Genomic DNA, 72089 nt, shown 5'->3' with positions numbered 1-72089 from the left:
TAACAGTGGTTATTATGTGTCACTTTGGTAGAATTCACCCGAGTCTTTGTGAGAATGAAGAATGTGAAGGGGAGGGATACAATTAATCCAGTGCAACTACAGGAAACAGTGTTGCGATTGTAATCTTGTTTTGCAAAATATGCTTATAGTTTCAGGGCATACTGGCAACCGGATAATGCAATCCTTTTATTTTAGATTATTTTAGAGCCTAGTAAAAAGTAGTCCAAGGCTCAGTTGAGCTAGTCACTCACTGTACCCGAACTTGAGTTGTATTTTATATCAGCAAACTATCAGCCAGTCGTGCTTAAACAGTCAGCCTCTCATACACTGGAACTCCTAATGCCAGTGACATTGTGTTGTGGCAAACAAATTCCATAGAAATAAATCATTACAACAGTTGGGAAAGAGCTTATTTTTCTTTTAAAAACCTTCACCTTGAACATCGTAAGTAATAGGATTTTTTTATTCCATGACCCCAAAAAATCCCACAGTTTAGGAGTTTTTCCATTCTGTTTGGATTGTGTTTTAAACGCAAGTGCCATGCGTTTTAAACTTCAGGTTAATTGTTTTTAGTCTTGTGTTATAAAATAATTAACTAAGGAACCTTTATTGTGCAACTCAATGTGAAGTGAATACAGCGCAAGTTGATTCTAAGCCAGAAGGGATTTAAGAGAAAAAAACACTAAAGCCCACAGCAATTGAGCAACTATTTCCAGTTCTGAAAAAAATAGTAAACAACAGCTAAATTATGATAACACAGACTTTTGTATCACAGCGAGAGATGTTTTTCACATGAGAAATCTTGTTACATGATTAATTTCTCCGCTACTTATCAGGCTTTTGAACTGGAAATAGTGGTTGAGCCTTGAATAATGCAGCAGGCAATCTTTTAACCACTCTCTGGCTGTACTCGGCCCTACTTGAAGGAATCACTAATGAGACTGGAAATGTGTTTTAGCATGTTTTGTTCCCATGCAAGTAAATCTTTTACATTGCAGAGCGGATAGACTCTGAACATATACAATTCTGCATGCAATATAGTTCAGAGTCTGTGTCAACATCAAAACAATCTATTCATTCTAATTTGCTCACAACCTTGTATATTATAAATATTATTATTTTATCATTTATGTAAGGGTAAACTTCCTACTCTAAGGTTAATGAATTTTACAATATAAATAAAAACTTAAATGTATTTTGAATTTAAAGTTTTATTCAAAAGATATTTAAGTTATTTTCATTATGTACTTATGTGGTGAATAATGCTAGTAGTAATTGAAATGATAATTCACTTCAAGCACTTTATACTTATTATTTTGTACACAAATGTGTAAGCCAATTTGTGCACAGCAATGTTCCATAATCAGCCACAAAGTGAATGACTAATTTTATATTGGGATTGTTGGCCAGGACACTAGAAGGAACTCCCTTCTTATTTCGAGTGGTGCGATGGGATCTATAATATGCACATGAACAGATGGACAGGATCTCAGTTTAATCTCGCATCTGAAAAATGGCTCCAACCCTGCATTAAAATGGAGCAAAATGACTATGAGGTTAAAGGCTTGATGCGTAGCTTGAACCCACAACCTTCTGACACAGAGGTGAGAACTCCCAAAATTGAGCCAGGCTGATATCTGGTTGACATTTTACACTGGTTGCTTAAACAATTGCAAATTTTTTCTAACTATCCTTTACATTATAAAAATGTTGAAAAAAAGACTTAGACGACTTTTATTTTCATTAAAAAATGATGACCAACGAATAGCCTCTAGAATGCTTTGGCCTTTAGTTGTTTGTGTTTAGATCCGTTATTGAGTTCAAAATTCTTGTCCTCACCTTCAAGGCGCTTCATGGCTATATCCCCTCCTACCTCTGCAACCTGCTAACCCCTTATCAACCTGTCCGTCTCTCCGCTCAGCAGGCTCCGACCTGCTCCATGTCCCCCACCTGGTCCCCCCCACCACCACCATCAGCAGTCGGCCTTTCAGTCTCTCTGCCCTCACCCTCTGGAACTCCATCCCACATTCCCTTCACCTCCCTCCCTCGCCTCCTTCAAGGAACGCCTTACGACCATCCTCTTCAACTGTGCCTTCGGCCACCTTCCTACTCTCTCTGCCCTCCACCCTCCATGCTCCCAAACCCCGCACACCCCGTCCTAATCCCTGACTGCTCAGCGCTTTGGGGCGTCCTCCCGATGTGAAAGGTGCTTTACAAATGTAATTTTGTATTGTATTGTTATATTTAATACATACATCTTAACTTTTAATATCACATTTTATTTCAGCTGTATTAGAAGTTACAGATTTGTAGGGTTGGTAGCATTTGATAACTCAAGAACATCACTGCATCTTATCACTATCATGTCATACATAGTATATATCCAAATCCATATCCAAATTTTGTGACGTACCATATCTCATAAAACACTTCACCGAGAGGTGACACCAGCTCATGTAAAACACATAGATATAAGTAAAAAAAACCTTGATTAGGAGAAAGTGGCAATGATGGGGTTTTAGCTTGATCATTCAAGGATGCATTTTTCACACACCACTTCTTTCAACTGTGTATTTGGCCACTATGGATTAACACGACTCAAAATGCTACGTTCCCTTAGCAATCAAAATCACTTTGTCTTAAAATTTTATATGGTAAAGATCCGTAGAATTTTATAGTTACAAGGGAGTCCATTCAATCCATGTTGCCTGTGCTGACTCTCTGCAAAGCTATTTGCCCATTTACCATACAACTATATAAATTTATGTTTGGTCTTAATTTACAAACCACTTCTTTTTAAGAAATGTGGGAAACTGATCTCCAAATTAAGATTAAATTTAATATTTCTCCACAATTCTGCGCATCTTTTAGATTAAAATTTAAGACAAACTGGTCTTAACAATAATGATTCTCGCATTTGATATAGCAACGTTCATATCTGGAGGACGTCTCAAAGTCCTTCACGGTATACACCATAAAATGTGGTGAATGTATATTTTATGGGGGAAGTCCTGTAGGCTAGTTATGGTTTCTTCAGTGCAAATTCAATGAATCTGGCAAGATAAACGGACTGATAGTGCCCACTCAACTCAATAATAATAATAATAATAATAATCCTTGCATTTGATATAGCGCTTTTCACGTCGGGAGGACGTCCCAAAGCACTTCACAGAGCACACTGTAAAGTGAATTGACTGTATATTTGTGGGCGAACGCGGCAGCCAATTGCGCACAGCAATGTCCCACAAACAGTCGTGGATTGAAAATGACCAATTTTTTTTTTGTTGTTTTTTTTTGGAGGGATTATTATTAGGTGTGTGGAGTAAGGAAACTTGCCCAAGGTTTCGCCCTGCCTGGAATTGAACTCAGGTCTCTCGCTTGCAAAGCGAGTGCTCTAACCACTGAGCTACAGGACTCCACATTCAACTCAAACACTCTTCAGTTGCAAACATTTGCCTACAGAGTTTAATAAACTCATGTAATATATAATAATAATCCTTGCATTTGATGTAGCGCTTTTCACGTCGGGAAGACGTCCCAAAGCGCTTCACAGAACACACTGTAAAGTGAATTGACTGTATATTTGTGGGCGAACGCGGCAGCCAATTGCGCACAGCAATGTCCCACAAACAGTAGTGGATTAAAAATGACCAATTTATTGTTGTTTTGTTTTTTGGAGGGATTATTATTAGGCTCTGTGTGGAGTAAGGAAGCTTGCCCAAGGTTTCGCCCTGTCTGGAATTGAACTCAGGTCTCTCGCTTGCAAAGCGAGTGCTCTAACCACTGAGCTACAGGACTCCACAAATATATGGTGTAAAAACGGCTGGAAAAGCCTGTAGAAGAATAGGAATCCTCAGTGCTACTGGTCATCATTGACAATCTTCAGTGTTCTGTAAACCCTATGTTCACTCAGTGATAGAATACTAAATCCCTATTTGGCAGGCTGAAGAGAACACCCATCTCTCTTACACCTGGCTCCAGTCCATAGCCTGTTAGGAAGATCTCTGGGCTTCATGGGGATGGCCTACTTTGTGCCAAAGTCCACTTATTACAAGTTGCAAGAGATACAGTTAGGTTGTCAGTATTGTATGACTAGAGCAGCACTGAAAAGAGTTGTCAGTGACCCAGATCCTCAAGCATAAGATGAGAACTCAAAACTGTCGCAACTACACCTCAACGATATGTCTCAATCCAATGATTCCACCAAGAATGCCAGTGTCAAAGGCTCAAACTCAGCTTCTGTTGCCTTAGGAATTGTCTCCCAGACAATCTCAACACCTACAACTCTGTCTCTTTATCAGCATATATTTAAACTCATCAATTTGCTATGCCAGGATTTTTGTAGTACGTAATAAGTTACGGTAAATAGGTTGTCCTGTCAGTTTCTCAGTACAATGTCTCCAAGTCTTTTTGTTCTGTCAGGAATCCCAAGGTTATTAGCCTTCTGCCCATGTTTAGGTCTGACCCAGTTGTTATGCCACTGAATGAACTTTTTTAAAAAAAATAATGTTCCGTGCATTGTTAGCTCTATTATAGTATTCAACTTGGGTGTTTAGAATATTAGCATGAATGTGATGAAGAACATATGCGTGCGTATATATCATCACTTAGAATTTTTTTCGAGTCCTGACCTGAGATATTATCAGGTAAACTAAACATTTCTAGCGTAACCTGCTCTTTTAACTTTTGCTGGTCACCAGAGGCATAAATAAATGTAATCTGATTACAGGAGTGAAAGGTGGCAGATTTTTAACAGGTGCTGTTGATCAGTAAATCGAGTCAAGCTGTGTACAGGGAAATAAGAGGACTTCATAAATTCTGTCTTGAACAAATTAATCCATTGCATTTTGCTAGACCTGTCAGTGGAAATAAAAAAAAACATTCTCACATCTGTTACAAATTTGTACAGTACTATTTGCAGCAGTAACTGAAGCAATGAGATCCAAACAGAGAGAGCTACTGAGTTCGCATTGATAAATTACATTAAGAAAAAAAAATAATTTTGCTGCATCAGAAAGGGAAGTTTTCACATGAAGGTGTTAGGGTCAGAGCGATTCTCAGAAAAGCAGCTCTCAGATGCCACAGGCTGTTTCAGTCACATGACATCAATACTATCAAAATAATTGGGAATAACAATCTTGATTTATTTTTCCCATTTTAAGCATCAATTTATTCTATCAACAGAGTTGTGCTATAAAGGCTTCTCCCTAGACTCATTCAAGAAATAGTAAGGTAACGTTTGTAATGTTTCATATGAAAGTCGAAAGATTTACACCAGTACATTAGAATCAGAGAAGTCAATAAAGTTCTTATAAAGAGGACTTCATAGTGTATGAATGTGGGTTGAAGGCTAGCAAATGAAGTTCAATACAGATAAATGCAAGGTACCACATATAGGAATTAAGAATATGAGGCATATGTGTTCCATGGATAGGATACAACTTACTAAGGGGGGAAGCCGAAAGAGATCTACTGGTGATGGTTGACTCATTGCTCACCACAATGGTGTGAAGCAGCAGTAAATAGTCAACAAGGCAAAAATGATCTTGGGCTATATTGCCAAATCTTGAAAGGAGAAGTCTTAGTGGGTATATACAATTTTAAATGAGACTGAGAAAGTCAGCCAAGAATATTGCTTTCAGATATACCGAGACAGCAGACCAATAGGACACAGGCTTTGGGTTGCAAAGGACAATTTCAGGACAGACACCAAGATACATTCCTTTTCCCAGAACTCACAACCTCCGCCGAGCAAGAAAAGTTTCAAAAATGAACTTTCAATTGTGTTCAATAGTAATATTTAACATTTTAACATTTTCAAATATTTTCAATAATTTTCTGAGTAAAAATGACAGAAATATTATTAAGATAATATCTTAATAAAAATCCTTACATTTGATATAGCACTTTATTACATCATCAAAATGTCTCAAAGGGCTTCACATGATTTATTGTAAAGTCCTGTGCCTACGTACTTATGTATTCAAATGCAAGGATTATCACCCCGTCCTTCAGCTTGGTTCCATAACCCTGTCTGTCCAGCGCCTTGGGACGACCTCCCGATGTGAAAAGCACTATACAAATGTAATTTTGTTGTTGGTGTTATTATAAACATAACAGCCAATTTGTGTACAGCAAACAACCATTAAGTGAATGATCAATTTTATCTGGAGTATTTGTTAGCCAGAACACCAGGAGAAACTCCCTTCTCTTTTCCAAATGTCCACCTTGAACAAACATAAATGGGATCTGGGTTTAACGTCTCATCCAAAGGACGTCTTCCACTTTGCAAGACATAGCTGTCATGGTGCAACCTTTTTACTGTAATACAATGCCAATGGGTTTGTGGTTCATCACAATGTTATTTTTTGGTTTCCACCAACACCCATATAAATCTGAGGTGGCTGGGATCACACCCAACAATGTGCTAGGGTGATTTTTGAAAGACTTTTTGACAGAAGTTACAACCCAGAAATGGTCATTCGGCCTATCCAGTAGTGTAGTTGATAAGAGAGCTGCACAGGGGAGAAAAACGCTCAAAAAACAATTCTCCAACAAAGGGCAAATCGTTAAATCTCAACTGCTCCTATGAAATGAAACAGACGATGTCCTTATGCAGAGATTGAATTATAGTTAGAAGAGGAATTATCCAGCTGCTTAGGCTGGGTTTGTGGTCAGCAATGAACAAATACATAAACAGGCCTTCCTTCCCTCACAATGTAAATCTCGAAAGCAAACTATATATTTTTCAAACATATTTTTAGCAGCTCTGAAACACATATTAAAGCTCGAAGGAAACATTGAGTACAACATACAACAAAGTCCTGTGGAGTCCTGTAGCTCAGTGGTTAGAGCACTCGCTTTGCAAGTGAGAAACCTGAGTTCAATTCCAGGCAGAGGGCGAAACCTTGGGCAAGTTTCCTTACTCCACACAGAGCCTAATAATAATCCCTCCAAAACCAAAAACAATAATAAATTGGTCATTTTTAATCTACGACTGTTTGTGGGACATTGTTGTGCGCAATTGGCTGCCGCGTTCGCCCACAAATATACAGTCAATTCACTTTGCAGTGTGTTCTGTGAAGCGCTTTGGGATGTCCTCCTGACATGAAAAGCGCTATATCAAATGCAAGGATTATTATTATTATTATTACAACCTTCAGCTGAGTGTTGTTTGGGTCAAAACTAGCAAAGAATTACACCATATATCAATGAGATCCCATCTGCCTGTTCAGGTGGACATTAAAGATCCTATGCCATTATTCAAAAAGAGAACCGAGTTTCTCATGATGGGGGATTGTTGGCCAGGACACCATGAGAAACTTGGTCACTCACTCCATGACTGTTTGTGGGACACTGCTGTGTGCAACTGATTATTGTGTTTCGCCCACAGTCAATCCACTTTAGAGTTTCCTGTGAAGCTGATTCAGACATGTCAACAACGTGATAAGGCATTACATCAAATCCAAGGATGATTATTACTATTATTATCACATAGTGTAGCCCACTGCTGCCCCAGCAGAGGTCATTTATCTCAACATAAATCAGGGTTAAACCTGGTTCGACTTCATGATTTGTGTAATAATAATAATAATCATTACATTTGGTATAGTGCCTTTCATATTGTTGAGATGTCTCAGGTTATATTATAAAGTGTCTTTTGAGGGCAAATGCGAAAGCCACTTTGCACACAGCAATGTCCCACAAACAGCCATGGAGTGAATGACCAATTTTATGAGGGATTATTGGCCGAGACACCAGGAGAAATTCCCTTTTCTTGTCAAATAGAACTGTGGGATCATTAATGTCCACCTGAACAGGCAGAGGGGACCTATGGTGTACAACAAAATAGCAAACCACTTGGCGCTTATCTTCACTGAGCAAATATTTAGGAGCCAATTTTGAGTTATCTATAATAACGCCATACCAAAAATGAATCCAGTATTCAGTTTACACACAATGGTGTGAGATTTGCAGTTTGCATTTACCATTTGATATGGGAATCATAATGCATTTGATACGATTCTGAAATCACAAAATTTCAGCACCATATCAACTTACCTCATACGATGCTAAACTGCTTAGTGCTGTCTTAAAATGATGTTTAATAAAACAAATGTTTCAGAGGCTTTGAACCCAGGGGAAATTGTAACAATCGGAGAGCGTTAGGCATTTGCTCTGCTCAGCAAAGAATAATCTTGCTAAATTCTGACAGCTCTTGGAGTACTGTGCAACTATAAACACCAATAATTGCAAGTCATAAAACTCCAGACCTGAACAGTGTTCTGCTTTGTATTCTAGTAACATGGAATATGTTGTCTGTTTCATTTAACTTTGTAGAATTATACTTAAAAAGCATTAGTGTAGAATGTACAAATGTCTCCCACTCCAAATATTCAAAGGGGAATGAGGTGTTGATTTGTATAAACTAATATATAGGCATTAACAAAATGAATAATAAAACAAGAATTGTATCAATTTTCTTTAGAATAGTTGGGCAGAATTGTTTCCCTAGGTTTGTATAAGTATAAAGTCAACGGGGTAAACATAATTTATCTGACAATTGTGAGCATCTTAAATGAAATGGTATTGGGGAGTATCATCTTAGTTCATAAAAGGCCTGAATGCACAGCAGGAGACTTTTCCAAACAGGGAACTAATTTGGCACTGAATGATCACTGTAAATAATGCCCCTTTTATACTGGAGCAATTTGGCATCACATCCCTCAGTATCTCAATTCGAAAATTGGGAAATCTGATTTATAATTACTGCCTCTACAGGGTCCTCTCGCTGGGGGCTGGAGACCCTGCAGATGTGCCACAAACTGCATGCGCAGAGCTTCACTAACAAGAACCAAAAGACAGATCTGTTTTTAATGTTATTAAAGAGTCAGGAACGCAATTGGTTCTTTAATAGCATTAAAAAGAATGGGCCACCCAAGAACTTTCAAGTTCATTCTTCTAAGCTTAAAAATGATTTACCAACAGTAAAACCGGTTTGGTAGTTGTGATTCCATTTCTGAAACTATTTCTGAGGTAGTTTGGATATGGTTTTCCGGATTTACTCATTGCCCCTAAAATCTAATTCGTACAGCTATTTTAACATTAATTTGGTGCATAAACCACATTGAAGTGATCCTAACTGGCAAGATTCATGAAGCATTAGAGAGTTTCAACAAGGACATATATGGGAAATGGAAAAAATGTCTTACTGATGCAGTAATGGGTCCACTGACACTTGGGTTAAAGTACATTTTGTTGGGGAAAGCAAAAAAGTTTTACTCTTCAACTAATCAGCAATAAATAACTTAAGTTATTAAACCAAACCAAACAAAGAACTGGAGAAAATACCAAAGGGTAGTGTAGACAATGCCAGATTGCATTTTAACCCTTCAAATCCAGACTGTAACCCAGTCAAGGCTTGCAATTGTTGATAATAGAATAGATTACACTGAACACTAGAATAAGTTGACATATTTTGAAATCAAGCTTCAGAAGTTTTTAAAATAGATGCTAATGTTATACGGTGATAATGATGTGGTCCTCATCACACTAATGCTACATGATCAGCTGTTTCCTATGATTATAGTCCCTCAGTCCCCACAATTAGTTCATTTCCCGTTCGGTCCTCACTCCTCACAATTAGTTCTTTTCTTATTAGTCTCTCAGTGCTCACACATAGTTTCTTTTATGTTAGTCTCTCAGTTCCCACAATGGGTTCCTTTCCTAGGAGTCCTCCAGTTACTTAAATTAATTCCTCTCCTATTTGTTACATAGACTGGGAGCCACTACTCAAGGGCAAATGAGTTGAGGATAAACGGATATACTTAAATAAAACATTATGCAGTGTATGCAAGACAAGTACATATCCAAGTACACAAGGGGCAAATTAAACAAAAATGCTTCAACAGTGGATCAATGGGAAAAATAATAAGAGATTACAAAGAAAAAAGGAAAATGTATACAGCTTGTTAGGAGAAAGGAGTGGGTGACCATTGGGCTGAAAACAAGATATTACAATAAAGAAGTAAAAAAAGAGATTAGGAGAGTCAAGAGAGAACTAGAAAGGGACATAGCAGCAAATACAAAACATTACACCAAAAAAGTCTTTCATTATTATAATAACAAGCGGGTAGTCAGGGAAAACGTTAAGGGGTTCAAAGGGAATTGAAAATGAGAATGAACAGGAGATACCAAACATATTAGATAATTACATTATGGAGTTTTTTTTAACCAGGGGGTGGGGTGGGGGAGTTATAAACAACTTCCCAATATCCAGCAAACATTATTTGAGCTCCAGGATTTTGTCATGAATGCGACTGATGTTCTGGATAGGCTTAAAAAACTGAAAACCAACAACTCCCACGGGATCAATGAAATATACCTCAGAGTACTGAGAGAGACAAAGCAGGAGATTTGTGAAGCATTCACAGACATTATGAGAAAATCAATCATCATTGGTGAGGTTTCAACAGACTGAAAACGAGTAATTCTGATTTCTAAATTCAAGTGGCAAAACTATACCTGGCATTTTGTCACTTCTTCATAAACCCATTAGCCTCAATAAATGGAAAACTGATTGAGTCAATCATCAGAGAAAATGGAAGATTACTTGTGTTAAAATAATCTAATAAATGACACCCATCACAGATTCAGAAAGGGTAGATCTTGCCTGATCAACCTCATCGACTTTTTTGAGGAGGTGACAGTCCAAATTGACTGTGGGAAGCCAAATGATGTAATATATCTAAACTTGTAAAAGTGTTTTACAAAGCACCATGTGAAAGATTTCATCACAAACTGATGTGACTGGGTATCAAGAGTAAGGCCATGGACATAAAATCTAAAACTGTTTTAAGGAAAAGAAGCAGAGGGTACTTGGCAGGGAATCTAAGTAAAAATGTGGAGTTATTAATTGGGATGCTTCAGAAGTCTGGAATGGTTCCCTTCCTATTATTTATATACATTAATGACCTGGATTTGCAGAGTACGAAGATGTTACATTTACAGAAGACATTAATTCCAATGCCCTCCTCGCCAGTCTCTACTATCCACAAATCCAACGAATTCAAAACTCTGCCATCGACCCTCTAAACTCCGTACCCTCATCACACGAGTCTCCACTGGCTAACACAGAACTGATTGACTTCAAGGTACTCACTCTCGTCTACAAATCCCTTTGTGCCCTGGGATCTCCCTATCTCTCCGACCTGCTTACTACCCACTCTACCACCTGCCGCCTCTGCGCAACTGACTCCAGCCTCCTGCTTGTCCCTCATCGCTGCATTCCACCACTGGCATACATGCTTTCATAGAATCATAGAATTATACAGCACAGAAGGAGGCAATTCAGCCCATCGTGTCTGTGCCAGCTCCTTGAAAAGAGCTATTCAATTCAATCCCACTCCCCTGCTCTCTTCCCATAGCCCTGCAAACCTGTCCTCCCCAAGTGGCTTTCAGCCACTACACCCCAATACTTTGAAATTCTCTCCCTTAATCCCTCTGCCTTGTCCCCTTATTCTCTATTTTCAGATCATGCCTGAAAACCCTCATCTTTGAGGCTTACACTCACCTCCCCCTGACTTGGCGTCAGGCGCTGCCACCGCTAAATGCTCCAAAACGCTACCCCACATAAATGCAGGTTGTTGTTGGGGGAAGAGAAGTGTGGAATCAGAAGAAGTCTTACAGAAAGTTTAAAATAGTATGCATGTTGGCTGCCAATTGGAAAATCAAGTTAAGTAGAAATAAACAAACGTACTTTATATACTCTGCCTCTTCGTCCTATTTGATAATAATAATAATCCTTGCATTTGATATAGTGCTTTTCACATCTTCTAGATGTCTCAAAGAGCTTCACAGAATAGACTGTAAAGTGAATTGACTGTATATTTGTGGGCAAAACGTGGCAGCCAATTGCGCACAGCAGTGTTCCACAAACAGTCGTGGATTGAAAATGAACAATTTATTATTGTTTTGTTTTGGAGGGATTATTATTAGGTGTGTGGAATAAGGAAGCTTGCCCAAGGTTTCACCCTGCCTGGAATGGAACCCAGGTGTCTCGCTTGCAAGGCGAGTGCTCTAACCACTGAGCTACAGGAATCCACTATGGCCTCTTAAGATGCATCAGATGTCCACATTCTTGAAACTAAGACTCAACGGTGACCATCAATGAAATATTGAAATTGATCTCTCTGCTGCTTTCGACACCGTTGACCACTCTATCCTCATCCATCGCCTCTCCTCTCACCTCAACCTTCACAGTTCTGTCCTTAAATGGTTCAGATCGAAACTCTCACACTGCCTCCACTTCATCTCCAAACAGTTTCTCCTCTAGCTCCCGCACTGTCTTATGCAGCGTTCCTCAGGCCTCTGTCTTTGGTCCCCTCCTCTTCAGCATCTATATGCTCCCTCTTGGTGACATCATCTTTAAACATGGGTCAACTTCCACATGTATGCGAATAACACACATCTCTACCGCTCTGTCAGACATCAAGTCCTGGATGAGAGCTAACTTTCTTCAGTTGAACGTCCACAAGACTGAGGCTCTCCTGATTGGCTCCTATCAGCGCCTCCTCAGCTCAGGCGCTGACAGCATCACCATCCATGGTTGCACACTCCACCTCACTGAGCCAGTCTGGTACCTTGGCATCTTGTTTGACCCTCAACTATCCTTTCTACCCCACATCCGTACCATGACCCGCTCTGCCTTCCCCCACCTCTGCAACATTGCCCGGCTCCACCACTGGCTCACACCACAGGCCACCAAAACCCTCATACATGCATTCATTACTTGACTATGCAAACTCCTTGCTTGTCGGCCTCCCCAGTTCCTCCCTCCATAGGCTGCAGATCATCCTGCACTCTGCAGCCCACGTCCTCTCCCTCACCAGGCTCCGTGACTCTATCACCCCCATCCTCACCCGACGTCACTGGCTTCCCATCACACAGAGGATCAGTTCAAGATTCTGGTCCTCACCTTCAAAGCCCTCCATGGCCTTTCTCCCCCTCTTCCTCTGCGACTTCCTAACCCACTACCATCCTGCTCGCTCCCTCCACTCCGGCCTGCTTCACGTTCCCTGCCTCGCACGCCCCACCATTGCCACTCTGCCCCCACCCTCTGGAACTCCATCCCACAGTCCCTCCACCACTCCCTCTCCCTTGCCTCCTTCAAGACCCATCTCAAGACCCTCCTTTCGATCACCCTGCTTCCCCCCCCCGCCCTCCACCCTCCCCAATTCCGACCCTCAGCTCGGGTCCAAAACACTGACTGTCCAGCGCCTTGGGACGTCCTCCCGACATGAAAGGCGCTATACAATATGTAATGTTGTTGTTATAGTAAGTAAAAATAGGAAAGACCTGTACTTGGTGGGTGGGATAGAACTTGCCAAGAGGGAAACTGAAAAAGATCTCAGGTTGTTAACCGTAAACAAGGCAAACTGGATCCTGGACTGCAGTGCCAATTTGGTTTGTGTCCAAGTCCCTTGAAGTTATATTCACGGTATACAGTGGATCCGGCCAGGCCGCACTTTTAAAACTTTAAAAAAATGGATTACAAACATTATTTGTTAAGACCGGCAATAATAATCCTTGCAATATCATGCGTTCAAGACGTCTCAATGGGCTCCACTGTAAAGTGAACGGACTGTATGTTTTTTAGGCAAAACAGAACTTTGCGGCACAGTAAGTAAGCGAACAAAACCGTGGTTTTATTTTCTAGTTTGTGTTTCCGACTGTTGATGCTGAAGGTCTCGGGGGCAGGATGTCCCGGGCGGGGTCTGGATGCTGGAGCTGTCTATCTCCCAGGAACAGGTCCCAAACTCGGCCTCAGAAGGTCTCACTGGTCCGGGTCACCGGCTCTCCCTCACTGCGGCTGCGCAGTTCTCCCACCTCTCTTCCACGGCGGCTGCGCAGTCTTCCCGTCTCCGTCATCTCGAAAACAGCAGCCGCCGTGTTTGTGGGGCTCCCGCGTCACAAGCACTTCCGGGGCACGGGGACACCCGGTGGTACCAGAGTCTGAGGAGCGCGGAGAGCGCGTGAGTGGTGATAGAGGGGACCATGGGAACGGAGAGGGGGCAATAGTGACGGGAGAGGGGGCACAATAAGGGGAGCGGGGCCATAGCAACGGGGAAGTTGCATGGAACCGGGGGAGTAGGAAAAAGGCAACGGGGAGGGAGGCCATGCAACGGGGAGGGGGGGTCATGGCAACGGGGAGGGGGGCCATGGCAACGGGGAGGGGGGCCATGGCAACGGGGAGGGGGGCCATGGCAACGGGGATGGCGGATCACCAGTGCACCACCTTGGTGTTCAATTTGATCTACAACTCAGATTGGGTTCCTGACCATGATTGATTTTCTACACCTTGGCCACATTGCAACCCCCCCCCCCCCCCATCTCATGCCAAACACCATTCAGCCCCTTGAAATCCTGACCCACCCCCCACCCCCCCACCATCCACAATCTCCAACTCATCTGAAACTCTTGTTCCCTCACTCTCTTCGTGCCACCATAGGTGACCAAGCCTTCAGCTTCTGCACTCCTAAGATCTGCAATTCCCTCCTCTCCTTTATCTCTCTCCTATTATTTAAAACTACCTTTTTAAATGCATTCTCGGTCACCTCCCTTCCCTTATCCCCCTCCTTCCTCACTCGGCATAATAATAATCCTTGCATTTGATGTAGCACCTTTATCGCGTAGTTGAGACGTCTCAAAGCACTTCACAGGGTATACTGTAAAGTGGAATGACTGCACTTTGCGAAATGCGGCAGCCTATTTCATGCAGCAAATGGCCCATAAACAACCATGGCATCTTATTCCATCCTTATGAAATGCTATGAGACATTATTCTATGATAAAAGCATTATATAAATGCAAGCTGTTATTGTGTGATTAATGATTCAAATGCTGTTCTTGCACATTTATTGATGAATAATAATCTTCTGTCTGCATATGTTTGGACAATACTCAATCCAACAAAATACAGTCTTTTTTGATTTTGTTTTTCTAAAGCTGAAACAAAACGCACGATTTGAGGAATTGTACAAATGGGTCTACTGTGTGTGCTTTGGACATGGAATCAGACACTAATGACACGCCAGGTACATATGGAAATTTTTGGAAATTAACAATTTTGTTTACAGATTGAGCCTGACTGTGGCTTGTCAGTAATTTTTCCATACTGTGGCTGGCATTAAAGTCTCGTATTAATTTTATTTCTTTGCTGATCCTTCTATTTTTAGAGCGCTGGTACCCAGGTGATCAGGTTCTTGCACCATTTTCCAAAGACGGGAAGCTGTACGAGGCTACAGTGAAGACTATATCTACAGATGAACACGGAAAAACTGTAGCAATTGTAAAATTCTCCAGCTTCAATGATGAAACTGTGCTAATTAACACGCTTAGAAGGAGAAAAAAGAAGGAACCCTTCCAGGGTTCTATATTTGATGATGAGGATCTGGAGAAGCCCTTTTTCCATGACAAAAAGCCTCCAGGCCCTGCGGTTTCTTTGAAGTTATCTGAGGATGGTGTATGTGTACCGTACACTATTAACAGATATTTACGAGATTACCAAAGAAATGGAATCAAGTTTTTGTACAAGCATTACATCAGTGGTAAAGGATGCATCCTTGGCGATGATATGGGACTTGGAAAAACCATACAGGTAATGAGCATCACTAAAGAAACTTGTGAAGGTTTGCCAGAGTCCAGGCAATTGGTATGATTCCTGGAGTCAGGGAATCGCTACATTCATTGATGTGGTTCCTTGGGAGTCCTGAACCCCTTACCTAACATTCTAAATTATTTTGTTTTCCATTGGGCTCAGGTATCTTATAGAATTTTCATTAAGCTTGAAACTGACATGCAATTTTGTGAACAGCATGAGAATTTTGCTTAGATCTGTGCATAGAATTATGAATGTAGCTTATATCTGTGCGTTTAAATCTACATTGCACTTGTTTGGTGGAAGACAAATTAAGAAATGCTTTGCCCATCTTTAAAAGAAGAGATGTGTACACTTTAATGTTGCAAAGGCCTTTCCATGCTGAGGATGAAAGCCAGTCCAGAGATACTAACCCATGGTATGCTTTCACTTAAGTTCTGTTAAGATTCTGGTATCACATTGTCCTTGGTGTAGTTCAGTCTTATGGAACAAAAGTTTACTGCAGAGTTTAAAGCTGGGGAATTATTTTGCGGGGCTGGTACAGAAAGCATCATTCTAGGCCTCCAAAGTAGGTTCTCATGTTAGGAACAGTGAGAAAGTTGTGCTCTCTCTCTCTCCCACTGTGATTTTCATAACTAAAACAGGATTTGATTGAGGTACAACTGGAGGTTAATCTACTAAATACCTTGCCATTGAGAGTACTGCCTGTCAAGTCTCCAGCTTGACCATGGGTCCACCTTACCCATTAGGGCACTTTGGCTTGCAGGTTTAACAGGAGCTGAGTGGGAAGAACTCCTACCCCCAGTGACTGGTTTGCCCTTCTAAGTACTGCCGATGAGCTAGGCTGTTATCAGCTGTGCCCTAGTGTACCTCGGATCCACCTGGCTCAGGAACCAGACTACTGAGATTGCCACAGGGGATTGACTCAGTTCCAACATTCCGTTCTCTCTTTTTGACGGGGTTTTAAATAAAGACCACTTGCGCAAGAAATTTCTTTTAAAAATTCTATATAACAAAATGCTTTCTGATGAGCTTTTTTTTAAAAAAAGGAAAAATATCTGCAGCATCTCTGCTTTGTCCCACAAAGTCATTTCCTCTTCGGTGCATTTCTGGAATTTGGACAACAGAACTTACTACTTTGTGTGCTGAATGGAACAGCTGAAACAGTACCTTTTGAGGCTGTGTGGGCAATTGCGCAATAAGGGATATTGTTTAAAAAGGTGTCGATTGAGCATGCTGAGCTTGACCTTTGAGAACGCTGTTCAGTATTTGCCGCTCCAAATGGCTGCTGTTGTGTTTGGAATCGCTGCAGAAGGCTAGCTGGGCTCAGCTATCCCCTTTGTTGTCAGTTACAAAATAATTGAGTAGGGAGAAGTGCGCAAGTGCAATTGCTCCTCCCCATGTAGCGAATTCAGTAGAACTCAGTATTTTTAAAGAGGAAATTACATCTGATTTACATCAAATGGCATGAAGTGTTTTACATTATTGGTGTCACAAGTTAGTGTTCATGGATATTTTAAATGAAGACAGATGGGTGGAGAACCACAAAATATATCTTTGAAATGTTCTCTTGATGTGAAAGTTGATATGTAAAATGCAAGGATTATTAATACTACGGTATGAAGTCTACAACACTTAGATCTATCACTTTACAACACTGGGATCTGTTTAGCTGCAAGACCACAATGAGAAGGGTTGTCCCTGGCAGAACAACAGACCCGCCACTCAGTAAGACTTGAAATTGAGATATTTAGTCATGTATTTGGCTCCGCCACTGTTAAGTGCTCCAAGATGCCATCCGGCATGAAGGATGCTATATAAATGCAAGTTGTTATTGTGTTTGGTGATACAGTGTATTAGTTGAGTCAATAATTTTACCACATGCAATACTGACCATATTCATTCAGCTCCTTTAAAAGTAGATCTTACTCTTTCACTGGGTTATTTGAAATGATCGTTTTGTTGTGTTTGTTTTCTTTGTCCTGAACTGATTCCTGTGTATAAATAATGCTTTGAATGGAAATATTGTAGTCTTGTTAGATATGAAAAAAAGTTGATTGGATCTTTCCAAATTTCTAACATTCTTTCACAGGTTATTTCCTTTCTGGCAGCTGTACTTCATAAAAGGGGGACCCGTGAGGATATTGAAAATAACATGCCAGAGTTTGTACTGAAGAGTATGAAGAAGGAATCAAGAGCCATTCATGACAAGGTAATTCTTTATAGCCTAAATCTTGTTACAAGTCTCATCTTCCTGGAAATAATGTAATTTTTGCTTCAATAATCCATCAATAGTAATATGTTTGCAACCATTTGCTGAAACCTGTTTATCAACTCTCCACAGCAGGTACATTGAAATATTCCTTAAAAAGTTCCTTTTAGGTATATCACTTGTCCCTATTGGTCAAGGTACAGGGAAATGGGGATATATTGTGTGGTTTTACGTTCATCTGTCTTCATTTACAACATCTATGAACACTAATTTGTGACACCAATAATGTAAAAGCATTTCATGACGTTTGATAGGAATCAGATGTTGTTTCCTCTATTGAAAATGGACCAGTAAGGAGCTTCGATTTTTCTACTTTTAAGTATTATTATGTCATCTTCTAAAAGAAAAAGATGACTTCCAATAACCTATATCACTGCTAATGTTTATCCCATGGAACTCTTCCCTGCTGTAGATCGGGTGGGAATCATTAAGCCCATTTAACATGTCGATTCAACGTGTAGGAATCTCTTACACTATTCCCACTCTAAGACTTAAAGCTCTCTAAACTACTCCAATATGTCCCGTTTCACAGGATAGGAATTTCTAAGCCACTTCACCTTGTCCCTTTCACAGCAGGAGATCTATAAGCTATTCCAGAATGTTCAATCTACAAAATGCTCTAGAGTATTATCTGCAGGTGTGATTGAGTCCTTATTTTAATGGCTAGCATTTTTATTTAATGCCTTAGCATAAGGACACAGATTTGAACTGTAAACTTACCTTCAAACCACCACTCTATTACTTTTACATCTGTGCTTTCTAAAGTAATGGAAGCTGTTACTAGCTATCAAATTATCCATCAACGTGGAAGTCCTGGCCTGATCCAGTATATTTTTTGGTATGACTGTTATATTGGTATTGCCTTACACACCTCAGAAAATATTCTTGAACACTTTGGAGACCCACTTACTTCTTCCTTCCACCCATCCCGAAGAAGATAGTCACAAGTTGGTTATTCAACATCCGACAAGCGCAGGTTTGAGCCCTCACTAGGTGGATAGCAGGTACCAGGAACTATCTGTGAGCTTCCCTGTGGGCAACACAGCTTGGCATGAAATGTGTGAGATCAGTGCCACCATCTTCTGTCCGCAGCTCGGGCACACATTCCTTCCCATTGAGCAATTATCGGAATTATACAATTTATAAAGATAAGACCTATGTAAGTTTTACTATGTTGTATTCCTTATGAGAGTTGTTTTTAATTCAAAACATATATATGTTTGAAATAATTAGAGAATTCATGACTTATTCTACTGTTTCCAGGTTGGCCCATTGCCATCTTTACTATTAAATAGACGCTTAATTATGAGCCTTTCACTTCACATCAAAGAAAAAAGTACAAATTCCTTTTCTTTTATACACCAGTTTTTTTTTATCTTCTTTAGATTTTCCTAATAGTTGCACCTTTGTCTGTATTGTATAACTGGAAGGAAGAGCTGGAAACCTGGGGATATTTTAGAGTCTATATTTTGCATGGCAACAAAAAGGATCATGCTTTCAGAGGCATTCGACGAAAGAAATGCGAGATTGCTTTGACAACCTATGAAACACTCCGTCTCTGCTTGAACGACATCAACAGGTGAAAACAGTTTAATTTATTTAAAATTGGATTATTTTGAAAGGAGTTGATGGCTCTATGGGTTGATGTATGTTAAATGTAGGTTGGCTTGAAATACTCAAGTCTCTTTGAAGGTAGCCATAGTGTTACCTATTTAGCTTAATACTTTGCTAAATAATAATGCATTAACTAATTGGGTTATTGGGAGAGGGAAAGATATTGAGTTTAGTAGTGATTTGTGCAATTTGACTGCAGTGCAGAGTGAGATTTATTTATTTCTTTTAACATTGAGGGACGTGAGTTCAGAATGTTCACAATCCAGCGCCTTGGGACCTCCTCCCAACTTGAAAGGTGCTATACAAATGTAATTTGTTATTGTAGTGCTTTGAACGTTCTCTCAAGTCAAGTCAAATTAATTTCAATGATAAAATATTCCTTAATGATTTCCCACTTCCTTTTTACGTGCTACTGTGTATCTCTTCACTCGAGTACAGGCCGGGATGGCCTATGCACTTCTTTCAGTGCCACCATTGCTTGTGGGTGTTGTAATAGTTGTTATTAGGTTATATCAGTGCCCATCTAATTAAGTACTGTCTAAACTCATGCAGTGAAGTGAGGTATGTTTGAATGACAGGTCAGTCCAACAATGCCACAAGTCACAACTATCTGTCAGACTTCAAGGGCGTGTGTGAGCTATTGAACTACTTTCACTTTTCTATTAAATGAGTTCGTGTGTTTTTTTCTTAACCAATTCATATTGAATTTTAAACTACTACCTTTTTCTTTGGATGCAAATTATCAACTATTATTGATTTTGTAACAATTTCACTGTAACATTACAGAGTGTACATGCAATCCCTTTCCCCCTCTCCTTCCTCTGAAACAAAAGCAAACCAAATAAATGTAGTGAGTCTGACAGTGCAGTATATATTCTGTTAAATGTAGTTGTTTGTTTTGAATACAGTAGGAAATTATTGGTAAAATACTCTAGTCCATAAAGGGATTTTAAATAAAACTATTCATTTATTTCCATGACTCTTGATTCCCTCCTCCCTGTTTCTTTATTTTTCTTCCTCTCTTTAGGTTCACCCATATAATCTAGCATAGTCTAAAGGAGTGGGCACTCTGACATGGCACAACATGGCTAATGGCTTTCTGTCACCACATGAGAACCTGCATAAGAGTGGTGTATGGCAGGTCCCCTTGGCATTTGTGTCAATGCGTTGAAATAATAATAATAATAATCCTTGCATTTGATATATCGCTTTTCACGTCTTCTAGGTGTCTCAAAGCACTTCACAGAATATACTGTAAAGTGAAGTGACTGTATATTTGTGGGCTAACGTGGCAGCTAATTCTGCACGGCAGACCTGAGTTTACTTACTGTAAAGTCTTGTTACCTTACATTCATTTTAAATCAGTCAATATTTGTCGAGGTCCTTTTTAATTTCAGAAATGTAAATTAGTGGCATATCCAGAGTGACATAAAGACTGTCCCAAAGAGATGTCACCGGTATGAAGTAAAGAAACAGGGAACAGAGAATTGGGAGCACAGAGATGGGCGCCAAAGTGAACTGGTATATTTGCCTTATTTAGAACATTAAATGTTTTGCTTTAGCAGAACTTAATAGCTTTTAGTAATAGCACCTTGAGAGTCTTGAAGATGGTACCACTGAAAGATGCCATTTTTTCAACACAATTTACTGTTTTGACTTTCTTCAATCAAGCCAGAATTATTTTTTCCAGCAGCCACTAATATTTTGTTCCTAGCGTTTGGGGAATCCTTCACTAGTAGTAATTTACTGAACAGTATACCCATTGTGCTGCAGCAAGAAAGGTCATGAAAGCCTTAAGGATTACAGTATTATGATGTGTGATTCACTTTCCATTTCCTGATCAGCATCGAGTGGTCTGCAGTGTTTGTAGATGAAGCCCATAAGATAAAGAATCCTAAAGCTCAAATCACACAGGCAATGAAGGCACTGAAATGCAGGGTTCGAATCGGGCTAACTGGTACAATTTTACAGAACAACGTGGAGGAACTTTGGTGTGTTATGGACTGGTAAGCAGTGGTTATACTTGTTTTAAAAATGCATCATTTCTGACTAAATGTTTGAAATGTGTAAGTGAAGCCTCGTGTTGAATTTTTGCTGAATACTAACTAGAGGAGATCATGATTTTAGTCCCATCTTTTGGTTAATAAATCGCATAGTATTGGGTAGTGTAGCAAATTTGCACAACCAGGAGCAACTATTTCCACTGGCGGGTGGGTCGGTAACCCGAGGATACTGATTTAAAATAGTTGTTAAAAGAAACAGAGGGGAGGAGAAATGTTTTCACACAGCGAGTTGTTCGGATCTGGAATGCATTACCTGAAAGGGTGGTGGAAGCCGATTCGATAACAACTTTTAAGAGAGAAGTGGATAATTATTTGGGGAGGACAAGTTTGCAAGGCTTGGGGAGAGCGCGGAGGAATGGGATTGATTTGGACAGCTCTTTTCAAAGAGCAGGCACAGACATGATGGGCCGAATGGCCTCCTTTTGTGCTGTATAATTCTATGATTCTAACTGTAACCAGGAGAAATTATCTACTCATTTGATTGTTATGTTTACAGAAGCACTGGGTGGGGGAGCGGGGGAGTGGTATTTGGTTGAGTAAGGGCACATCTTAGTGATATCTGTTACTGTATTTTCGAATCACCTATTCCTCTCAGAGATCGTTTATGCATATTCCAAAAAAATTTAATTGGCAACGGATTGTTGAACTTCTGTCTACAAGGTACAGTTAAGGTAAGGACACATGGAATGAAAAACTTAACAAATTCTCAAACCTGGTCCTTCCACAGTCCATGCAAAATGATCACAAACTTCATCTCACCAAGGCTATCTCCTCGGGAAAATTATCAATAAATCCTGACCCCCACGTCAGTCGAGCAAAACTTCCGCAATATTCTGCCAACCCCACCATTCAAACCCATCTTTTTTTGCAGATTCTCTTTCGTTCCGCTCTCTTCCTCTGCCCCGCCCCTCCTATCCCCTGCCCCCCCGCACATCCCCCATCCCCTTTCCCCCCCACTTCAGTCACATCCCCTAACTTACCTCCCTCCCTCCACCACGCCCATCCAAATCTTAAAATCATGCCTTAAGAACTACTTCTTTGCCCGCGTCTAATTTCACTTCCCCCTCTCCTCTTGTACTAATAACAATAATACTGACATTCGATATAGCACCTTTCACGTCAGGAGGATGTTTCAAAGAGTTTCACGGGATATATTGTAAAGTGGGGTAACTGTACCTTGGGATGAACCATTGTAAAGGACTCCATGACGTTGTCCTATGTGAAGGATGCTATATAAATCCTAATTATTGTTACTGCTGTAGGGTGACATTATTTCTTTGAAGAATGAGTATTCAGGTTCTTGGCACTTTTGGAACTTTCTCAGAAGGTTACAGAATCTGCAAGAAATAAAGTTGTTCAAAGGTCATCCAAAAAAATGCAGCAATTTAATGAAGTATGACTTTAAAATGATTGCATGGTAAGATCTGAAAACAAAATCAGAGGAAATGAAAGCAAAATAATGTCAAACCACATCAGTAAGACCTTTGACAATATGTACACTCAGTGGAACAAATACTTTAGATCAGCAGAATTCACAGATAAAAAATAATTTCAGGGATTGATGGCACCATCTTAATGTCTTGATTCAGTGGTTTAAACCTACACCTGTGTATCATTCTTCACCAAATTTATTGTTTTATGTTTGTGTGATGTGCAACTTTTTCATCAGCATTTGTTTTAATAATACCATTTGTTTTAACTAATAGATTCCTAGAGAGCTGAGCTACATTTTTATTGGTGCTCATGTCATTTGCATTACTACAGTCAATGGAAGTACAAACATCTTGAATTCTTGATAAGGCTGCGTGCAAGGGAGATGAAATCTAAAATTGTTTACAGTCGTAAAAAATTGCCCAAATAAAAGGCAAAAAAAGTGTAAACATAAGAATATATAGTTTACTGACACTTAAAAGAATACAGCAAATAATCTAATCAAAACATTTGAGCATTACGGATGTTTAGAAAATACACAAATTGTATTATGCCTATTTTGTGCTGACGTGTGCATATAAATTTACAAATTATAACTTGGTGTGTTGATTTTTTTTTACACAATCACTGTGATCAAGATAATGCAATAACTTGGAATCCTTGATATTTGCAGGGCAGTAACAGGATGCCTAGGCAACAGAAGCCGTTTTAAGGAAGATTTTGGTAATCCAATTGAGTTTGGTCAGAGGCACACAGCAACGAAAAGAGAGCTGGCTATGGGAAGAAAGGCCATGCGAAAGTTGGCAAAACAAATGTCCTATTGGTTTTTGAGACGCACAAAGGCTATTATCAGTGACCAGCTACCAAAGAAAGATGACCGGGTGAGAATGAAGCTCTATTTGCTGCTGTTTATTGCAGCCAGCAAATTCTGTTTGATAACCAGGAGGTCAGTTGTCTTGTTATAAGTACCCATAGGAAGAGACTCTCAGACAATCTTATTTCCCAGCTTTGTGTAGAGCTGGTGACCTTGAATAGCTATTTATATAAATGTCCACTGAAGTCACATAAGTTATAATATATATTCATAGTTATTATACATTACTATGCAGTTGTAGATTTAAAACTTTAGCAAATCATCTTGTTTTGCGAGATGCTATCCTGCGTGAAGGGCACTGTATAAATACAAGTTGTTGTCAAGTATAATCTAGCCTAAATTTGGTTATAAAAAAGTAAGCTAATATCAGCTGTTGAAAATAGCTAAGATGGGCTAGTAGGTAATGCTGTTGAGTAGTTTAACGGGTCACCTATGAGGAAAATGCACTGAATTCTCAGCCTGTTTTCAGGTGGTATACTGCTCTCTAACAGAGTTTCAGAAGATGGTATATCAGGCAGTGCTGCAGACTGAGGACATGATGTTGGTGCTGCGTGGCTGGGATCCATGCGACTGCAACAGTGGCCGAAAAAGGAAAAGCTGCTGTTACAAGGTCAGCCACAGAATGTTAAGAGATGTTCTTGTTACAGATTCGCTTGAGATTAGATACCATGTTAGCACAATAAATATAAGTATCACTTGCATGCATTTCTTTCTAAAGCCACGGGGTGAGATTCATGATGTTCCATAGTGCATTTCTTGTGATAATTATCACATGAAATGTGAATGTGGAGAGCTGCAAATTAATGCCACCTTCCACTCACACACTTACCTTTCTTCAGTGACCTGTTTCCACAATGATGCTGGACATTGCGAATGCCATCTTGCATGTGGTCTGCTGTCCCAAAGCCAAATAATAGAGGAAAACAACTTAATTCAGCTGGTTTCCTGTTCTGTACTGAAATATTGAGGATTTGAGAGAAACTTGGCTGTATCTTTGTGCTGAAACTGGGAGGAGGGAGTGAAGAAAAAGAGGATGATTTCTCTGTTAAAGTATCTTAGCCACAACCTTAGAACAGCAAACCATCATTGTCTAGCATCACATAAAGAAAATACTATCCAGCTACTTCTGGAAATTAAGGATGTGTGGACTTCAGGTGAGAACAGGTTCAAGCTTTGCAATGATTTCCCCCCCCCCCTTCCACTCGATTCACACACGAGAAACGGACCCTTGGGTGCTGACATTCATGGAACCACATGTACAGTGCATATCAGTGGCTTCAGAGGAGTGAGTGAAAAGATGGAGAATATTGGCATGTTAAACATTACATTTTTATTTTTCAGCAAAATCAATATGGCAATACAGTCCGACAAATCTATTTTAGTTATTTGGCCTTGTTGCGGAAGGTATCGAATCATGTAGCATTGCTGCAGCCTGATGATAGCACAAGTAAGATGCAGGTAATCATTTGAATTTTTTTATGGAATAGCAAATCTCTATTTGTAAAATATTGTTGGGAGCTCAGTCTTCTGAGTTCAATTCCTCATGGGTCTTCTCAGTTCTTCATATATGTAGTTGTGCTAAAATGACTTTAAGTGAGTAATTTCATAAATAAATAACACTTGTGTTTGATATTCCACGTTTCACATCAGAAGAACGTCTCAAACTACTTCACAGGATTCATTGTAAAGTGAATTGACTGTACTTTTATTAGTGAACTTGACACAAAAACAGTAAGTAATGTTATTGTAGTATTAAAGGCTCAATTCCCAAAGCTTTTTGAGGACCAACTAAATGTAGTAATCTGCAAAGTGACTTAATCATTGTTGATTTGTAAAACGGTGCAGAATCATTCAATGCTTTTGCAAACAATTGCAGAATGTCATTTCAGTAGATCTCCAATAAACAGCTTTAGTGAACTGGGGCCATAGGACCAGTCTAAACAGACCTATGTAAAAGCTTTGGTTTATCTCTAGTGAATGTTTTGGCTAGATAAGCAGTTTCTTAGTTTTGTTTGGCAAATAGCAACTTTGAGCTGGGGACTTTGATAATTTAGTACCCATTAGCAAATACAAGTGACAAGTATGGCATGCATACTTGCCATATTACATTTTCACTTTCAATTTTTAGGAATCCATAATCTGATATAATTATTTCTCAGTTGGTTTTACACTAAAACCCTGGATAACTGGACCAATGGAGGGAAGAACCATCTCGTCTGGCTAAGTGTAATTACAATGCTGGCACTGGCCTTCACAGGCTTTTCTCGGCGGCGGCTTTGTTCAGAGCAAAAAAAAATGCCGGTACTGGCATTGAAATTGTTTGAATCCAGCGAGCAAGAGATAGAGAATAAGCTCATGGGTCTCAAACTGAGATGAAGGCCGGCAAGGACAGTGAGGCGGGGGCGAGAGCTAGAAGAGTGGATTGGCAGGAGTCTACACGTGCGTGGGCATGCAAATTTTTTTTAAAAAAAATCCTATCCAGGCCTGGCCCGGCTAATTACGAATTCCAGATAGACGGAGTCCAGTAAGCCAGAGGTTACTATATTTTCTAAAATCACTGAAACTGCAGCTTAGTGTAATTCCAAACTGGTTTAATTTTATTGGACTTGATTTTGGAAATAGCTTTGGAGTATGGTTTATGTAGTCTGGCTGGGCAGCAGTTATGCATTTTGACTCTGAGACCATGCAGTTTCACTTTGATGTGTCAGGTATTCAGAAACTTTTAACTTAAGAAGCTGTTCTGTGGGGAAAAGACTAAACGAAGTTAGAAGGTTACAGTGCAACTGTTCAAATATAGTGTTTTGAAGATTGAGATCAAAGAGATTTCCAAGTAACTTGGGATTTTATGTGCTCCTTGCATTGATGGTTTCTACCAACAGAATATGTAATAAAGAATGCATATTTTTCCCTTTTTTGTTTTTTAAAATAAATTGTAAACAGTAGAAAGATTGATATAAACTAATCACATTCATTAGTTGAATACTGCATTTAATTATTTAATATATTGATGTTCCAGTGCAGTGAAACTCAGGGAGTTAAGGCAATACTTTCCATTATGATTGTGTAAACTGATATGTAATTATCCTTACATTTGGTATAGTGCCTTTCACGTCGGAAAGACCTCTCAAAGCACTTCTCAGGTTATATTGTAAAGTGGAGTAACTGTTAATTTGCACAAAGCAATATCGCTCAAACAGCCATGAAATGAATGACCAATTTTATTTGGGGGATTGTTAGCCAGGATATCGAAAGAAATTCCCTCTCTTTCTGAATAGTACCCAAGGGATCTTTAACCTCCTCCTGAGCAGGCAGACAAGACCTCTGTTTAATGTCTCATCTGAAGGATAGCAGTTCCAACAATGCCATACCCCCAGCCTGCATTGGAGTGTCAGCCTAGACTATAAGTGGGGCTTCAACCCACAGAGAAAAAGAATGCTACCAGCTGAGCCAGACTGATGCACAATAAGTTTTTCTCCCGCACCCCCGCTCCCCACATGATCTAGATTCTAATGGATCACTGATATGATGGAGGTTCATTTGTTTGCCTTTCATAATTAGTGAAATTTCTCAGAGAACTTGCTTGTGATAATGCCTTTGGCAATCCTTCCACTCCACCCCCTCGCTTTTACCTCTCTTAATTGCAACCTTCAGCTGATGTGAAAGACACTATATAAATGTTGGGATGGTGGTTGGTACCTCTTGAGGAGATTGAATAGGTTGGGTTAAATCCACGACAGAATTGATTGTATCTGGTCTACAAAAGGAGTAGGCTTGATGTGGCCTGTAGAAGCTTTCTGTTGATCCATAATCCATTCTAATGTTATGAATCTTTTGCTCTTTCAATACATAGAGTGAAACAGCATTTGATTAGGGGGTGGAGTACAAATTAATGTTTTTTAATCTCTCTTAAGGCATCTACTGTCAAAAGAGTCTGTGAACAAGTATTTCACAAATTCCCGGAGTTTGTTCAGCAGAGCAAACAAGCTGCTTTTGAGACCATTTCTGATCCTAAGTACAGTGGGAAAATGAAGGTGAGTTATCAGAACAAATGTTACATAACTTATCCCAATGTTGTAATGTAGCAAATATTGTTTTCTGACAAAGTGGGGACACTATAAAATGGTATTCACAATTAAATTCAATATTATGTATTTAAATTACTATAATCTTATGCCGTACTTTGTATAACATGCATTCAAATGCATTAGGATAATCATATGTGAAAATTATTTCTCAATGTTGCATTCAAAGTCCCAACAGTAGGCGATAGCCTTCAACAAATTAAATAAGCGGATAGAAGAAGCAGGCAGATAGACTTTGTGGTCTATTTTACAAGTTGTGTAATCCACATTTATTATATGAGTTGTGTAAACGTATTTACAGAGAGAACTACAGGTGCTCCTAATTATCGAATTAATGATGGGGAAAGCGGATTCTATAATCCTTAAGAATTGTGTTTACACATTAATTTGCACTAGTCGTATTTGTGACCTCCTAACTCGTAAACGGTGAACGGCTGCTTTTCTGACTGGAGGCGTACTGTGTACTGTGGCGTCCCCCAGGGATCGGTATTAGGACCACTGTTCTTCTTAACATACATAAACGATCTGGACTTGGGTATAGCAAGCACCATTTCCAAGTTTGGGGATGACACAAAGTTAGGTAGTGTGGTAAACAGCGAAAAGGATTGGAGCCAATTGCAGGAAGACATAGACAGAATGGTAAAATGGGCAGACACATGGCAGATGAGTTTCAATATGGAGAAATGCGAGGTAATGCATTTTGGTAGAAAGAATGAGGGGAGGCAATATAGGCTGGTAATACAATCTTAAGGGGGGTGAAAGAACAGATAGACCTGGGAATTCTTGAATTGAATCCTTGAAGGTGTCAGGACAGGTAGATAAAGCTGTAAAAAAGGCATATGGGATACTAGGCTTTATAAATAGGGGCATAGAGTACAAGAGTCAGGAGGTTATGATTAACTTATATAAAACACTGGTTAGGCCTCAGTTGGAATACTGCGCCCAGTTCTGGGCACCACACTATAGGAAGGATGTTAAGGCATTGGAAAGGATGCAGAGGAGATTTACGAGGATGGTACCAGGAATGAGGGACCTTGATTATGAGGAAAGGCTAGAGAGGCTGGGATTATTCTCATTGGAGCAGAGAAGGTTACGAGGAGACCTAATAGAAGTCTTCAAAATCATGAGGGGATTTGATAGGTTAGAAAGGGAAAAACTGTTTCCACTGGTGAGTGTGTCGGTGACTCGAGGTCACAGATTCCAAATAGTCTCTAAAAGAAGCAGAGGGGAGGTGAGAATTTTTTTCACGCAATGAGTTGTTCGAATCTGGAACGCATTGCCTGAAAGGGTGGTCGAGGCTGATTCGATAACTACTTTTAAAAACCCTGCCCCTCCTCAAAACTGCTGTTATTACCCCCCTCAAAAAACCTTCCCTAGATTCCTCAAACCCCAGCCACTACCACCCTACTTCTAACCTGCCCTTCTTCGCAAAGATCCTAGAACGCATTGTTGCCAATCAACTCCGCGCACACCTTTCCTCCCACTCCCTCTTCGAACCCCTCCAGTCCGGTTTCCGCCCTGACCACAGTACAGAGACTGCGTTTGTGAAAGTCACAAATGACATCCTCTTTATCTGTGACCAGGGCTCCCTCTGCCTCCTCGTCCTCCTGGACCTCTCCACCGCTTTCGACACAGTCGATCATGTCATCCTCCTCCACCACCTTTCCTCCGTCAACCACCTCAGTGGGACCGCACTCGCCCGGTTCAAGACCTACCTCTCGAACCGCCCGCTGTACATCTGCATAAACAGCTTTTCCTCCCGCTCTCACCTGGTTACCTGTGGGGTACCCCAAGGATCCATCCTTGGCCCCCTCCTCTTTCTGATCTATATGCTCCCTCTTGGGGATACCATCCGCAGACATGGGGTACACTTCCACATGTACGAGGATGACGCCCAACTCTATTTTTCTACCTCACTTTGCGACCCCCAGTCCCCTGATGTTCTGTCAGCCTGCCTGTCAGACCTCAGGAGCTGGATGAGCGCAAATTTCCTTCAGCTGAACTTTGACAAGACGGAAGCCATACTCTTTGGCTCTCATCAACATCTAAAATCACATGGTTCTCACCTTCTCCACCTACCCGACCTCCCCCTAAAACTCTCTGAACCCATACGCAACCTAGGCATCAGGTTCGACCCCAAATTATCCTTCCTCCCCCACATTCGGTCCCTCACCAGCACCGCTTTCTTCCACCTGCAACGCATCGCCCGTCTCCACCAATACCTGACTCCAAAAGCCGCTGAAACCCTGGTCCATGCCTTTGTCATCTCTCGGCTGGACTCTTCAAATGTACTCCTTGCCGGTCTCCCCTCCACTACCGTTCATAAAATCCAGGTCATACAAAACTCTGCCGCCCGCATTCCTGCCCGCACCAAACTCCGCTCCCCGATTACCCAGTCCTTGCCAGACTGCACGGGCTGCCTGAACCAGAAAGGATCAACTTCAAGATCCTCAAGATGTCTTCAAATCCCTCCACTCCTCTGCACCCCCTACCTCTCTGACCTCTCTCCTCACAACAGTGCCTGTTGCCTTCGCTCCACCGGGTCTGCCCTCCTCCTTGTCCCCCGAGTCCTCCGCTCCACCATCGGCGGCCGTGTCTTCAGCCACTTCGCTCCAAGGCTCTGGAACTCCCTTCCTCACTCCTTCGCCTCGCCCCCTCTCTTCCCACTTTCAAGTCTCAGCTGAAGACCTTTCTTTTCGACCGCGCCTTTGGTCACCATCCTCCCCCTGGCTCGGCCCCGGGATCCGTTACTGTGACGCGCTCTGAGACTCCGTCTGGCGTGGAGGGCGCTATATAAATCCAAATTGTTATTGTTGTTGACTGCATACTCTTGATCCGTCGACTCATGCGCAAAAGAACTTAATTTCCTGCTAGTCAGTGCGATTCCAGTAAGGCACTTGCCAATAAGTATTGCAATAATATTGCAGGAAATGTCTTGACTAGTCAACTCATGCACTTGCATTTACCGGTTGCATTGAATTACGCATGTACAGTATGGGTTATTGATTAAATCAAATTCTGTATGACTAATACAGGTTCAGCTACAACTTGGACTTCACATAAGTCATATTAAATGTTAATAATAATCCTTGCATTTGATATAATAATAATAATAATCCTTGCATTTGATATAGCGCTTTTCACGTCTTCAAGCCATCTCAAAGCGCTTCACAGAATATACTGTGAAGTGAATTGACTGTATATTTGTGGGTGAAATGGTCCCGACTGATACAACTTATGTGAGTTTTACTGTAAATCAAATTTTTGCCAGGATGAGTTCATCCTCCTGTACACTTCTAAGAGTTCCAAATTCCCTACTGCTAAGAAACAAGTATCTCATTTATAATGTAACTGGAGCATACCAGAAAATGAATGGTAGACTCTTAAGGTGACTTGTGTAGCTCTTAGGTCAAAAGATTGGCTTTGTGGCCTTTTATTTATATAATGGTGCATTATGATTATACTACAACCATTGTCTTCAGTTGCTCACCTCCCCTCTCCACTGTACTCCAGACCTCAGCTCTGCATTATAAGGGTCTGCAAAGTTATCTGAAAGTTATATCTCGATAAAGATGATAACATCATAATCGTTAATCCTTCAGTGTGAATGTCATCACACATCAACAAGGCAGATCATATTGACAATCAGCAGTGGCACAGACACAAAGCCAAAAATGAAAACATCACCCACTAACAATGTGCATTGAATAACAGCTATCCTGGAGTAAAGTCAAAGCAGTAATATAATCTTGTGGTCAGGTAATAGGTGTTCTTGCTTGGCTTTGGTGATTCATGACATCCACTGAACCCATGATTACATTACTTCCCTGTGATCTATTCCAGCTATTTGTTATTGTCCATTTCACACAAAAAAAAAGTTCAGACTATTCATTGACAGTTGTCTGTGCCACTTTCTTCTAAAGATTTAGAAGTCAAAATTGCCATTATTTTTGTGCCTGGAGCTGGCTGATCTCCAGCTTCTGCTCTCGTGTTTTTTTGATAATTGGTGTGTTCACTGTAATAACTGCAGTGGTCTGTATTCTTCGAGATTTTTTATTAACTATTTGAGGTGCATTAACCTTTTCACAAAAATGGATCAGAATAATCAGCTTTCGAAAAAAAAATTCAAAACTTATTTATATTTTGTCAAAAAATTGAACAGTAGCTTGAAAATTGATAATTTAATTCTTGAGAATTAGACTTTTCATTGCTGCAATATTTTACAGCTACAATGGTGTGTGTTTTTTTTCAGATCCTTTGCCCATATATGCAAACTGACAATGATATTTAGAATGTACTTTACTTGTACATTTGAGGTACTTGGATCTTGACCATAGTGTTGACCTTATGTGGCTATTAATGTGTGAGACTAGGCAGCGAACGTTGGAAATCTTAATAAAAAAAATTGCTACTCAGCTTTATCTTTCCTTTACCTCAACCCTCCAGTAGGGCTTCCTTCCTGGAAGACTATGAGAATCAAGAATCCTATCCTAGGAATACTACACCCATTTGTGGTATTTCTCTGCCCTTCCCTGACTGCCAGCTTGACTGAAATTAACTAATAATTAGCAGACAAGTGATAAAACCTAGGCGCTTCATGGCTTTTACAACTTTGTTCTAGGCCTACAATTTCTTCTCTGATGCATTACAAGAGCGTCTGGATTGAGGTTTAGCTGGAGAAATAATTTTCTGTAACTCATCACTAGTGAGTAATGAGTGTTTTTTGGATGAATATTGGGATTTATTTTGGAACATCAAAAATAAAACAGATGCTGAACTAATAAAGCAGTTAATTCACTCTTGAATGTAATAAGTGATAAACCAGAGAGCCATAAATGCACAGATTATTATTATTATTACCAATTCCTACCAAATTAAATACAGTGGAAGCTGCTTAAGGCGGACACATAGGGCTGTTTAGTCCATCTTAAATGGCATCCGAGGTTATCTGAAGTTCTTACCTCCAGTAGAGAGGATGAGCGGCGGCACTTCTCCCTCCAATTCCAGTTCCCATTGGACAGGAAGAGCACCAATTAGCGGCGGATCCAAGATGATTGTCAGCCTGGAGCTGGATGGTCACTCCACTCATTCCCGGCTCTTGCTGTCAATCAATCGTGATTTGACTGCTCCCATTCCATTCCCTTCCTTGTTTCTTCCACATTTCTCCGCCCCTCACTGATTGACACACCACTTCTGAATGGCTGGAGTCCGCTGTCGATCGCAATTTATCTCCTCCTATCTCCATCTTGGAGTCGCTTTTGACAAAGAGCGAGCAGACATAGTGCCGACCAGCACAGCATTTTGTACAGATTAACCGGCATATTTAAAACGGATCAGAATACAAATGAATTGGGGCCGGGCGTTATGTCTGATTTACCCGGTATCCGGAGTTAACTGGTGTCTGGCAAAGCACCTTTAACTGGGTCACTTTTTTGTGAAACTCAGTCTATAGAAAACCTAATGTCGTCATTCTGGAATGTTCCTGCACTACATTGAAAATCTGGTTGTATGCATGGCACACAAGGTGAAATGGTTTAAGGAGTTACACATGAATTGGATTTGTGCGTGTGTGTCAGAGTGAGAGAGAGTAGATCTTGCACAGTGGGGTGCTATAGCGCCAGCATAATTTGATTAAATAATTTTTTTAGTTAGGACTGTGGTCATTTGTATTTTACATGATGTTAATTAACTGTACTGCTTGTTTATCTGCAATCAGTGTGGATAACCTTTACTCTGGTATATCAATAAAGCAACTGCTTCATTAGTACAGTATCTGGCTTGTTTTTGATGTTCCAAAATAAATCTGGATTTTCAACAAATTTACCAGTTTCGCTTAGGTGTCAAACTCCCCCACCTCCAAATACTCTCATTTTGTGAAACAATAACATACCCAGATTTTGTTTGGAAGATAAAACCTGACTTCACTGGTCCTTGTTAGTGACCCTCAAAATGGACACCTGTGGATGACATCACCAGAGTAAAGGTGAAGGCATATCACAAAGTAAACGTTTTAAATCATGCCATAGTATCCTTCTGAAATCGACTGGTACTTTTATTGTTCATTTTGCATGTCAAAATGTATACAACGTAACCCTAAATTTTCGAGTAGTAACTTTGAACCGGCAGAAAAAAAATGTCTACATTGATTCCAACCTGGCTCATTTAAAAAGACTTGCAAGCATCGAAATGCAACATTAGCAGTTGTAATGTTTTATTACTGACTGAATGAAAGCAATGGACATGGTGCAGAAAATTCCACATTTCCCCTTGGTGCATTTCATCTTCGGCGTAGTCCGTTCAGACTGCTACTGCCAGATGTGGACATGCTTCCCTTGAAAATAACAGTCCAGCCATTGTACACAAAACCCCAGTTATTTGCTTCCCAAATGGTGGAATATCTTGAGAGTCAAATTATTGGCTGGTCCACATCTGTACACATTCTGGGAAGCCATGGCCTACTGTAAACAGAGCAACACAAGAGCACCCCCTTGGGTATCTGACTGATTATTTAGAGAAGAGAGTTCCAAGAAGACATTGAGTAAAGTCCTTGCTTTAGAAATTTTCAGATAAGAGTAGCTCTGTGCAGACCCATTCTACAAGCTTTTATATATTATTTTCCCATTGAATTACATTATTGAACCCCTGATATGTTCTCTAAATCCACATTGAAATGTGCAGTCTCGTCTTAAAATAGTGTTATTTTACCTTTTATTATACTAATGTATCCCATTTCCTCAGAATGTGTTTATATGTAAATATTAATACTACATTTGTTAAAATATGGTGAATAATATTTTTTTAAAGGTTGATCAAATGTGTCAGCTTTATTTGAGTAAATTGTAGCCATAGCCCTAATTTTTATTTACAACTGAAGGGCATATACTTTATTACACAGTTTTCACTGCTTGAAAACAGATTTTACAGCGATGCACTTGAACCCAGATTTAATTCAGTTTATGGTGTAGGCTGAGAATTGTTAATTAAAATCTTTTATATATTAGTAAAATGTTAAAAGTTTCAAATACTTTGTATGAGGGTGAAATGGTGACGGGAAAATATGAGTTCCTGGGGAGAATTTCCACTTGTGGTTTAGATTTACTCTATTTATGCTACATTTTAGACTGCACAGAATTTAGCAAATTGATGAATTCAGCCTCAACTTTCAAGTTGTTTCTCTATGTTTCTTAACATAAACTTACAAAATTTAGGCTGTGTTTAAGAATTTGGCAAATTCTTGACTCTTCTGAAATTCTACACAAGTTGAGTTAATATAAACCCAAGTGGAATTTCTCCCCACACAAGTGAAGGCACAATTTGGANTTTTTGCTTTTGAAAATTTTGCATGGAAGGCGAAGGAATGCATCAGCTATCCTACTACAACAACAGCAACAACTTATATACATTTATATAGTGCCATTCATATGGAGCAGTGTTTTGGGGCTTTCTTTCATCCTAGTACTGTTTGAGTAGAATGAAGCCAAATTTCAACTTATTTATTGGGGGTGGAGGGACATGTATTCAATTATCTTACGGTTTGTTTCTAGTAAAACCCATAAATATTGTGTACATGATGATTTTTCTTCTAAATGAGGTTTAGCAAAAGTGGGATTTAAGAAAAAAAATATAAAATTCAAATTGAGTTTGAAAGACGCAGGGCATAGTTGAATAACCCCAAAATGGTACTGACCTAGTGATGCACAGAACTAATGGCTCAGTGGAAACATTTTTTCTTCATTGCCACACACTGATATAGATTAAACCATTTTTTTATTATCTGGTGCAGGGCCAACCATCTCATTAGTTTTCCGAACCCGAGTGTCAACCTCAGGAGGACAGCACTGTATTCTAAGGGCTGATATTTGGATAGGAGTGTGAGGCCTTTGTTACTTACACAAAAGGGCAAGAGTGAGGAACGTGAAGAAACATCTCACTTGCACCACCTGGTCAATAATAATAATAATAATAATCCTTGCATTTGATATAGCACTTTTCATGTCAGGAGGACATCCCAAAGCGCTTCACAGAACACACTGTAAAGTGAATTGACTGTATATTTGTGGGCGAACGCGGCAGCCAATTGCGCACAGCAATGTCCCACAAACAGTCGTAGAATGAAAATGACCAATTTATTATTGTTTTTGGTTTTGGAGGGATTATTATTAGGCGTGTGGAGTAAGGAAACTTGCCCAAGGTTTCGCCCTGCCTGGAATTGAACTCGGGTCTCTCACTTGCAAAGCGAGTGCTCTAACCACTGAGCTACAGGACTCCACAAATGCCAATATGCTGTGCTGTACTGGATTCCTTTTAAAATAAGATTGCCGCTTATAGACCTGCAAGGCATTATGGAATATACATGAATGGTATTGGTGTGGTGGGAAATAGGATTGTCCAGTGTATGTAATATAATCCTTATGTTTGATGTACTTATCATATCAAAAGTTTGAAAAATGTTTTTAAAGTTGGCTAGGACACAGTGAAACTCTTTTCTCTTTAAGAATAAGGCCATGGTGTCTTTAACATCCACCTGAACAGCATTCAGCTTTAAGGTCTTATCTGAACTTCCATCAATGCAGCAATCCCCAGCAAACATAAACATTTCTTCATATTTCGATTTTATCAATAAAGTGAAAATGTGTTGGTTGGCAGTAAATGTATCTTTCAATAGCACCAATCAACACTCTGGAATTTTCTATTACCACAATTTTCTATTGGTCCTGCCCATGAGTCCTAACATGGGGCTTGAACATTCTGACTCAGAGGCAAGAGTGCTACCAAATGACCCAGGCTGACTATCAATTTCACCTCACTGTCCATTACCAGCATCAATTGACCAGCCAGAATTTGCCAATTGAGACATTAGTTAGGATAGAGTAATTACAAAAAAATACAAAATCATGGTATCCTTTAGATAAAACAGCATTGCTGCAGCCATCTTTGTAAGCAAACATTTTCACCAAATGTACACTGCTACAGATAACCATCAGCTGATGTATATACAGTATTTGTTTTATGTAAGCATGTTTTTTTGCAAACTCTCAGCTGAATCACTAATCACTAAGAGCGAAAAAAAACTCAAGAGGTATGAGTGATCCTAACCATATTCGGGTACTTCTTAGCAGCTGACTTTAGCAGACCATTTGTTCATTTAGATTTGCACACATTTTCTAAGGGAGCAAACTCCAAGCGAATACAAAAATTTCCTTCTTTTGTAGAGCTCCATTAACAGCTATTGCCATCTACTACTGGGACCAACCCATTTTCCAGCTGTTGGCAAGTGGGATCCAACAAGAAAAGGAGGTGGAAATGGAATTGTAAACAATAAGCCACATTTAACATCCATGTAATGTTGTTTCCTTTGTGCTCACCTGCCAAAAAAAATGAGAACGTTATAGTGCATTAGCACGACAGTCTTTTGGATAGAATCCAAACTGAAACTAGTCCGAAGAACATTTTGAAGTTTGAACTTTAGCCCAAGGCTTTGGGTCTAGACAAGAATCTTTTATTATTTGTTTTTAACTCTGTGCATGATGTATTGATTGCCAAAGCCACATTTATTTTGTTTAGATTAGATATTTCTTTACTTCATTTAATGAATTATTTTTTTAATTACTTTGTTCTATTGTATTCTTCCTCTCCCTTGTTATACAGTATGGTAGTTTTATGCAGAATGGTGCAGTGTCTGTTCTGAACAATATGCTGAAAAATCATTGTCTATGCTTTCAGGTACTCCAGCTGCTTTTGGAGCACTTTAGAAGAAATCATGACAAAGTCCTTCTTTTCTCTCTCTCCACAAAGGTGAGCAATTAGGATTTGGTACTTTAATTGAGTTCATCTGCTGGACAGGTAAAAGTGGTGTTCAAATGCCCCAAGCTCTCGCCCAGTAATTTATTTTACTTTTGTAACCACTTTGTCAAAGCAAAAGATACAATCTCTTTACAGTGCAATGTAATGCAATCAAGATTACTGGTATTGTTGATATAAACAATCAATGAATGGATAATTAGCAAAAAGATTTTTAATTTATGTAACACAGGAAAATTAAAAATCTGGAATAAAAGTAGTAAAAGCTAGATGTTAGTCTATCTTTCCCTTTCAGAACTAATTGACTTCAGTGAAATTCATCTGGATTTTTAAAAAAATGTAATTATGCTCTTCTGTTAGTCCAGTGAGTTTAGCTCCTACCTGGGGTCCACTGGGACATACAGAGCATAAGGTTACAGGTTCAAATCTGTCTCTGGTGAGTTAGTAGATCTCAGCCCGGGATGTAGTGTTTTTTGAATAAGATGACTCTTTGAGATAATTGTCTGATGGATGTTTTGTATGGGGGCTCTAATACAGTGTGGCAAATAAATGTGTGGCAAGTAAATGTGTGTATGACTTCCTATAGAGGATGGTCTGTATTGGATATTGGTTCACAGTGATGCACACTAAACCAGCTTCCGTTCACTGAAATAGTGGATAGTATTCTCTTCCTTGTCAATTCTGATGTGGCAAATAAAACTAGGCTTTTGAATAGGTAAAATGATCAAGATAGGCAGTCAGCATTGTATTATTATATTTAAGCTACATCCGTTTGAGTGTAAGGTACAGATAGAAAAGGCATCAGTTATTTTTGTGGGATATTGCTGTGCACAATTGGCTGCCACGTTCGTCCACAAATACACAGTCAATTCACTTTACAGTATATTCTGTGAAGCGCTTTGGGAAGTCTAGAAGACATGAAAAACGCTATATCAAATGCAAGGATTATTATTATTATTTATTATATTATTCTGCTCGATACACTCCTTGAAGTGCATTTGTTGTATTTCTCCCAAACATTTGTTGTTCTCCGATGAAGATACTGGATTAATTTTTCCTTTTACATGGTATAGTTGCATGGCCACCACTGTAAGCTGCTTTATTGAATTACAGTAGGATATTTGTTTAAACTTTTTTTTAATGATTTTTCACTAATAAATACTGACTTTTTGGTTGAAAGTCAGTCAAAAAACATGTTTTACCCACATATCACTTATAAAAAATGAAAAACGTCTAGAAGACGTGAAAAGCTCTATATCAAATGCAAGGATTATTATTAGACAATTTTACTCAACGTCTGTTATGGTGGGCTCACATTCCTGAGATCTGCCTTTCTGCACTGCCAGTTTCAAGAATCTGTGTAATATGATGCACTCAAAGGTGAGCGAGTTTTGGGAATCTGCATGTTCATTACATTTCACGGGCTGGTAAATTGTTTTCCTAGAGTTCCAGTTCAGGAAGGTTGAGTTTTGGAATCTACACAACATAATGCATCTCACTTCCTTCCTGTGAAAATATCAATTGGATTAGTTACCTTGATCAATGTAAGCACTTTTTTTTCACAAAAAAAAATGTTTTATTGCTATCTAATTTCCTTAAAGTTTTTGAATTTCCAAAATAAATCCTGAATTTACCTGGGTCTTTGTGTTAAATTCAATCCCCCTCCCCCAGATTTTCTCCTGTATTTTTCAGGGGGGAAAAAAGACTCCGACAATTACTTTGGTTTTTATTTTGTGGATAAAAACTTACTTTAATGGTTCTTAGCTATTTGATAGGGATTGGGAGGGTGGAGGAGGGGGGACAATTCTCAAGTTCGTTACAGTCCAAAGAATGCTTACTCATGCAAATCTCCAACAAGATTCACTGGTGAGCATTTGGGAGCAAAAACCACAGGTGACTTTCCCCTCTCAGACCTAAGCCACAATTATGCAGCACCTCAATAATTGACCTAATTAACATCAGCACAAATCGAGGATTGAAACTGGGATCTTCCCAAATCTCTATTGCTCAACCACTCATTGGATAATTTTGATGTTTTCCACATAGATATGATCATGTATTTATAAAATCTTTGTCACTCCATTTTGAAATGTAGCTTTTCCGGCTTTCCAAACAAAACATTTTTCCCAAACAGTTTTTCTTGAAATCTTTAAATAAAATCTGTCAAAGAATATACACAATGAAGGGTTTGAATTTTTTTTCAGGTGGGTTGTGGGGTATAAGCATTTGTGGGGACAAGAATTTCAAAACATTCTGTTCATTTGTTTATGGAGTTTGGATGGCTCTAACAAAGTTTAGACAGTTTTGAGAGGAACCTTAATTTGGGTCAAACATTAAATTTAAATAAAAACATGGTTTGAATTCTTGAATTCTGGCTAGTAGTTGTTCCAATAAAGTAAATAATTCAGGATTTGTGAAGTTCCTATTTTTAACAAAAATAAAACATTTTTTGGTGAGAATACTCTTTTTCATTTTATTGAAGTTCATTAATACAAAACTGTTGCTCTGGTTTTTAACAGCTGCATTTGAATATGTTGTGCCCTGTTTTCACTGCTGGAAAAGAGAACATTACTCCCAACAATAAAGTGATTAGGAATGGGAAACCAGAATTAGGCTCCGTTAAATGCCAGCAATACCCCAACGCACACTCTGGGATCCCCAAGCCTTGGCTCTTGCCAACCTGCGCTTAATACTTACAGGAATTAGGTAAGCAGGATGCATCCCTTCAGGGAGAGAGTACACATTCCATTCCAACAATCTATCTCTGGGATTTCCATGTGTAGGTGGGATGCATGGAATTCACTGTTTGGTTTGGATACTCTTAGGCATGGGGATGGGTTTCCACATGTGTCAGATACCCGGTTGAGCAAAAAAATAATTAGGCTCCCCTCCAAATTGTACTAAGACCATAAGGCGTAGGTGCAGGAATAGGCCATTCAGCCCCTCGAGCCTGCCCCGCCATTTAATAAGATCATGGCTGATCTTCTAACCTAATTCCATTTACCCGCCCTATCCCCATATCCCTTAATCCCTCTATCCTTTAGAAATCTATCAACCTCAGTCTTGAATCTATTCTAGGGTAGAGAATTTCACAAATTCACCACCCTCTGAGTGAAGAAACGTTTCCTCAACTCAGTTCGAAAAGCTGACCCTTAATCTTGAGACTATGACCCCTAGTTTTAGATTGTGGCTGAGTAGAGTTCTGCATATTCACAATAAGTGCAGACTGTTCAATGTTATTAAAGAGCTAGAGGACATTTCTCAAGGTCTTCCCCTTAAGACCATTGTCTTAAAATTTAAGGTTACATTTAAATATTTAAAATGTTAAATTGGGTTTTAATTTGGATGCTAGTTTTTATCAATGTCTGTAAAAAGCCAGCTTTCAAATTAACAGTGAATTTAACAATTTTCCAAGAAGCTGCATGATCGTAAATCTTAAGAGCATTGTCTTGAAGCTGAAACCATTTGAAGTATGTTGAGCCTCAAGAGTGCAACAGACTCTTTAATAACATTAAAAACTGTGTCTTGAAACATTTTTGGTTCCTGACCTGCCAAATAAGTTTCTAATATAGCTGGAGCTGATTGCACTGTTTTCATCTATACTACAGGGATGTAAATCTATATGTGATCAAAAACCTTCCTCTCTAACCAACCGGTGGATAGAAACACCATTTGCTGGTGAATCATGATTTTCCTGTCTTTTTTGCAGCAATTAGTCTAACATAAAATAGCCATTAAATATTTTTAGCTTTAAGGAGCAGAACATAATGCAAATAAAAGTGAGGTTAATTTGTGTTTTTTTTATATAAGTGGCTTATGAATTTTGGTTATTGGCAATGCTCCCAACTATTCGCTATGAAGTGATGCAAGTCCAGGCATAAAATGAACTGTGTTTTTCATTATATCACAACCAAATTGAATCTAGTGTAAACCTGCCCTCAACGTGGGTCTACTTGAAGCCAAGGTCAATTCATCAGGCAAATGTCACAGTAGTGACATTTTGAGGATGGATTTCAGGTCTGATCTGACCTCAAATTGCATTGTAAATGAGGATTTACTGACCCAATTGCAGTGAATGTTTAAATGTAATTTTTTCTTGAATGTTGTGTGATGTAGTTCTGAGGCTTGTTTGAATGAAACATGAAATTGGAGGATTATCATTTGACATCAATACCCCAGTGACTAACGATTCTGTGCAAAGCAAGCTGTGGTTTCCTCTAAAAATATTTTTTGTACTCCTGTCATGAATAAATCATGGTGCTAGAATCTCTAAAGTATAAATACTATATATCACAGTAAATTAGATCACCTAAAACTCCCAATCCTTTGCGATACTTTCGGAACATTCTTCAAAGTACACACCGTTACACTTGACATTAATACCTACAGAGAAAGTTTCTTTGAATTACTAAAAGGTCATTTCAAAGCTCATAATAGTGAATTTACAGAGATTAATCATTGGAACACTAAATTAGCCAACAAACTTTTCTGTATTTTTTAAAAAATTAGAATTAAATTAAAAAAAAATTTTTTAGGATTTAATTAAAACTAGTTTTATTTCTTTTCACTACATGATTATCTGTTCACTTTTGAATTGAAAAAACATCCTTTTTAGGTCTGCTTGCACTACACTTAAGGACTTAAAGTATTTAGTTTCAGTCAGTTCAGATATTAAGTAGATATTCAGAATTGGATTTCACGGTCTGAGACAATGTTTTAGTTTGAAGGTTAAAATTCTAGGTGATGTGGAATTTTTATGTAAATATCTATAATTCATCTTCAGTCTTGTTATGTAATTATCATTTGAGAACTGGTTTCAAGAAAGTTTGGAAACAGTTCTCAGATTTGAAAGGAAATATACTTTCCATTGATCATATTCCAAATCAGTCATGATTCAGTTTGATTTATGAGTTAAACAAACTACAAATTTAAAAAAGTAATTTGCTTGGCTGGCAAGTTGCAGAACGAATGAGAATTACTTTTATTGATCATTAGATCAGTTTTACAATTGTTTTAAGCTATCTTTTAATATTTTAGTTGCAATTTGTTTTAATGGTTGTGTCATTCTATCCGACTGCTTCTCTTCAGTAAAAATAACTAATTTTGCTAATCTCTCCTGTTTTGTAAAATTACCACAAGCATTGTACGAGACTGTCCTGAAAGAAAACATCTCAGAAACTGATAACATTTATAATACAAAGTGGACCATTCCATTGAAATTAAATCACGGAACAAGGCTGCACACAAGACATTCAAATAAACATGACGGTTGTGATGTTAAACTGAGGTCCCATCAACTTGAACAGGTGGAGGTTAAAGATCCCATGCCATTGTTCGCAAAGAGAAGGGAGATTTTCCTAATGTTGTGGCCAACAATCCTCCAGATAAAATTGTTCATTAATTTCATGGCTGTTTGTGGGACATTTTTGTGTACAAATTAGATACTGCTTTCGGCTACAATGGCATAGTCAACATTTTTTATTATTATTATTATAACATGTTTGAGTTCAAGTCCCACATTACAGATTTCAATTCAGAACCTGAGGTGACACTTCTGTGCAGAAACCCGGTAGTGCTGCATTATGAGACATATTAAACAAACGTCCCGTCTACTTATTCAAGTGAACATTAATGTTGCTATGACACTGTTCAAAACACGAAGGGAGTTTCTCTCGGCATAATCCTCCAGATTAATTATTCACCTCAGGGCTGTTTATGGGTCCTTGCTGGTGCAAATGGTTGTCATGTTTGTCGAGGTAACCAGTCACTATTATCAAAATGGCAACATTAAATAAGACTAACCTATTATCATCCTCTTAATACCTTAATACCTAATGTTATACATAATATATATGCAGATAATCCAGAACTCTGCAGCCCATGTCCTCTCCCGCACCAAACTCCGTGACTCCATCTCCCCCATTCTTGCCTGACTCCATTGGCTCCCTATCCTTCAGAGGATCCAGTTCAAGATCCTGGTCTTCACCTACAAAGCCCTCCATGGCCTCGCCCCACCCTACCTCTGCGACCTCCTGAACCTCTACCAACTCAGCCGCTCCCTCCTCTCAGCCGGCTCCAGCCTGCTCCACTTTCCGCAACCCACGCGCCCCACCATTGGCGGGAGAGCCTTCAGCCACTCTGCCCCCAACCTCTGGAATTTCATCCCCCAATCACTCTGCCTCGCCCGCTCCTTAGCCTCCTTCAAGTCCCACCTCGAGACCCTCCTCTTCGACCATCGGCCACCCCCTTCCCCTCCACTCCCTTCTTCCCCCCGACCCCAGCTCGGGTCTGAAATGCTGTATACTGTCCATCGCCTTGGGACGTCCTCCCGACGTGAAAGGCACTATACAGATGTAATCTTGTTGTAATAATACTATTCCTTGCATTTAATATAGTGCTTTATCACGTCTTCGAGATGTCTCAAAGGGCTTCACCGAATATGCTGTAAAGTGAATTGGCTGTACATTTTGTGGGCAAAATAGTAGTTGAAACCTGACTATAATTAAGTGTGAAGTACTTTTGAGACATTTCAGCATGATGAGGTGTTATAAAATGCTATTTTTCTTTACAGTAGCCTATCTCTGAAGGAGCTGAATATAAATAGCTTCAAGCTAATTGAATTACATTCATTGCTCATAAGGCTACAATCTGCTTAGAATTATGCTTATTTTAAAATATGTTTGCAAAAACAACTAATAAAGGCAGGACCATCTTGTGGGTGGGAGAGAGTTAAGCAGGATCTCATTGGAGCTGAACCGGAATATATGAATGAAGTCAATCCTCAGTGATGGTTCTCAGAAGTCTAATTCCTGAGCTCCAAGTCCCTGTTGCTGACAGATCATTTAGTTTGGCTGAAAGCACATCTTGGAGTTGCAGATCAGTCACTGGGAGCAAGGATTCGTCCCACTCAGCTCCTGTTAACTTTATAAGCCAAATCCCTAACTGGGAGGGTGATCTTAGCTGGACAAGCAGTGAGAAGCTTGTCAGACATTGTGTTCAATGTGGGTACAAAACATCAGCCTATCTCACTTGGTTAGAATCAAATGGCACAAAAATGGGCCATTCAGGCGATCCATGATGGGCTAGGCTAGCCCATTGCACACAGCAGTGTCCCACAAACATAGGATTGTTGGCCAGGATACCCATGCACCTCCAGAATTGCCCTGGAGTGTCATCTTAGACTATGAGCTCAAAGTACCAACATAGAACTTGAATTCATAGCATTTCTAACAGGTGAGAGTTGAGTCAAGTTGATACCGGAAGCGTGGTTGATGGGGCTGGGCTTCTATGTCTGTTGGGCATCTGGCTGATCAATTAATCCAGCTGAAATTACTTACATGTAACTGATTAAACATTATTCTGTGTCATGAGCAAAACATTCAGCCCATTGAACCTGTGGTCAAGTGAAGTGGCATCTCTCATGGGTCTCATTAATTATGTGTGTGTGTAGGTTTGTGTATTTTATATTGTATATGTAAGAGTATTGGTGGTAGAATCACAATAGTAGTGATTATACTGCAAACATTTCCAAATAACACATGTAACTTATTTTAAAGTAAACATTGATCAAATCCCAACTAAGAGCAGGTTTGCTTTGCCTTTCGTCTTTTCCTAATTGGACAGTTATTCAAATACAGTATAGCACCAGATGTTAAGGAAAAGGAAATGGATTATTTTTCTTTTAATTTATTTTATTCATTTTGGTAGTCTTATTTCCATTGCATCAAATGTCCACTGGTAACGATTACAAAGTTATCTGGACACCCAGACATTGAATTCTTTTTAGTACAAATATTGGTATGAATTGGTTTACAGCACACGTGCTGCTTTCTGTGCGCTGTAGTTCACAGAATACCTGTACAGTAGATCCTCGGCTTACCAGTATCCGGAATTCAAACCTAGCTGGAATGGGCCCAAAACCTAGATATTAAACAAACTAGTCCTTGGACAAGAAATTTCCATGGGCCCACAGACTCCTGACTCCGAGCGCTCACCAGTGCAACGCTGGGCAGGCTCACTGTTCTTGCGGCCTTCATGGTGGCCAGCGATAACAACTTTGACTGAGTTTGAATCCTACCAGCAGAAAATAGCTTATTCGCTATCTTCTGTTCGTGGGATTCAAACAATTACAGTGCTGGTACCGGCATGTAGCAGCATTTTTTCAGCATTCTTGAAAAATACTGGGTACTGGCATTATGATGCTTGCTGGACCAGATCTCCCCCCACACACACATCCATTAGTCTGGCTAGCTGAAGCTTAATTATACTTCATCTCTGCTCCATCTCTGGTTTTCCCTCAGGTGGGCAGCCGACCCACATGAAGATCAAGGACTACATATGCAGTACATACTGTGGATAAATAAATAAGATGCCCATCAAGTCTGCTCCTGGGAGAATCCCCTTACTCCAGCTCTCTCCAGCTCCACCATATACAGAACCCAGTTACATCAAAATTCCACCACCCAGATACTCACCCACACAAAACAACAACAACAACAAGATTCCATTTATAGAGCGCCTTTCACGTCAGGAGGACGTCCCAAGGCGCTGTACAGTTGGGTCAGGACCTGAGCAGGGGGGAAATGGTCAGGGTGAGGGGAGGGAAGGGAGGGAGCGAGGAGGGGGTAGAGAGTCGAGAGGGGAGCTGAAGGCTCTGTACCCCCATCACACCAGTCCTTGCGAGGCTCCACTGGCTCCCAATCACCGAACGGATCGACTTTAAGATCCTCTCACTTGTTTTCAAATCACTTAATTCCCTCGCACCTCCCTACCTATCCGACCTGCTTACCCCCAACTCCACCACCCACTGCCTCTGCTTGCCTGGCTCTGGCTTCCTAATTGTCCATCACCTCCTCCGCTCCACCATCAGTGGCCATGACTTCAGCCACTACACCTTGAAACTGCAACTCAATCTCTCCACCTTGCCCCTTCCCTCCCCACATTGAAATCCCACCTAAAGAAATTCCCTTTTGATCATGCCTAAGGTCACCTCCCCCCCTCCCTCTTCACTTGGCTCGTTGTCAGACTCCGTCACTGTGAAGCGTCCCGGGATGCTACCCCACGTGAAGGGCGCTGTATAAATGCAAGTTGTTATTGTTGTCATTCACCTACACATCTGTCCTGGTGCTGGTCACTTGGTCATATAACCATGTGAGCCATATTTTAAAGGCATACTTAGAATACACTGTAGAAAGGGACAATGAGTGCATATTTAATAGGCATTTCTATCTACACTAAAAAGGAGGAATTATGCCATGGTTAAGACCTGGTTGTATAGTCATTCACCTACACATCTGTCCTGGTGCTGGTCACTTGGTCATATAACCATGTGAGCCATATTTTAAAGGCATACTTAGAATACACTGTAGAAAGGGACAATGAGTGCATATTTAATAGGCATTTCTATCTACACTAAAAAGGAGGAATTATGCCATGGTTAAGACCTGGTTGTATAGTAATGTGGGTATTTCTTGTGTTTTAATGCAAATTTTGTGTAATTTACACTGATTATTTCTAAATGGAAAACATTACAAATGTCTTAATCATGCCAAAACATATTGTGGTCCTACATAATTTTCATTTGAAAACAAAAGCAGTACAATGTATTTTTTTTATTGTACAGTTGGCTCAAAACATTAGGTGGTGTCTATTTATTACAATATGATTTATAATATTATGTTGGATGTGTTTCAGCAAAATTATGATTTGTGATAAAATAGTTCAGCAGCCAAGGGGATCTAAAGGCTCTCTGAAGAATCCAAGTAAATGAAGATTAATCTCCCAGAAATCTTTTACTGCCACAGAGAAAATGTGACAATAAGAAGATAACTGATAGTACAGTTATAGCTGTGGTGTAGTGCTGCTACTCACTAACCATTTGTCAAGGTCACAATCTCAAACAATGCCTCAGTGAGAGCCACTGTCAGGGATCCAGCATCATACTGTACTGATTGGTGAATTTCAGTCAAGCCACTTTGGTAGCGTTCAAATGAAAACCAGGCACTTAAAACAGGAAAAGAGAAAAATAAATTATACAACTAATAGTTCTATTAAACATTTTATTTGGACATTTAACTTGCTTTATGTGATAGTCCTAACTTTGAATGGCATTCTTGGCCTTTTATATTGGAAAGCAAGAGAAGCAGAAACCATAGCATTTAATCCATTGATAAAGGCATTGGAAAAGTCAGCTCTGGGGGTGATAAATACATCGATGAGTGTTTCAGCTGCATTGGGAATGAGGCAGAGACAGGGGATGTTGTAGAACTGGAAGAAAGCTGAGATAAAAAGTTTAAAGGAGAGTTGGCAAACATTTTTTTTTCCCCTCCAGAAAAAGTAATCAGTTGAAAAGATGCTTCCTTAGGTGCCTATACAGGAAATGATCATGTGCAATTTTGTCTGAACTGCCTTCACTTATTTATAAAAATGTATTGTTTTCCATCAGCTTCTGGATGTGTTGGAGAAATACTGCATGGCAGCTGGGTTGGATTATCGTCGACTTGATGGAGGAACTAAGAGCGAGGAAAGGGTCAGGATAGTGAAGGAATTCAACAGCACACAAGATATTAACATTTGCTTGGTGTCCACAATGTAAGGAGTAGAATTTTAGATATGTTTTTATTATTTAATGTCTTTACATTTCTAGTTCTAATTGTCTATAAATGGCCAGTTTTGCATTTTACAATGTATTTTTCGTTGCAGGGCTGGTGGCTTGGGGTTGAATTTCGTTGGAGCAAATATTGTTGTGATGTTTGACGCAACATGGAATCCAGCTAATGACTTGCAGGCTATTGACAGGCATGTGCTTTCTTTGTTTTTTGGGAGTCTTGTATTGTTTCCTCTTTGGGCCATTCGACCTTCCCGACAAGTAAGAAAAAGAGCAGATGACCTATTCATATACTTCTCCGAAACTAGCCTGCTGGTGGCCACTAGGAAGCATGCAGCAGCAGGGTTTTGATGATTATTAATATTGGAAACAATGTTAGTTTTGATGCAGGAGTTTACATACGTTTACTAAATTACACTACATCAACAATATTAATTTTAGATAAAATTTATTTCATTAATTAATAGGTAACATGTAGCCCAGAAAGTCTGCTCCTTCCACAGACTAAGTACAATCTACCCCTTCATAAACTTGACTTCACCCATCTGAAAGATCTTGCAAAAATTCTCCTGCCCCCCCCCAAGTCATCGAGCAGAATATCCGAGTCAACTCTGTCCTGTTGCTTTCCAGAGGTAACATTTCCTTAGCAGCAGCTCAGGAATCCGTGTGTTCCATTGAATATTTGATCATCTCTTACTATACTTACCTTCTAACTTTCAATCCCATTCCTAATCAGGTATTTATCCAAACCTTTTTTAAAACAATGATCTATACAGCATATCCACTGCTCTGTGAGGAAAGCATTTTTTCAAAGCTCTAGTCTCACTTGAGGCTTGTTAAACATTCCGTAGTTCTGTGCTTGTATTCAAGTTTAAACAGACTGCTTGCATCTGCTTTATTCATGGCTCTCGGGGATTTTAAAGAGCTAGACCCTATTTCTTGATGTTTTTTCCAAAAAAAAGTTCAGGTTCTCTGAGTTTCTCATTATAGCAAATCTCAGAATCATCTTCATTACCTTTCTCTCCATTGCATTAATAGTTTAGAAGTACCTTCGGAATGGAACATAATATTCCCGATGTAGGTTCGCAAGTGATCTACACCAACTTAAAAATCACTGATTTGACTTGTAAATAAAATTACAGATCCTAATATTCTTTTCACTTAGTTAACAATTTCACTGCAAATGCTTTAAAAATGATCAATAATCACATCCAAATCCTTTTCCTTTTTGTACTTTTGCAATTCACATCCTTTATCTTGTGCATGTTTGCTATTTCCTCTTACATTGTGTATTATCCTGTTTCTACATCTATTTTTATAAAGTTCCAATTGCTGTTTATCTCTAAGCTTCAATGAATTAGACATTGAGGCAATATTGATTATTAAACGCTGACACATCAGCATGCACACATACACACACATTTATATTAACAAACCTCATTTGCTATTATTAATCTGGAGCTATGCTATTCCAATGTGATTGCAGAGGATACAGTTCATGATTCTGGTCCTCACCTTCAAAGCTCTCCGTGGCCTCACTCCCCTCTACCTCAGCAATCTCCTAACCCCCTATCAACCTGCCTGCTCCCTCCGCTCAGTGGGCTGCTTCACATCTCGCACCTCGCCCGCCCCACCATTCGTGGGTGGGCCTTCTGCCATCTCGCAGTCCCTCCACCCTTGCCCCCTCCCTTGTCTCCTTCAAGACCCATCTCAAGATCCTCCTCTTCAACCGTGCTTTTGATCACCTTCCTTCCCCCCCACCTTCGCCAATCACGACCCCCAGCTCGGGTCCAAAACACTGACTGTCCAGCGCCTTGGGACAGCCTCCCAATGTGAAAGGTGCTATACAAATGTAATTTTGTTGTTGTTGCTATTAACATTCTGTTATAACTTCCAACAAATTCTTTTTTTGTATCGCTACAGAGTTTATCGGATTGGTCAGTGCAGAGATGTCAAAGTATTTCGTTTAATCTCATTGGGTACTGTGGAAGAGATTATGTACCTACGTCAGGTCTATAAACAAGTGAGTAACTACTGTACAGTGATATTGTTTGCTTTTAATCTAGGTGATACTTTATATTTTTGTTTCCAAAATAATCTTTTTGAAGGGTGAATGTAATTCTCAAAGAATGTCTGCTGAAATGAACTCTTGACATCCCATAGGTTTGCTGAAGCTGTATTGGAAGAATTGTTATGAATTAAAGTTGCTGATTTTCTGTAGTTTCTGGCACATTCATGCTTTAGAGTTCTCCACTTAAATGTTGGGGCAAAAAAAATGTGGCTGACAGGGAAATCCCCAGTGCAATTCCATGTGTTTTATACTGACTCTGAACTCCGCTCCAAGGTGGTCCCAAGTAACTCCATTCACAGTAAATCCCATGAAGCGTCTTGAGATGTCCTCCCAATGTGAAAGGTGCTACACAAATGTAATTTTGTTGTTGTTGGTTGGAGTTAAGTTCTTACAATCGCATGATCTACACATGGGGTTCCTTGCAGGATATGCACTTTACGTTCCAAAGTTGAATTGCAATTCCTTCGATAGCTGAATTGAGATGGTTGTGATTTAATACACGTATAATAATAATCCTTGAGTTTGGTAAAGCATCTTTCATGTTGGGAAGATGTCCCAAAGCGCTTCATGGGAGTTACTATGAAGTGGAGTTACTGTTTGTTTGTGAGCGAATGCGGCAGCCAGTTTGCCAGTGGGCTGGGTAGGGTGTGTGACGTGATGCAGGCTAGTGCCTGCCGAGCAGTGGGAACGAGTGGATTGGTAGGTAAATATTTTTTGTTGTTAGTAATAACGATGAATAATCAAGATCGTGCCATGTGAGCAGCTCTGGTATTTATAAAGAAAAAGTATCAGAACCAGCAAGTTTCACAAACTGATAAATAATAATCCTTCAATGAAAGTGTAAAGATGTGCCTCTTATCAAATTGTCACAAGTGATTTTAGGAGAGGGAATGATCTGCCTCCTCTGGGGATATTAGGGTTTAAATGTCATAACATTAAGATTCGAGGCACATTGCGTGTTTTCTCTTAGTGAATTAAATGAGAAGTGTCCTGATGACATTTTGCAACTGTACGCTTGAAAAACTCAAAACCCCTGGGAATTACTGCTTGTATCGATTAAAACTGTCTATCTTTTTTAAATATTAGGAAATGTATATTGTGGGATTTTGAAGTTTAAAATTTATTTTTTACTCAATGCTTTAGCAACTGCACTGTGCGGTTGTCGGAAGTGAAAATGCAAAGCGATACTTCAGTGCAGTCCAAGGATCAAAAGAGCACCCTGGTGAGCTGTTTGGCATCCACAATCTTTTCAGGTTTCGGACGGGGGGTGCCTGCTTGACACGGGATATTATGAAGGTGAGGAAAACCACAAACTCTATTTTGGAACAGTCATGATAGAATTTTGATAGAAATCAAATACTTTGATATTTTATTATTTTCTAAATTCATGTGACTTCTTCCACCCCCACCATCCCCTCCCCCCCCCCCCCCCCCCACACACACACACCCACTACAGGTTTGTTTATTTGACTTGTGTGGTGAAAACATTGCATTGAAAATTCCAATCAACTTGCTTCTCACATTTTGAAGCTCATATATGTGGTTATAGTTTTCTGCAGAGGTCCAGACTTACTCGTAATGATAATACACGATAGTTACATTATTGTACAGTGGAAATTAATAAGGGCACTACTAAGTGAGTCAATAAAATGGTCTAATTTGCCCTTATCAGTGAGTTTGGGGTTTAAGTCGCCATCAGTTTTGAATGAAAACTGGGCCTGAATATTGAGTTGCTCTCATTACTGAAGTGGCCAGAAAGTGAACTTCCATTGTACTCTGAGTAATATATTTTATTTAAGTATTTTGAATGAGCTCTGGTTTATAACCCAAAATATAGTAGTTTATATTTATTGAGGAAGACCGCAAAGTTGTGCCATTTTGGACCATTTGAGATTTGTCCTTTTGCCCTTTGTAAAATAACTAGGTAATGGGCAGATATTTGCCTAAAGAAATGTCTTTTATTTTCTTTCCATCATTATAAGTAGTTATTGAAATCTGTGATCATAGTCTTAATTTTTGCCCAAGGTGATTTTTTAGAGCACTTCTTTAAGAAATGTTCTTCGTTTCTCGAAGTTCCTTCGATGATTTTCTGTAATCAAAATTTTGCACTAAACATTTTTTTAAACTATTAGCATGGTTTCAAAAAAATCTAAATAAAATCTTGCATAGTTGCAAAAGCCAGTCTATACTTCAAAATTAAAATAGGAGTAGCTTGACAGACTATTAACAAATGGTGTATGTGCTGAATAATCACTTGCTGAACCTTTCTACCTGGTTTGTTCAGTTTATTACATTAATTAGTGATCTAATCTACCTTGTGTTGCAGAGGGAAGGCCAAGTGGAAGCAGGAATGATGACAGCTGCTACACAATTGAGAGAAGAACCTCCAGCGCCGAAGCTGGAAACGGTGAGTTTGCCTTCTTCTCAAGCAGCCATGAGTTGCTGCACCTGGAAACCATGGAGGGACGGGGAATATTAACAACCCCTGTGACTCTTCACTACTTTCTGAACAGTGGTACTTTCTCACACAATCCCTGATTTGACAATCCATGACCCTATGAATTTCTGTGTTCTAGTTTTGGACACCAAGGAAGCCTTTGATTGCAAACTCTTTTTGACAATTGGTGATGTGTGCACAGCAATTCTGGGAACACCCAGATAACGACTGACTGGTGTTGTTTATCTATAAACTGGAAATGTCTGCTGGTGTGTAGAGTTCTACAACATGAGTAATTATCATTATGAAGTTCTTGAAGATTCTGTACTTTAAAAAAAAAGATATTTTGAATTCTATTTAGGAGCATAGAAATTTACAGCACAATCAGGCCAGCAGGTCTGTGCTACCTCTTTGAAAGAGCAATCCCTTTTACTTACTTGCCTTTTCTTCAAATTCACTAAATCTCAATTAATTATAGTGCAGGCCTGTTATAACTTTCTTTTTATAACAATAATAGTGTGTTTCAATTAGGAGAATGTCACAGAAAGCTTCACACTGAGAGCTTAAGCTAGAGTTAATATTAAGTTCACAAACTGGCTCTCGTAATAAAATGTCTAATTTACAAGCCATTGGGTTGCCATCACAGGCAAGCCACAGGAAGTGACCTCAGTGGTGATCTGATCACTCAGAAATTTAGCTTTCCACAATAAAAAAGGCTAACTTCTGGGGCATGTGATCACTGGTGACATAATTTCTTGCTTAATGCATGCACAGCGGAAATGACTTCAGTCTCGATCTTATGACCCAGAAGTCGGCCATTTTTTAGCTCAGGAAGAGCACCGGCCTGCTCTACACATGCACAGTGAAAACAGCTATCATGCCTGGTTATAGCCCTGGTTACAACGATCCCAACCACTGCATGATAATACGGCTCAACTAGTTTTTCATCGCATTGTTGTTCAGCGGACATTGCTGAGATAGATTAACTCCATGCTTTTTTTAAAAAAAACTAGAGCAATATTAAAATAGGTGTAAGGTTATTTTAATGTGTTTTAATCAGAGTACATACTTTGGTAAACTGACTTGAATGTGTCACTGGGTTGAATTTTCAGTGTAAGTGAATTTTTATTTTTACTTTTTATTTAGACCATGGATACAAGAAATGATGTGGAAGAAGATAATGGAGAATTAATAGTAGAATTTGAAAAGGAAAACACATCTGCTATTGGACAACCAGCGCAGTTATTTGACTTCAGCAGTGACAGTGAGACTGAACCTTCACTTGTTACAAAATCAAAGAATGATAAAGGTAGGACCAAAGAAACCAGCAACAGTGCAGATATGAGAGGACAGCTCACGTTACTCCAGTGTGGGTTTTCCAAGCTCCTGGAGGGAAAAATAGATACTAGAGAGGAATGCAGCGAAAATGACTCCAGCTCAGACAATGAATCATCTGACAGCCAGTGTGAAGAAGAAACTTCAAGCAATGTTATAGGTGCCCCACTTGCAAAGGCAGATCACAGACTCAACTATACCACAACTTCAGAGCCCCAGTCAGCTGCTCATGGACACACACTGTGTGCGAAAGAAAAGGTTTGCCAAAACTGGAGCGATTCCAGTGATTCCGAGGCAGATTTAAGAAGTGAACATGAGCATCCCGGTACTTCGGGGAACGCTGCAGTTGCCTTGGGAACTGACAGCAACACAGAAGAGAGTGATGATGTCATCCTCCCTTCACAGGCGGCTGAACAAAAGAAAAAAACACTTGCCAAGAAGAAAACTGGGCGTGATTTCCTGTCAGAAGATTTAGAAAGTTCAGATGATACAATACAATACAATACAAAATTACATTTGTATAGCGCCTTTCAAGTCGGAAGGACGTCCCAAGGTGCTGGACAGTCAGGAATTTCAGATAATGAAAAATTCACCAGCATTTCCAGTAAAAACAACACTTTGTTGCCCTGTAAACACTCAGGATTTTCCAGGGCTAAAGCAGGTGTTCTAGACCAACAATCCATGTTGGCAAAGGGGAAACACTCAAGTGACACTCTGCAAATCATAGTTGAAGACAGCGTCAGTGATGAATCTGATGACATTGAAATATCAACAGAGATGCCAGCTAAAAAGGTTAATCAATCTAAACACACAGCAGAGGAACACAGGAAAGGCTTTTGCAATAAACCTCAACTCCTTCAAAATACAGCCCACCACGACAGCAGTGAGGACTCTGAGAACATTGGTGAATTTACATCATCTGGAGAAGATGTTCCCATCAAAAGAACCCGGCTTATTACTGAACAAAGCAGGGTTCAGTTTTGTCATAAGCCAAGGCCAGAGAAAGTTGCTAAAGGTAAAGCAAAGCGGGTCAAGTTTAAAGAGGGGTCTCCTCAGCACATTCGAGCAAACAGAAAATGGAGTCATGAGGAGCAGGCTGGATCAATGGACAAGTTATTGGGTAATTACAGATCTAACAATTATTTGCCTACATAGTGTTAGGTGTGTCAGTTTGGCTCAATCTTGTCTCTGTATCAGATGCAAGCCCCATTGGGACCTGGAACTCGTACTCTAGGCTGACACTCCAAATGTAGTGTTGGAGATGTGCTAAATTATCGTAGGTGCCATCTTTCAGATGAGACATTAAAACAAGGTCCAGTCTGCCTGTTCAGGAGAAGATTTAAGATCCCATGGCACTACTATCTTTGAAAAGAGAAGGGAGTTTCTCCCAATGTCCTGGCCAATCCCCCAAATAAAATTGGTCATTCAATTAATGGCTGTTTGTAGGATATTGCTGTGTGCAATTTGCTATGTTCACCCACAAAAATACAGTCAATCCACTTTACAGGAAATCCTGTGAAGCACTTCGAGACTTGATCAATGCTGACTTGAAAGATACTACAACAACAATAACTTGCACTTATATAGCACCCTTCACGCAGGGTAGCGTCTCAGAGCGCTTAACAGTGGCGGAACCTGACTGAGCCGGGGGGAAGGGGGAGTTGGCCGTAAGCACGATCTAACAGGAAAGTTTTCAGGCGGGACTTGAAAGGAGAGAGAGAGAGAGGTAAGGCGGAGGGATTGAGGGAGAGTGTTCCAGAGTTTGGGGGCTGAAAGCACGATCTCCGATGGTGGGGTGGAGGGTGCGAGGGATGAGCAGGAGACCAGTGCTAGTCGAGCGGAGGCGCTGGGTGGTGGATTGGGGAGTGAGGAAGTCAGTGAGGAATTGGTATTTTTATGAAATGGATTTGTATGAAATTTGCCTTCTCTGTAATTAGATTCCATGTAAAATTCATTATGTGTGACCTAAAACATATGCCTTTTATTATTGTCTGCTGGATGCAATCCACAATGAACAATGCTTTAAGACAATAAACCAGTAAATGGTATATTACCAACTTGATTTGAGCCCATTCCTCTTAGAATCATAGAATTCTATAGAAAGAAAGAGTTCGACCCATCTTTGGTGATATGTGAGAGTGATGAGCAGATTGTGGATTCAGTCTTTAGCCCTTGATTTGTATGATGTGCAGCAACTCAGCTAGAATAGGGAAAGGAAAGAAATGTGGGTTGTGCCAAATCATCTGCACTTCTAATTTGATGCCTTAATTAAAATTGCTTGCAAGTCCCTCACATTACTATTGATAATAATAATAATCCTTGCATTTGATATAGCGCTTTTCACGTCGGGAGGACGTCCCAAAGCGCTTCACAGAACACACTGTAAAGTGAATTGACTGTATATTTGTGGGCGAACGCGGCAGCCAATTGCGCACAGCAATGTCCCACAAACAGTCGTAGATTGAAAATGACCAATTTATTATTGTTTTGTTTTGGAGGGATTATTATTAGGCTCTGTGTGGAGTAAGGAAACTTGCCCAAGGTTTCGCCCTGCCTGGAATTGAACTCGGGTCTCTCGCTTGCAAAGCGAGTGCTCTAACCACTGAGCTGCAGGACTCCACAAAGTTGGTAGTTGAAGATTAGTTATATAGTGAACCCTGGAATAGAACATAATAATGGAGGAACAAAGTCCAAACATTGATATTGAAGAAGCTAATTCCTAGCAAGCTGAGGAACATGTATTGAATTTAAATGTATTTTACAGGTGATTCCGATTGAATCCAAGGATTTTATCCCAATAATAAAATAGTGTGCCAGACTTATCAATTCTCTGCCTCTGTTAATAGTTAGCCTCTCATTTGATTGAAAAAGGTAAGAGGTGAAAATTAGCAGTGTTTTGTTAATGTAATTCTGTTTAGATAAACTGTGAGTGAAATTTAAAGGAAAGATAAATTAGAGAAATTATACTTTTGTATAAAATACATATACAGAATAAATGCTGTGATTTCCCACAGCAGCATTCCCCTTTTTAAAAACACCTATTCTGCCTCATGTGTAAACTATGTGTATGTGTAAGAGGGAATCACAGGTGCTCTAAATTATCACAATAACAATGGGAATGATTATCTTGTTAACTATGTAATTAATAAATTCTTTCTGTTTTGTTACATTTTTAAGGACACTTGCAATTACCTCTGTTCACATGATGCCAAATATATATGCATCGACACATGGCAAATAATAAACTCCAGTTATGTACTTAATGATTTTGATAGTAATAGTGCCAGGATTTCTGAAATGTCACAATTTGTTTTGCAGGTGATGTTCAGGAAGTGGCTTTTGTTCATTCAAATCAACGTGTGATTGGATCCAGCAAAGCAGAAAATCGAATGAGTCGCACTGCACTGCGTGACGTGTTTGAATTGAATCGGTATTCCCAGATTCCTGCCAATTTGAACACGAGCGAGGTAAAACCAAGACTTGAGAAAGATCATGCTCTGCATCTATTTTATGCGATAAGAGATAAAATTAAGAATTGTAATCTGGTAATCTGTAATAGAACCTGGAAATTTCCTGCAGGTTCTCCTGAAGGAAAAAAAGTACTGGTTAGTGTTTTGGGTTTGATTCTAAATCAAGACTGATGATAAATATTAGAGCTCTTCTATTTTGGATCCTGGTCAACTTGGTGTAACTTTAGAGTACTTTCATTGTGGTGTTCTGATCCACCTATGTTGCTTGTGTATCATAGAAACAGTTTCAGGCTTTTCTTGTCTGAGCAGTTCTAAATTTGATTCTGTCGGTGTGCAATAATATATACCCAGTCTATTGTCTTGAGGTATTTCAGACAATAGGTTAAAGCTGTAGCTTTGTAATGTATTGCAAAATCAGCTATGCATTTGCTCTTCTGGCCGGTGGGGTAGGAGGGTTAAAGAATTGCTTTGCACAATTTTCTGTTTTGCCTGAACTTAATGGATCTCGTGGAAGCTCATTAATAAAATGCTCGTTCTTGCTTCTGTTAACAGTCATGTTAAACATGGTTTCAGAATAACTGCTATGCTGTTGACAGATAGGAAATAATAATACTCCTTGAATTTTTATAAAATTGCGTTGCTGAAACATTTCAATGTTCTTCATAGGATTTACTGTAAGTTATAGTAACTGTAATTGTAGGGGAACAATACCTGGAATTTCCATGTGAGATGCATTGAAACTGTTTGGTTTGGATACTCTTAAGCATGGTGATAGGTTTCCGCATGTGTCAGACACCTGGCTGACCAAACAAATATAGGAATGTGGCAGACAATTTGAGCACAACAACTCTGTAGTCATTGGCTAACAATTCTCCAGTTATGTGTTCTGAGAGGATCTGCCTAGATATCAGTGAATTTGCCACTTTTTCTATTATATTGTACATTTTTAAGGTTTTCTGTTCTCACCAATAATTTGAAATGAACTGTGGCAGTCCATTCATTAATTACCACATGTATTGTGATGTATGGGTTTTCTTTTCCTTCAATGAAAGCACCATGGTAGATAAATGCCAGATTTGTTACTCCTAAAATCGTGCGGCTTGTTTATTTTCTCTTTCAAATAACAAGAAACCGTATAATAGTTTCTATTGCCGAGAGCACATGGCATTGACTTGATGCTTGAAAGACAGTTTGGATAGGCGACCAGCAGAATGTTGTGCGTTGTCAAAAGGAGCAATGCTCATCACAACACCTGCCTTTTTAGAGAAGGATTTATTTTGGAGACGAGCAAGAGTTTTATTAGCTTATTCTGTAAATGCATCTATTCTTGCATAACAAAAGGATGCAAAACTAGAGGGATTTGCAAAGACTCATTCCTAAGTTTATTTTCTAAGGCAACAGATATGATGAGGAGGGAGTGTTCAAGTCTCTCCTCTGCTTCCTGCTGTCAGTTTTGACTATTAAATCAAGAATTCAGGCCAAACTATAGACCATCTCAGAGACTGAGAAACAATATCTACTTTCCTTATATTTTGGTAATGGTCTAATCTGATCGACAAACTGTCAGTCTGCTGTATTGTTGCCAGGAGTTGACAGGGAAAGTAAAGAGATGCTTTACAGTAAACCTGGATTAATAGTAAACCCCTATCATATTGTTGGAATGCTTTGCAACTCAAAGAACTGCAAAAGCTGTAGGCTGTAGTGCCATTGTACACTTCAACCCTGGAGGGGAAGTTTCTGAGCAACTCCAGATAATTGTAAATTTAGCCGTGGCACTATTTGGAACAAATCAGTAAACTCCTGATAACAAGACCCTAGCTTAACTTGTCACTACTACTTAAGTAGCCAGTTGTCAATATCCAGGCTGCTTCCCATGCAAAATGTTAATAAGGGACTCCACTTTATATGTCGCTCTGCTTAACATGTAACTAGTCACATTCAAGAAATTCTTTAAGTACTTACAATGTAAAATTGATCAGATAACTAATCCGAGAAGATGGGATCTTCCATCACAGAGGCCTCCTCATTCATAGATGGATGTTATGACGGTTGGAGTTCAGTGGTTAGAGGACTCGCCTTCCAGGTGAGAGACCAGGGTTCGAATCCCAGCAGGGTGAAACCTTGGGCAAGTTTACTTACTCCACACGCCTGATAATAATCCCTCAAGAAAAAAAAATAATAATAATTTGGTCACTCAATCCATAACTGTTTGCGGACACTGCTCTGCGCGCAATTGGCTGCCGTGTTTCTCCCACAAAATATATCACTTTACAATCTATTCTGTGAAGCGCTCTGAGACATCTAGACGTGAAAAGCACTATATCAAATGCAAGGATTATTATTATGAGATTCTTTCATTTTTTTCAACAAATATTTGCAGCTTTGAGCTGTTAGTCTAATCACTCTCCATTGAGATGCTTACACTCATCGTGGTGCCATTCTTTGGATAAAATGTTAAAAGTAAGGTCCGGTCTGCCCGTTCAGTACCCATGGCACTCTTCGAAAACAGAAAGGCACAATCTGGCCAACATCCCCTAAATAAAATTGGTCATTCACTTTGTGACTGTTTACAAATTGATTGCCTACAAATATAGTCACTACAGATTGCAGAAAAACTCTGGAAAGTGCTTTGAGGAATATCAACGTAAGATGTACAAGTGCTGGTGCATGAAGAGACAACTATAGTCTTGTTGTTGATGTGTCTGTAGGTAGGTGAATCAGTAGCGTTATTTGTCATATGTTTTTTTTATTACTGTATTAATACTCAAATGCTATTTGTCAACTTGAAAAGAAACCCTCTGAGTTTATTTGGTGGATACACTATAATCAAAAGGCTCTATCTTTGTCTCCTCATAGCTTTTTCCTGTTCTTTGTAAATGTTTTTCTTACATGAAACAAAAGATATTTGGAGTCGGTAACTAAATGTGATAGGAACCAAAATAGGACATTGCAGAAGTGTCAGCAGGGTTCCATCTTAACTCTGTTCTCCACCAGCACAGTTTTTATTAAACACCAGACAGAACATGACCCTGTATCCACTTTATGTTACACCACATGGAGCTGTTACATTGATCCATAATTCAGCTGAACCATGTTTGATTCTAAATCTTTTTTTCTCTCGATGGTTTATTCTAACCGGGGAACCTGTCCGGGCTCCATTGTTGAATCCTGACCTCCAAAAGTCTAACAACATATCCTTTTATTTCCGAGAAGCACTGAATGATGAAATGTTTCCATGGTTCTGTTCAGTTCTCTGATGCTCCTCTGGTGATCATTGCTGGAGTCTTTCATTAAACAATGGTAGTTGTAGCGATGTAGAGCCAATCCATTCTCCATTGTCCTTCCAACTCATATAACTTCCAGGGATATGCCAGCCCGTCAAATGGTGCATGTCAAAGTGGTGAAGCAAGATATAGTGGGAAAATAAAAAAGGCAGCAGTACATGTTTTAAAGACAGCAAGTACATGTTAACCTACTAGAACAGTTTGAGAATTTTTTTTATATGGTTATTTAACACCACCTATCAAAGCTATGGAAATTTGAAACATTTTATTATCAAATCTATTCTGAAATGGTGGCATTTCAGTCAGTAGTTATCAACTGGTTTTTAGCTCTAAACACCCCCTGTAGTTTCTGGGATGTGGTTTGAACTCATTGGAGCTCCGTTGGTACTCTTTAAAACATTTTTGCCACTAACTGAAGCTGCTTTTACAGGATAGCCAGTGGATTACCAGCCGATATGCTATTTTTAGATCAATAAAATAATTTTTCTATGATCGGGAGTGTCCAGGAGGAAATCCTGTGCAAAAAGATGATGCATACGGATTTTTATCAGCAAGGCTCTGCTTAGTCCTTGGACAAAGTGGAGGATGTCTGAAGGATGGAAGCAAGGGCTTCCGTGGAACCTGTTTTTCATTCAGTCTGAACCCAAGGATGTGAATCTTATTTTTTAAAGAACCTTCAGTTGTCACTGCAGGAAGTTTGTAAATTACTGTGTGTCAAGCTTAGCTCAGCTGATAGCACTCTCACCTCTGAGTCAAAAGGTTGTGAGTTCAAAGTCAGGAGCTGGAATTCATATAGTCTCTACTGGCATTCCATTATAGTGTGCAAGAGGAAATCCTGGACACTCCAGCAATGCAGCTGTGTAATGCTGTGCTACATTGTTGGAGGTGCCGTCCATCAGATAGGACGTTATATTGAGGTCTGACTGTTCAGGTGGATATTAAAGATCCCATGGCAGAAGTCAAAAAGAGAAGGGAATTTCTCCTGGTGTTCTGGCTACCAATCTCCCAAATAAAATTGGTCACTCACTCCATAGCTGTTGTGGGACATTCCTGTGTGCAAATTAGCTGCTGTGTTCACTCACAAAATACACAATCACTACACTTTTCCCTGTGAAGCACTTTGAGACATCTTCCTGACATGAAAGGCGGTATATTATTACATTTTGCCCATTTTCTTTTTGATATCAATTATTAACAGTATAATATATTGGTATGTTAAGAGTAGATGTATGGTATGGGTACCAGGAAAGGTTTGTCTATGATGCTGCTGTGATCAAATAGACTGCCAGAATCCAGATAAGATATCTTATCTCCCTCGGGGGGGGGGGGGGGGGGGGGCTGTATGACTGTCAGTGCCCTAAAATGCTACCTCAGCAAGAGTTGCCTCCTTCAAGAGAGGTTTATTTTTGTCAGCTGGGTATCTGACACATGCTTAAGAGTATCCAAACAAAACTGAGAGCACATGGAAATTCCACAGATAGATGTTGGAGTGGAGAGGTAAAAAAAGATGGTGAGGAAGAAAACAGTCATTGAGTGTTTTTGTATTGCTGCTTGTAATCATTTCTTCAGCAATTTCATTGAAGCAAAATTGTTTAAAAACCATTAATAAATCTGTAGATTTACATCAAAGAACTTCTAGATTATGCTGGCACATCTTGGTGAAATACAATGTTGGAGTGATTGTGTGTTATGTGCAGATCCATTAAAACATATAAATCGAGGGCGTTTCAGTTCAGTATTCTCTATATGAGAATTATCCCTAGATTTGCCTATAGAATTCAGACACTGGACTTTACAATGAATCATGTAAAGCACAACGCAAAATACTGCAGATGCTGTAAATCTGAAACAAAAACAGAAGTTGAGGGGAACACTTAGCAGGTCAGGCAGCATCTATGGAGAAAGGGGAAGTGAGTCAACGTTTTGGGTCCACGACCCTTCGTTAGAATTGGAGCATGTTGGGAGGGCGAGGCTGTTAAGGACTAACAGAGAGAGGGGAGGCAGGGCAAAGAAGACAAAGGAGAAATGGGTTAGAGGACAGGGGATGATGGGTTAAAGAGGTGTTAATAATACAAAACAAAGTGGGGGAGAAATTACAACAAAACAGGCAGACCAGAGAGAGAAAAGGTGTGTCTGGGACTTAGATAATGTGGCAATGGTCACAGAAGAGGGGGAAGGGGAAGGTGAGCTGTTATGGTCTGAAATGATTGAAATCAATATTGAGGCCAGAGCACTGTAAGATTGCTAGCAGTTAGATGAGGTGCTGTTCCTCAAGCTTGCGTTGTGGTTCATTGGAACAGCGTAGGAGACCATGGATAGCGAGGTCAGAGTGCGAGTGGGAGGGTGAGTTGAAGTGGCAAGAAACCAGAAGCTCAGGGTTGTGCTTGCGGAAAGAATGGAGGTGTTCGGCAAATCGGTCACCCAATCTGTAAAGCAACAACAACAACAAAAACAAAATTACATTTGTAAAGTGCCTTTCACGTCGGGAGGACGTCCCAAGGCACTGGACAGAAAGAGTTACGGACCCGAGCTGGGGGTCGGGGAGGATGGAAGGCAGGGGTGGAAGCAGGGCGATCGAAAGCATGGTCGAAGAGGAGGGTCTTGAGATGGAACTTGAAGGTGGCAACTCAAAAGCCCTTTGAGTTGCCCTGCTGATGTGAAGGCTCCATATCAAATGCATGGATTATTATTATTAAATCAGAAATTCTAATTGATGGGCAGGATCTAGGCTTTAATCACTTACTAGGAGTTAACAGCTCATTGAATCATGTTTGTTTTAAAACCCTTTTGCCATGAAGTATTTAACTGCTGCTTTTATTATAGACATTTCAAGAAACTGATGATGTGCGTACCTCCCCTCAAAAATCCTTCCAAAAACACCTGACCAGTGAGAGCCCAGCATTACCCGGCCTCCTCTCAATTGTGCATCCAGTCACACAGACCAAGGAGAAGGCTCACCAAGTTAGAGCCACCACCTTCTTGAGTGGGAAAACACCTAAAGGGATCTGTAGGTGAGTGAGCCAGAAGGCAGAGAGATCAAAAATCATAAAAGTCTTGCGTCCTTTTTTCCTGAGACAGTTGTAATCATTATCTCTCTTCTTGTTTATATGATACCTGTAGGTGACACTTAAATTCTTCTTTCTTTTCTGTTTTTGTGCATGTATGTGGAGTGAGTGCAAAAAGAAATTGGACACACTGGTAATATGAGCTTGGAGCCCAGACCATTCTCAGTAAATGCACTGTCCTGATATAATTGCCAAATGATAGGATGGGTGCAGAATTCATGAACAGGAAATGCTTAACCTGACTTTCCATTGACAATTTTGTTTCTATTCGTGTTGATGAAGACCTTTTAAACAGGAACAGAGATACAAAGCTGCAAGGCCTTTCAAAGGCAATCACACCTGCAGAGCTGAGCAAAGGATGCAGACTGAATCTCACTGCTCTTCCACCTTTTGTATTACAACAGTGCTTCCTGAAGCTATTTGGTTTTTACTTCTTTCTGATTACATTGTTGCTCCGCATTCTTGGTGCATCTGAATATTGTAAGGAAGCTATAGCCTGGTATGGGGTTTGGAACCATTTCCCACTCTATATTTCACCCCCACACGATCTGTGATTCAGGAAGCCTTGTTTTGACAGCCATCACAATAATACAATAATTGAGCAGCAATGAATGAGAAAACATGAATTGATTATATGGTTAAATGACAATTGAGCCTTTATTTGTAATCGTGGGTGAGCTGAAAGGCCACATATGTGTTCTCTGGTCAGTTTTTTTGTTTGCGTTCAGCTGTTCAGTGGTGCTGTGCTGAATAATTCAGACGGCCCACACAGGTTCTGAAGGCTATGGTGCAGATCTAGCAGTCTCTTCCTGAGGCCTGATGGTGCAGCTGTGCAAGCATTCGCTGCAAACAGTTTTTTTTGTTTGCTCCCACCATCACAGAAGGAGCTTGCAAATAGGATTAGCCATGGATCTGAAAATAATACCAACTTGTTAACTGCTAGTAAGTGACGGGAAGCAATTTTTCGCATTGCCACATATTATGTTGATGTTTTTACATCAATGGCTAATGGAAAATCTGGAGAGCATGCCATTATAATTTATATTGGAAGATCTTTTGTGTTGCAAGACTTTTTAGACTCCTAACACCATCTGTGATTCTAAGATTCCTATATGGAAATAAAAAGCATTGCACTCAATGTTTGGTGAGTGACAGCCCAGGCATTATTATTGCTGCATGCTGTCTGATGGTAGGACATGCTGCGTCATGGTTAGAGGAATATAACTATATGCTTCTGAGCATTTTGTAGTAACACATTGTCAGTGCACACATCTAATTTGAATTAGGAGGAATATGGACATATTCATAGCACTACTCAAAACAATATTTCTATGATATTGTCTTTCCTTTAACTTGTGAATGTAATGTACTACTTGGAGACCTGTAGCTCAGTGGTTAGAGCACTCGCCTCGCAAGCAAGAGACCGGGTTCGATTCCCGGCAGGACGAAACGTTGGGCAAGTTTCCTTACTCTACACGCCTCTGTTTACCTAGCAGTAAGTAGGAACCCGGTTGTTAGTTGATTGGCGGTCCGCTTTTCTGGGGTAATAATTCCTTCCCTCCAATTTTTTTAAATAATGAATTGGTCACTTAATCCAAAACTCTTTGTGGGACACTGCTGTGCGCAATTGACTGCCACGTTTCGCCCACAAAATATGCAGTCAATGCACTTTACAGTATATTCTGTGAAGCCCTTTGAGATATCTTGAAGATGTGATAAGGCGCTATAACAAATGCAAGGATTATTATTACTAAATTCTGAATGGTTGGGAGTGAGTAATATGACTTTCTATTAGTCAGACAGAGGTCTAATAAAGCTCTATCTCGTCATTTCTGAATAACTCAGCCATAATATTCAATATAACGTGAAGATCAAAGTGATAAGTGAATAAGATCTGTATTGTCCGAGCAATTTTCGCAAGTGATATCTGAAACATTTTCTGTGCTTAGCACACATGCACGCAACACGCTGGCGCTAGTTGTGACTTAATGATCCAGAGGTTTTTGGCACGGGAAGCTAGATAGTCAGCACCAGTATGCATTGGTGCACAGTTAGCACCAGAGTTATAAAGTGAGGCAGCACTTACCGGGTGAGAAGTTGTGTGATGTCACCACTAAATGCAATAAACATAGCTCATGTCAATTTATACTTCTATAGAAAATATTTTTGTTAAAAACAGAATTTTCAATGCAAGATGCTCGACTCACTGTCTCTCACAGCGAGAAATCTTCAAAACAGGAAAAATCTTTCTTTACAATATCTCTGACAACTAGTGGGAGTCCAACTTCAGGTGAGAAGGAAAGTGAAATAACTTTAGCTAATGTCTGGTATAGACTTAGCGAGTGCTTCTGTTATTGCAATTGGGGTTGACATCCTTTTCATTACCAGATGTCTATCCAATGCTGTCAGTCCTTTTCAGGATCCATACCAGTTGAATGCACAGGCAGAGTTGGCTGGTATTGAGTTAGGAAACAGCTGATGGCTTTGCATCAGCACCCAGGAACAAAAAGGATGCCAGTCTCCTTTACCTCAATGGAGGGGTTCACCAATTTACAATAGTTGAGCAGCAACTTTCCTAAATGAAATAGCGGGACTGTGTGAAACAAGTTGCAAAGCAATTTCTCTTCCTGATAAGAGATTTGTTTTAATACCAACAAGTAATAATAGCCCTTACATATTTGATACAGTGTCTTTCACATCAGGAGGATGTCTCAAAGTTCTTCACAGGATAAACTGTCAAGTGTAATGACAGTGTATTTTGTAGGTGAAAGTGGCAACATTACATAGTTTCCTATAAAATGTAGATAGTAAACTTCAAAAGCAGCAGTGTTGAGTATTAAGAGTAGTTCTTTCCCATCTTTTGTAATGTGTCTGTTTTAAATGTTGAATCAATTACTTGAAGGAATGAAAACATACTGTGTTTTGTTTTCCTGTTTCAGAAAACAGCTCTCTGAAATGCCAGGGCACTTTAAAGTGGGCTCTTTGCAAGAATTGCCAAAGCACATTTTAAGCAGCGCCTCTACACAGCGGCTGACAATGTTGAGTAATTTTCACACAACCCGACATCCAGAGTTGAAGGACGTCTTACCTGACAGACTTCCAGAATCTGAACTTGAGGGTGATTTCACAGTGCCAAGGTCACGGTTCAGCACAACCACAGGCTGTTCTACCAGTGAGGATGCAAATTCTTCTCTTATTCAGGAATTATCAGGTGAAGAAACAAATCATTTTAGGAAACAACATCTGCAGGAAAGAGCAGTATGCTTTGAAATGCAAAATGAAATCAATTCAGAAAAGTATGACTGTAATTGCAGACCACACAATGTAAAACGGAACAGAAGGTTTTCAAAGGAGCATTCTCATAATTATTGTACTAAAGATAATGGTAGTCAATACTGTACAACCTCTGAAGTCTGTTCCAGTACTGCTCCCACAAAGAACAAACCACCAAAGAAGAGTGAGAAAAGCTCTAGGGATTCTGTGAACCTTCAACACTCTTACAAAGAGACAGGGCTGTCAGAAAAAGGGTCAACCTGCAAATCAGATAACAAGCAAGGAATAACAACACAGTGCAAAGCTGATTCAGTCACAGAACTGCTCGGTGACACTTCAATACTGGATGAATTGTTTGAAAGAAGGAAACCTACTGCTCTACAGCCAAAAAAGGTTTCTGGGCATGCGCCGAAAGGCAAAACCAAATCTAAAGATTTTTGGGATTTTCTCAACGAGGCTAGTGACGGGTATGTCAGTGCACTGACAGATTTATCAGTGACAGAGAGATTATGTGAAAGTGCACCTTTGAACTCAAAAGAAAGGGAGAAAGGCTCCCTCTGGAAAAAGAATGAGAAGTTTTTGTGGAAAAAAGATGACCCAGAGAACGATCCTGGTGCCACAACATCCGGCACATCTCAGCTGTGGAAGCAGAATTCCTGAATCCTGGATAACAACCAATGACAGAAGTTTTCAAGGCAAATCATTCTGAGCAGGCAGGAACCATACATTTAACTGATTCATATAAGATAACTGTAAAAAGAATGTTTGCATCAAGATGTATTCTGCTGTTTTTCCACAGCTAAACTTGAATGGACCAAAAAAAGTTACTGGAGGAGCTTCAATAATGTTCAGTTGTAAATACTGTAGACATTGAAAGGCCCGAATTTATTTTCACTTCCAAAAATTCTCTTCTCATTCTTGGGACAGGACTGTTTTTATCTGCTGATTTTTGTTTAAGTAAATATAAATGTACAGTTTTGATTTTATACAGTTAAATTCTTTATTGTATTCTCATTAGCTCAGTTTTAACCTCCACATTAATGCCCGCTTGTGCCTGTACCTGTCATGAGATGCTCATTTAGGCCTTCATCAAATTCAGACTGAAATATTCTAATCCTCTCCTCGTTGCACTCGACAGGTCTTCCCTGTGTAAGCTGTAGACCATCCAAAGCTCTGTAGCACTTGCACTCTCCCGCATTATCTTCCCATCACTTCCATTCTCACTTGGTTCCACTGGTCCCATCTCTGGCAGATCAAATTCAAGATCCTTGTCCTCACTTTCAAATCCCTCTGTGGTCTTGCCACATCCTACCTGTGCGATCCTACTACCCAGCTGTTCCCTCCTCTCAGTAAACACCAACCTGACCTATCAACACTACCATTGGAGGGGAAGAATTAAGCTTGCTCTCTGGAACTCCTTCCTGGAGTCCTCCTTCCTCTCTACTGCTCTCTGGAACTCCTTCCTGGAGTCCCTCCGCCTCAACCTCTTCCTTGCTGTATTCAAAACTCACCTGAAGACCTATCTTTAGCCACCTCCCCCTCCTCCCCCAAAGCTGTTCTACCACTCAGGTTTCCAGTCAGCTTTGCGAAGTGTTGAAACATCCTAATGACATTAAAGGTGCTATATAAATGTAAAATGTTGTTGTCGTATTTATTTTAAGCATTTAAATGTTACTTCCTGTTGCATCCTTTTTTGAAGAAATTAAAACTGTAGAAAGCTGATAGTTTAGTATGACACCACCACGCACACTCTAATGTGCAGTCGAACATGTACTTATTTTTACTGATAGTATTCGTCATGCCCATGTAAATGACAACAGAGCAGTTTTTATGCACATGCATCAACAAATGCCCATTAAAGTATTTCAAGAACTGATTTCCTTTAAAGAGTTTGCCTCAACAACTTTATCCTAAATCATCAAGCCAGGATCTTGGCAGTAACAATACTTGTGTAAATATATATAATTATTGCAATGGTGCAGTGTTTGTTCTCTCTTCCTCCTGAAATCTGTACTTTTTTAATATTTCTTTGTCATTTTAACATGTATTCTGTCTATCCTTTACATTTGCCATGATTAAGGAGGCGTTCTCATGGCAAAACTGCTTGGTTTAAAAACAATTGATTGAGGAGGAACAGAGGTCAGAAGATCCAGAACCTATTTTGTCACGTTAACATTACTTGCAAGTAAACCAAATTCACCTAATTTATGCCATGGTCTTATGTGTAAGTGGTCTTCGCTGGTTAAACTTCAGCAGAACTCTCAATGCAAACTCTGGGGACTCCAAGCCTTCCCTCTCAACAACTTGCACCAAATGTTCTCTGGAATTAGTAAAGCACGGTGGGTCCCTTCAGGGAGAAAGTGCTCATTCCATTCTGCACACAGGGAAATTTACATGCATAGATGGCACCTATATGCAACCTCAGTCTGGTTTGGATTAATTTAGGCATGTTGATAGTTTCTTGTATGTGTCGGACACCCAGCTAACCAAAAGTAAATTCGAAGGACTAAGTCTCTAAGTGAATGTGGCAGGGAACACTGCTAGCTTGTAGCACTGGAAGGTAGCGGCAGTGCAGGTGAACACCTGTGCTTGTCACGAAAATTGAGAAGGGCAACGACCTGTGTGTAGATAAGGGGTTGTGATTTATGTCTCCACATCTTCCCCTTCTTGTGCACCAAAGCCAAATGAATGTCAAAGCATTCCATTGAAGGTTTTAGTTGGAATTAGGAGTAAAGACCTTTAACACAAAAGGCAGTGATTTAATTTGAAGAAAAGCTGCAGTTTAATATACCGTTTGCAAATACTTTTTGATGTCTTATGGAGGCTAAAACATTTTATATGAACTCATTAATAGTCCTTTTACTGGGTGTTACTGTGGTTAAAGGTGCTCTTAACACTCAGGCAGAAAAGATACCTGCACGCCTTTTCATCTCATCAAATACAGTCATTATTTCTTTAACTTTATATATGTTTGACTGCCACGTGATGCTTTCAGTTATTGGTAATTAGATTTATATTTCTAAATGTGGCTGAAGGTGAATAGTGGAGACTGAGGTGGGTTCTATCTGTTCACTCATAACGACCTGCCTTGGTAATGTAGTTTAAAAGCAGATACCTTGGGGAATTATTGCAATTTGTTACGTCTTGGTCATTTGGGAGTTAATGATATTTTGCTATTAAGCAAAAAATAGGCAGTGGGCTGAATTTACTAGTTATAATTTGCTCCTCGGATAATGGTTCATATTTCTAACCAACTCAACCCCCTTTTTGCTCCTCCACCCTCTCACACCGTCCACCACATTCCCCCCCCACCTTCATGTGGAGTCCTGTAGCTTAGTGGTTAGAGCACTCACCTTGCAAGCAAGAGAACCTGGGTTTGTTTCCTGGGCCGGGGCGAAACCTTAGGCAAGTTTCCTTACTACACACCCCTCTGTTTACATAGCAGTATGTAGGAACCTGGTTGTTAGTTGATTGGCGGATTGTTTTCCGGGGGTAATAATCCCTCCAATAGTTTGGTCACTCCATCTACCACTGTTTGTGGGACACTGCTGTGTGGAATTGGCTGCCATGTTTCGCCCACAAAATATACAGTCAATACAACAACAAAAAAATTACATTTGTAGAGCGCTTTTCACGTAGGGAAGAATCCCAAAGCACTGAACAGTCAGGTTTCGAGGGCCGAGCATGGGGGAGGGGTGGTGTAGGGGTGAGGGAAGGCAGAGAGGTGGGAGGGAGACCAAAGGCACGGTCGAAGAGAAGGGTCTTGAGACCGGCCTTGAAGGAGGCAAGGGAGGAAGTGAGGTGAAGGACCGTGGGATGGAGTCCCATATACACTTTACAGTATATTCTGTGAAGCACTTTGAGACGTCATGAAGACGTGGTAAGGAACTATATCAAATGCAAGAATTATTTTTGTTATGAGACATAAGAATGGGTAATATTGTAATGCCCATTTTAACACAGTTACTGGATTGCAGTAATTGTTTCACTTGTGACAAGAATACTTGTGATCAGAAAGTGTTTCAGTAGTCACAAAAAATGTTGTATCATTAAATCAACTAAATTACAATGAAACTGGCTATAGAGGACATACAATAGAATGGCCTGTTTTATACTTATTATTGATGCTCTCAAGCGCGAGTTTTGGATTTTGGTTCCCATTATTTAATGTGAAAAGAAACAGAATAAACAAATGGCCCAAAATGTACTAAAATAATCCCTGCATTTAATATAATGTCTTGTACATTGGGAGGATATTTCAAAGTGCTTCACAGGATATACTGTAAATTGGTGTGATTCTCTATTTTGTAGGTGAAAATGGAGAAGAAAATAACTTTATTGGACACAAGGGGGAGGGGAATTGAAAATGTGTCATTGACAAAGTTGCCAGCATTTTGCTTTCAGGTTGGTCAAGAAAAGTCTGACAGATCGGAAAGTAGGCATCAGCTTGGTAGACAATTGGGTGTGTGTGGTTTAGTTTGGTGAATTTGATGTGAATGAGATAATTTCAGTTGTAAACTGGAAGTAGCAATTACAGTGATTTTTAGTTTTGAACTGCTAAAATTGCAACCCCATTATGCGGTTAGATTTTACAATTAACAGTACACTACAGTTGAAGGAGACTGGGAGACTGACTTATGAGGCTCCACTAAAGATATTTTTCTTGTTTCAAGCTTCAAACTCTTGTTCCTCACACCATTGCATTCCTGCTCTAACCTGCTCTCTGCTTTGCCACTGAGGCCAATTGATAGCA

At 39.7% G+C, this 72089-nt stretch overlaps 1 protein-coding gene across 1 annotated transcript; it reads left to right on the top strand.

Moving 5' to 3' along the window:
- The first annotated feature begins 13972 nt into the window (after positions 1-13972).
- On the top strand, positions 13973-69187 carry ercc6l2 (excision repair cross-complementation group 6-like 2). The gene is made up of 20 exons (XM_007899980.2): positions 13973-14033; positions 15007-15095; positions 15237-15658; positions 17751-17870; positions 19316-19509; positions 21389-21550; positions 23712-23919; positions 24382-24522; positions 25254-25370; positions 27824-27943; positions 37718-37789; positions 48240-48385; positions 48497-48592; positions 50325-50424; positions 51616-51768; positions 52799-52879; positions 54056-55364; positions 57563-57711; positions 63822-64009; positions 67003-69187. The coding sequence occupies exons 2-20, from the start codon at positions 15068-15070 to the stop codon at positions 67994-67996; spliced, it is 4800 nt and encodes a 1599-aa protein (XP_007898171.2). The 5' UTR covers positions 13973-14033; positions 15007-15067; the 3' UTR covers positions 67997-69187.
- Positions 69188-72089: the final 2902 nt, after the last annotated feature.

Source organism: Callorhinchus milii, unplaced genomic scaffold, assembly GCF_018977255.1.
Source record: "Callorhinchus milii isolate IMCB2004 unplaced genomic scaffold, IMCB_Cmil_1.0 Scaffold1, whole genome shotgun sequence".
Classification (NCBI taxonomy): Eukaryota; Metazoa; Chordata; class Chondrichthyes; order Chimaeriformes; family Callorhinchidae; genus Callorhinchus; species Callorhinchus milii.
The sequence above is the reverse complement of the archived record's forward strand: the minus strand, read 5'-3'. Positions and strand labels throughout refer to the sequence as shown.

What these genes read in the sequence shown, in the direction of transcription:
- ercc6l2 (XM_007899980.2), top strand. Translation starts at nt 15,068, where the DNA reads ATGGAATCAGACACTAATGACACGCCAG. An exon ending in CCAATTTGAACACGAGCGAG is followed by an intron (nt 57,712 to 63,821) that starts GTAAAACCAAGA and finishes CTTTTATTATAG; the next exon opens with ACATTTCAAGAAACTGATGA. An exon ending in ACACCTAAAGGGATCTGTAG is followed by an intron (nt 64,010 to 67,002) that starts GTGAGTGAGCCA and finishes TTCCTGTTTCAG; the next exon opens with AAAACAGCTCTCTGAAATGC.